The sequence below is a fragment of the Ixodes scapularis genome, unplaced genomic scaffold, assembly GCF_016920785.2.
Source record: "Ixodes scapularis isolate PalLabHiFi unplaced genomic scaffold, ASM1692078v2 ptg002869l_1__unscaffolded, whole genome shotgun sequence".
Lineage (NCBI taxonomy): Eukaryota > Metazoa > Arthropoda > Arachnida > Ixodida > Ixodidae > Ixodes > Ixodes scapularis.
The window spans coordinates 122,279-194,367 of NW_024610276.1; the positions used below are offsets into that span (position 1 = coordinate 122,279).

General features: G+C 44.9%; 1 protein-coding gene across 1 annotated transcript; it reads right to left on the reverse strand.

The window, feature by feature from the left end:
• Nucleotides 1-34,689: 34,689 nt before the first annotated feature.
• On the reverse strand, nt 34,690-50,899 carry LOC120844333. The gene is made up of 3 exons (XM_040215982.3): nt 50,612-50,899; nt 39,252-39,405; nt 34,690-34,862 (listed from the first exon to the last, which is right to left on the reverse strand). The coding sequence occupies exons 1-3, from the start codon at nt 50,897-50,899 to the stop codon at nt 34,690-34,692; spliced, it is 615 nt and encodes a 204-aa protein (XP_040071916.1).
• Between the last annotated feature and the right edge of the window lie 21,190 nt (nt 50,900-72,089).

The following is a 72,089-nucleotide window of genomic DNA, read 5'->3' on the forward strand; positions in this document are numbered from 1 at the left end:
CCACACCAGGTGTAGGCACTGCGCATGCGCAGAAACCGAATTCGAGTGAACTGAAGCGTCTGCGCATGCGCAGTGCCGTCGACAGCGCCACCGCAGCTGCGTGACATCAGGGACGCGTGTTGGTCTATAAACGTACACTGGTACGATGCTCATCCAGAAGGAATCGGGCATTATTTCGCTCCTCGTGCTCCGAGACGCGGTGCCCCTTCCGTACTTTTGTTCACTGAACCACAGCTTGTGCGAATGCGAGTTGGCGAATGTGTTGACTCTACTTCACCCAATAATCTCGTCAAAAAGGATATGTTAACATTTCACAAGCCCCATTCACGTAATTCGCCTTCGCGCAAAAAAAAATGGACATTTATCCAAACGCAACACCTCCGAATACTAAAACTTTTTTTTTTCTTAAATGAAACTGAAGAGTTTGTAGAAGACGCGCTTTCAACACCGGAGTCCCGCCGTCAGAATAAATGGTCACTTCAATCGCAAAAACTGAGTTACTGAGAACAAGTCGTGCCTCGTCTCTGGGTCTACCCATAACCAACCTTCGTTGGTAGTCTAATGTCGAACTCAAAATCTGCAACGACACACTTCATGCACGGCACGTTCCACTTAAAAAGCACATTCAGAGGCAGTATCTAGACGCCTTCATACGATCGTCGTCGCTGTTTCAGATAACATCCAGATGAATAACGAAGAACGAACCGCGCCCGTAACGTCAACCATGGCAACACCCTGCTATTACAAAACAGATGCGAACCAAAAATAAAAAAAGACCCCCAAGAAAACGGAAGAGAGAGAGAGAGAGGAAAGAAAAAAATGTGCTTGCTTGTAGGTCACTTGACCGGCGCGCTGAAAATGGCGACCTTCGACCTTCTCCCGTCCTTGGGTCATTGCTATGTCCATGTGTTGTGTGTAGTGGGAGAAGGAAAAGAGATTTTCATGTGCGCGCCCTTCCCCCTCCCACCGATTCCCTACCCCGCATTCTTTCAGATGGGGCAGATAGGGTCCGTCGGGAAAATTGGAAGGGGTCTTTGTTTGAAAAGAACCTGTTTTTAGTACAGCCTTCGTCAGAACTTAGAAGCTGCTCGCCGTTTTTTCTTCCTGTGTCGTCTCCGATCATTGCGGGATTCGCGGTGCTGCAACACTGCACTTGATCTGTTCTGAAGTCACAAGACAAGGGAACTCGATTAAGGTATGTCGAAATACTTCTGTTTATGGTATATTCATTAACTGCGGCTTTAGAAATAGTGTTTTATTCTGAGCGCGTTCTCTAGCTTCCATAGCGCGCGCCATGCTCTATACTTTTTGGCACCGAGGTTGCTTATTTTTTTTATGCAGCACAGAGACCTGATATTCAATCGTATCGACTATCGAGCAAACCGCCAGTTCTACCAATGGTTTATTTTTTTTGTGTGTGTGTTTTGGAGACCTTGGCAGGGATCGCTTTACCATAAAGGCCTGTCCACACATGCAGCAGACAGCTACAAGCATAGCGCTAACCTAGTGCTAAGCGCGTACTGACGGGAGCTTTCACCAGCTTTGTATCGCACCGTCGAAACTGTTGCTCATGGCAGACGAAAAGTAGCTCCACGTGAGCAGCGCCACTTCAGCGCTTCGCTGCGTGTGAGAACCGGCCTTAAAATGGAGCCATTTATTCGATTTGTACAGACTTTCGCGTTGATGGCGGGAGCTCGTTCCGTCACTTTGAAGCATAGTTTTACACGGCGAAAACGCTGGGTCTGTAATTCGCAGCGAACGGCCTGCTAAAAAATATAATATTGTGCTGGTCTGCTGTCAACAAATCGCATGTTAGATGTGAACCATTGGGGCACTTTTTTTAGCCTATTTGTTATTTTATTATGTGTGTGTTATATCACATACTTTTGTTGAGAAATCGGGTATTTCACACTGCCTCTGTTGCTAATAATCCGAATTCCTTGCAAACAGGCAAGAAGCTGCTGGTGCCCCAATAAACGATGCTTGGACCAGGACCGGTTTGGACAGACGTCCCAGTGTTCAAGCCATCGTCGACGCAAGTGCACTGTTCGGAATTTGGCCTTATCGTGAATTCTACCGCTCAAGAACTTCGACTTCAGTCATCCTTGAACGCGATGTGTATCTACGAGGCAATAAAGCTACGTATAACCTGAACTGGAAAATTTCGTTTCTGAGATTTGTGGCTCGGGACCAAATGTAAACGATAAACCTTTAGTCCCAGGGGTCTAAATCCAACGGCGCAACGTTTAGACCCAGGGGTCCAAGTACAAGGGCCTAACACTTGGTCCTCGGGGTTCATTTGAAACAGCGTAACAGTTAGTCCCAGTGGTCTAAGTGAAAGGGCCTAACAGTTCGTCCTCGAGGTTCAATTGAAACGGTGTACCAGTTAGTCCCAACGGTGCTCGTGCAAGAGACTAATGGAGGAGTGCAACTGTTACTCCCCTTCCCGTTAGTCCCCGAGTGGATTAATGGTTGTGGCAACGTACTTGCTCCACTCGGGGACTAAGTCGCGCTCCCCTTTTTCTTAGAGTGTAAGAAAAAACCAAAGGCTGTGAATATTTTTCTTAAGTATTATTAATAAAAAAGAAATACATAGCAAATTTCTAGGTAGTTGTGTTGCACGTGAAACTCGGGGCGTCTACTTTCTCGGCGCTCTCCATAGGTTAATTTAGTGACTTACTTGACACCTGACAAGTACACTCGATGGCAATGCCCGGAATGGAGATACCACCGCTAACCTCGGTTTGAAATCGAGCGATAGGGTGCCAAGTTTAGATCTGCCGGACACACAGCGGATGGCCCGCAGGGCATTCGATCTGCGTGGCATCCGCTTTTCGATCTGGATGACCATCCTACCGGCGTGCGGTCGTTTGTTACCACTGCGTTGTGCACATTAAAGACACTAGTCTAGCGTTTGTACTGAACTAGCTAGATTGCTTATCCACAGCTGAGAGACAAGTAGCCCGTCGTGGCAGACTAACTTCAGGCTGTGTAAGCATACACAAAAAATACACTGGGCTTTCCTATCAAATAGCACCTCAAGTCACGGTGACGTGTGTGACCTCCTGGAAAGACGCTTAGTGAATAATTTAAATTGCCTGGGTTCAACTAGTGCCTGCCGCAGACACTTTTTACTACGATGGCCTGTACCTCCCACATACACACACACACACACACATACATACTCAAATCCAATCACAATGGAGTCTTGCGGCCATGTTCCTGTCCAAGCTGAAAATTTGGGTTTCACAGAATCCCGAACCCCTGGCCAAGGAACTTTTCAGAGAAGAATGTCCGCTGACATTAGGTTGTTTGTGCCCCAATTCGTTGGATTTGTCGAAGGAGTCTTCTTATTTCTGTTTTTTCTAATCTTTTCTTATTCTTGGAATCGTGTGTTCCACACATGTTTTTTAGCAAATGGAGATCATTTTGGGGCCCAATGTTGCTTCTCCTAAAGTCAGTGGATCTTAGGAAAGTAGTGTCATTGCCTACTGTACCCGCTAGCCGTACACAAACAAATACTAACATACAAACGACCAAATCCTCGCAAGGCGAATATTAATTTGTCTACTTTGCCATGGAAATCGCAATCTCGGTCCATTCAAATCTTCGAAGCTTCCAGGGGGTCGTTCTAAACCAGTCGCACCAAAATCACCATGGAGCATCATCGTACTGGAAGCGTTCCTCGCCGATATAAGCATGTTTGGCATTGTGTATGCAATCAACTTCACCAATCATGCCAAGCTACACGAATCTTTTACAATTAAATTGTTCTTGCGTATTTTAAAACAGTCAGCTTATTTTTCATTTACAAGCACAGACACAGCATATGGTGGTGGTACGAACATGTATGCTTGTTTGGTCGGTGTATGATAGAAAAGTCTCTGTATACAACGAACGTCTCCATAAAGCTAGTCATTACCAGCGAATTCAGGTCGGCTCACCAAGAACGGAGGGGTGAAGAAGAGATTGCTTATTTCGCGGAGCAAAATGGCGACCATACGGAGAGCTTGGCGATACTCTCCCATGAACCATGTGACTCCCAAGCAGCACCAGAAAGTGAACTTCGATTGGCCGACGGTTGGTTAGTGTCTGGACAGCTTGGCCACTTTAAGTGCTTGGCCACCGGAGACATAAAAAAGGCCGGCAAGAGTCCGGCCACAAACTAGCTGTCTTTAGCTTGTCCGCCGGAGACATAAACACTGCCGGCAAGTGTTTGGCCAGCAGTGCTGATTTTCAGCTTGGCCGCCGAGGACATAAACACGGCCGGCAAGTGTTTGGCCAGAAGTGCTGATTTTTAGCTTGGTCGCCGGAGACATAAACACGACCGGCAAGTGTTTGGCCACAAGTGCTGATTTTCAGCTTGGCCGCCGTGGACATAAACATGGCCGGCAAGTGTTCGGCCAGAAGTGCTGATTTTCAACTTGGCCGCCGGGGACCAAACACGGCCAGCAAGTGTTCGGCCAAAAGTGCTGATTTTCAGTTTCGCCGCAGGGACCCCCATAATCTAAACTTTCATCGCGTTGACAAAACTTTGCAATAACAACGGGCAGCGAGAGAAGCATCATGAGCGAGTGGTTGGCAGGATATTAGTGCGTGCATCGCGCGAACACTGTTAGCGCAAGCAAACGGTCACCGTTTTATTCAGTTGTTTTTTTTTCGTTAGACTTGAAAGGCTATTTATTGTCTTAACTAGCACTGTCGTGTGATAAGTTCATTTAACACATTACCAGAAATGGAAAAATATTGTGCCCGTCGTTGTTCTATGAAAATAAAATACGAAAACAGCGCCCACGTCATCTTCCTAACAATACCGCTCTGTCGCTGCGCGTCACTCTTAGCGCGAATACCACATCCGGGATTTTTCGGTTAGTGCTCCCCATATTTACTTCCCAACTGCACTCGAAGAAAAAAAAGTTGTAGTCGGGTGCATCGGGCGCACATGCTCCCCTTTCCTGGAAGACGCACCCTCCGTTACCCAGCCAGTGTACTTGTACACCGACCATAAAAACCTATAGGTGTATCAATGCACTCAGCTTAGTAAACCGCCACGCTAGCCACGCACCCCGATCAGCTTGTGCTTGAATCGGATAAGATTGAATATTTCAGGCTTTGTGTTTTCGAAGAGCCTAAACAAGACGCCTCTCATATATTGATTAAACTTAAGCTAGTCTCAGTAATGTTTTATATAGGTGCAAGGATACTTATTTCCTGAGTCAACAAAAGCTAACAGCTTCGGTTAAAACCGCAACGGTAACGCTCAAAATCGAACCACACGTAAAAGAAAAAGAAAATGAACATCTCGACCTAGATGCATGCAGAACGCTGGTTTTGTTGTTAACAACGTGGTTGTTGGCGGGTGGTGGGCAACGCCGTGACGCTATTGACGCTATCGTTGTGATTGACACCAGTGATGCTCGGCCGTACTACACAAAAAAGTTTTTACACACTTAAGGGTGTAAAGGGGGTGTTGTAGCAACTTACACACTCGGCTACACCCTTTTAACATCCTAAAAACTAGGAATACAATCTCATAATTTTACCGAAAAGGGTGCTGTTTCGTGTTACACCCTACATTTAGTGAAGAATGTGAGAAGGGTGTAGAAGAGGGTGCTAAATAAATAATGTGAAATGGTTTTGGAAAGCTTATATATGGCTCTGTCCACAATGTACAGGTAAGATTTCTGCTTGAAAAGCAACAGTTGTTAACAGTCTAGTTTTTTATAATGTCAGTTGTAATTCATGGAAATAGCTGATAATAAAGTGCCTCTTTTGCATACAATTTTTATGTTTGCAAGCAAAATTTTATATAGGAGTTCATATTTCATTTTCTTATAAATCACTCCATGCTCAGAAATTGGAAAGTAGGGTGAAATGCTCTATACTAGCATTTTTTACAAATATTTATTGATGGATGTGTACAGTAAAAAAATCAGTTAGTCTCGAGTTCGTATCTCGCAACATGAAATCAAAATATAGTGAAAATGTTTGACAAATAATAATGACATGCTGCTAGAACCTGTCACATGACCATGTCAACCTGAGTAAAATATGCGTTTGAGAATATGGTGACATGCACAAAAACTCACACACATAAAGAGGCAAATCCCATAATAAACCAGTCCGAGACATCCCATACAAAAGTGGCCTATGGTCGTTTATGGAAAATTCAATGGCAGGCTATCACCCCCTGTAGCTTTGCATGGTGGGCCTTAGAAATTTATAGACCGTTTTACTGAAAGAGGGCGAGAGAGAAAAGGGGAAAGGGTTACCGGTGCTTTCCCCTTTCTGGTTGTGTAGAAAGAGTGAAAGCCCCGAGGATGAGAGGCTTGGCCGGTGTTGGGTGTCTGCTGTGCCCCAACTTCGTTCGCGCTTTCTTTTCTGTTTTGAACTCGCAAACTTAATTAGAGCAACGGGCTTTGATGGAAACAGTCCCCCGGTCATCGGGACACCAGTGCTCGGTCATAGGGTGCACGAATCACAACAGAAAGCGTCGAATACTGCCCGAGGACCTATGTAACTTGCAAGGAATCTGGCAAGGCGAGAGCGGCTGCGATGTCTTTCTCCATCGCTTTCCACATGACCCCGGTCTTGGCGGCAGTGGATTGCGTCCGAAACCGAAAAGACGTTTCCTAAACGCCATCCTCTCGTCTGTGCTCGGAACATCTTGTGAATGGAACGCGCCAATCGCTGTACCACCGATGAACATGGAGTACGCTCGCAAGGTGCGTGCCAGTTCTCTCGTGATAATTGCTGTTTCAGCCTGTAAAATTTTGTAACTGAATTTATCTTAATATTGATAATTTTCAGTGGTGACTGACTTGATTTCATCATTTACAACACTAAGTTGAAGGCTCATTTCCGCCGCCGGGTGGGGCTAGAAATTGTTGAAAAGGTAGTTCTATCGGTTTTCCTGAATCGCGATCTCCTGCGCGATACCAGGTAGCCGCCAAAAGCGCTCCTTGGAGTGCCGCTTGTGGATTGTTTGGGTTGTTTCCGTTGATTGGGCGCTTTGAACCGCTGGATAGTCGCTGCAGGGTACGTCTCGTGTGTTGCGATCTGCGTCTTCGAGCCCAGTGTGCACGTTTCTTTGTTCGAGTCATGGCATCCGCCAGTGCGGCGACGGGGGGAACAGCGGCAGCGAACGTGTCAGTGATAGAAATTGGAGGTTAGTACTTAAAATATCGCATCAAATAGCAAAATAATTCGTGGCTGCTTTGAGGCTTTCTTTGGTTCGATATGAGCACATCTAGAACGTCTTTGTCGTTCATCCACAAGAAATTATAAGAACACGGACACGCAAGATAAAAGCAACGCAGCAAAACGATCTGTAGCAGCTCCGGGTGTTTACAAAAGTTAATTGAGGTTCCCGTTTCGTGTATGGCTTGTTCATTACTAGAAACGGCTACGTTGAAATAGGCCTATTGCAAGCAAAATTTATGAATGGTTCATCATTTCCAGTCATGCGGAAAGAGGTGGAGCTTCAAAACATTGCAGCCGCACTGGCCTTGCCGGATTCCATGCAAGCTACGAGGTCCTTGGGCAGTACACACTTAACTTTTTGGCACCCTTTAAGGGTGCTACAGCACCCTTTAGGGGTGCTGCAGGGGGTTTGCACCCTTCACTTAGCCGTCTAGCACCCTATTTCTTGCAGGGTTAGCACCCCTCACGACGAGCGCGAGGGTGCTTTTGCGGGAGCACCCTTCCGATTCATTGTGAGGGGTGCTGAGAGCTGGAAGGGTGTTGGAACGGTGCTCGGTTATTGGGTCAAGGGTGTCTTTATTTTTAACAGCATAATTTAGAAAAAAAAGGAAGCGATAGATATCCGTATGTCGTCTTCAGTTTATATAACTAGGCTCAGCGTACATTAAATGAATTGATGAACCACAGTATATTTTTTTATTCATTTTATTTTTATTTATGGCTAATCAACCAAAATCTGTATACTCCGAAAATCCGATCGGCATCTATTTCAAATTACGACCAGCAGAAATAAAGCTCAATCAATCAATCAATCAACTAGTATTTACTGCAGAGTTAAGGAAGAATCACTGGATTTCACGCTGGCATAGTTCAATAATAACAATAAAAATAAAAACATTTATTGTTTTTTGCAGTGCCCAGGGACATTCAATAGACCGATCCCACAGCTAGTTTGAGTACGCCACCGCTGCCGACATGCATCGTGGGAGCTGTAGTCTTTCTGCACACGCGACAACCCTGCTAGAGGTCTGCGCGAGCAGAGCACGAGGCGGCATGAGCTATCTCGTGAATTGGCGTCTGCCTCCTACAAACTACAGCTATAGCGGCGTCACGCATGCGTGGAACGCTTGGTGAGATCGGTCTATTGGCCTTCTTGCTAGCGTAGTTCAATAGAATGCATAAACAGATATGCTTGCGCGCGCACACACACATACACGCGCGCACGCGCGTACGCAAGCATGTACACGCGCAAACGCACGCAGACGCACGCACAAACAACCACGCGGACGTATCCACACGCGCACACGAGCACGGGAGCATGCACGCACACACGCACGCACGCACGGAAATGAATACGACGAACGAAACGTGCTTGAGCTATAGTTTCGGTTTCGTGTATAAAAAGAAAACCTAAAACTTAGATAAAACCTAAGATAGGCTAAATTTTTGTTAACTTTCTACAACATTATAGTGACACTATTAATAGTAATATAATACTTATTTGCTTAGTTTTGTTTTCAAAAAAAAAAAAAAAAGAAGAGCCTTTGAAGACTGCGCAAGGCCCATCGCTATTGCACTCAGCTACCGTTGGCAGCCGTTGGAAGTTAGGCAGGCTTCGAGGATCGCTTCCTTTTTACGTTTTAGCCGATATTTTAGGTATCTTCCTTACGAATAACGTGTTCAAGCGTTGCAAGGGATGACTGAGAGCTGGGAGACGCTGCGTCTTACCAACGCAAGTTGCGGACAGTCCATCAACACTGCTGCAAACGCCGGTGAGCACTTCTGTTTTTGCGAACTGCGTCGCTGTTTTGAAACTTTGTCGTGTACCATGTGCTTGCTAAGCTATGCTTGATTCTAACGATGCTTCTGGCCGGTGTTATTTCGTTAATTAAAAAGAGCGTACGTTGTTCAAAACCTATGGCTTGCTCCGCAGGGTGAGAAAGATTCGTGTGCGACGGAGCCGAGAGGCTGTTCTGGGCGCCGTTCTACGACGTTCGTCCGATGACGCATTTTGCGGAGCGTTCAAGTGCAGTCTGACGGCAGTTCAAGCAATCACAGGTCATGCTAGTTCTGCCGTGTGGTCTCAACAGCCGCTCGCCACCGATTCGTTTCGTAAAGCGGGAGCGAGAAAAAACGTTACAAGAGCGAGCAGCATGATTTCTTGCCTATGCCTGTGCCGCAGAGACGCGCTGTCTCTTCGCGTATGCCGAAGCGGCACGCTTTCAAAGTTTACGATTGTGCGATGTAAATAAAGTGAGTTTGGACGTCGCGTTTTTACGGGGCAGCGAAAGCCGCTACAAAAAGCAAAAGTATGAAAAAATGCGAAAAGGTCCTGAATATTCGATGGTGTTGAAAGACTACCAACGTACCGACTCGCCCAGTTATTCTTTCTGTAAAAAAATGATAGCCAATAGTAATAAATGAAATAAATACCAACTTCTAATTGGTTATAAATCATGTGTAATTCATGCAGTACAGTCTTCCCTGTTCTGTTGCTTTCATGATATCAGGTAATGTGTAAATGTATAGGATAGTTCACAGGAACAATTTATGTCCGACCCATTATATTGTATGTTTTCTCTAAATGCTTGAAGTTATATAAAAAATGCTCATCGTAAATTAAGCCGCACCACTGAATGTACAATAGCTTGTGACTTTTATGTATGTTCCGAGCGAAAGAAAAAGATGCATTCAAAAAGGGCTAATTATTTTGTTTCCTCTCTATTAAAGCTTTTTTTCAGGTACACTCAAAACGTGGGCGTCTACGTCTAAAAGAGTGGAATTGACATTTCCCGCAGGCCTGACTCAGTTTGGCTGGCAGCTTGCAACCTATGGGAACCTGGAGAACTGCACCACAAGGGTGAGAGTGACGCCCACCCTGCACTTCCTCTACGATGGCACCATAAGGAAGAGGGAGCAGCCCCCAAAGTGAATGCAATGGCAGGTGGGTCGTTACAGTGAACCCCCATACAGATGATACCAAACAGAAAATCATTAAAAATGAATTATTATTAGAAACAAAGAATGGGAGTCGCACAGACAAGGAGGAGGAGATGAACACAGTGCTGTGCCATGTCCGTATGCTCTGTTCCCATATTCTTCACAATTTATTTTTAATAATTGTCTACCAACTGGCCCAATCATCAGCACTAGCCAACAAGAGTATGCTGCTATTTTTTACTCTGCATTAACACTGTGCTTACAGTTAAATCCTACAGTAATGAACAAACAAAATTATGGGAGCAAGCCAGGCACGTAACCAAAATCTTGATTCGGCGGCACCCATGACAAAATGCTGTATGAGGGGGATGGGGGAGAAGAGGCCCCAGCAAAATGGAAGACTTTGGGGAGGGGGAGGGGGGGAAGCGGAGAGGGGATGGGCTTTCGTTATCTTTTGAGTAGGACAGGCGCTGGCAATGCCTCTGTGCCACTGGGAAAGCTGGAGTTCATATCCTTCAAATTAATTGGATCCAAAAATCTATAATATGTGTTAGTGGCCGAGAAATTGCCCTGGAGGAATGCAGGCAGAGGATAACAAAATTGAATGCACACACGACAGAACAATAATACAGAAAAACAAGACGGAAAGAATAATCCACTACCGATGGAGTTGGCATGCAGTTGCTTTCATTTTGTGCGTTGTGACGTCGTTGGGCTCCCTGAAGCAATTAGCTAGACATGTCAGTTTGTACTGGGCAAAAGACGATGAAGGAGCATTTTTTTTTTGTCGCTATTTATGACCTTCCATTTCAGCTTCTTCAGATAAAAAGAATCCTTAGAATCCCTATATTGGTGGTTTGGGCAACCTAGGCAATAAGGAGAGAATTGTGTTACTAGTGCATTATGTTTTAATTGAACAAGGCAGAACCAGCTTGTGCTGCAGTGGCGTCACATAATGCCAAATGCACGTGACTTGCGACGCATTGGCGATGCCTCATGAAGCAACTACGATGGGTCAGACCCGCTATGTCTTTTTTAAAGCAAAATGAATATTATAATCAGGGAGCTGCTCCAGTTATTTATTAAGGTACTTTTTATTTAATATTGCAGATAAACAAGGAACATCTGAAAGCAACGAAAACATCAAATCATCAACACACCCGCCATGAAGCGGTGGAACAGGGGGTGCACCACAGTAGCTCTCAGCAGTAAAGGCGCACTTGAGCAGTTGTCACAGCTGTGCAGTGGCTGCGATTACACTTGTGTGATCGCAGGAAACTTTGCTTAGAACCAAGCTCCTTAATTTTGTGCAACAGGTGGTTATGGGACTAATGCAACAAATGCTCGCCAATCTGTGCCTTTGACTCGCCGGGCGCTGTAAGTAGGCATGCTCGGAACATTAGCATGGTCTTGGTCGTCTTCTGCTGCCCCTGATATCGGCTAGAGCCAAGAGTCTTCGCTAGTGCGCTTTAGACGCTTACAAGAAGTATGCTTGTACAGCACTGCATCCAGCTCCACACTCCTTTTAGTGCCCGAAGCTCCAACTTCGATGGACCTTGCAAATCATGTAGGCAAGCGCCGTGGAAGGCGAGCCCTCCACGGCGCCAAGGGCATAAAAACTGTAGAGAATTTCTACTAACCTTATACTGGAACGGTGCTACTATTTTTCAGACATCTTGGCAGTAGCGGCTACGATGATCGTGGTTTACAATGTCAAGGAAACCATGGCACTGTCACATCTGTTTGTTGGAGAGGAGGTAAGCTCTCAACTATCCTTTCTAGCATAGGTTGCAAAATGTAACCTAGCGCTTTTATGAACTCCCTTGCGCACAATCTTTCTAAGCAAATGTTTAGGCAACATTGGGGCACATATGGGTGATTCCACGTCAGTTCATGCAATGATGGTCCGGGTCATAATTTTGATATTTTTGTTAAAAATATATATGAAAGCCATGTTCTTGGGAGGAACATTAAGCTATATATGAATGCCGTAACAAATCTTTTCGCTGAGATATAAAATAGAGAAGCTCGTGGTGTGGAAATCGAGAAGATTTCACTATGCTACTTTGCGCAGTCGTCATTTTCTCATCAAAGCTTTCACGTCACCATAACTTTTTTAATGCATTTTACAAAAGATATACAACACATACACAAAAAAGTAAAAATATCAATAAATTATTTCTATGCAAACAAAACTATCAAACATGGCATAAAAACGCGTTTCAGAGACATATTCACAATTTTCTTTGCAAATAAACCATTTGTCATAATACTTCACAAAACATATCAAAATGCGCGCCTATAAATGGTCTTTACGAATGTATAGAGATAATATGTCTACCCTTAATTGTCTTCTTGTTATTAATGCGGAAATGCAGCTGATTTCTCGAAATGTGGCAAGATTGGGCGTCAATGTTTAAAAAACTCCATCTTTTATTTTTTTTAAACTTTCCTTGGCACTTTGCAGTGACTTGAACTAACTTGTGATGGCAAAACATTGAGTAACATATGACCTCCAAACGGGAAAAGCTACGACACAGCTTCACTTGGAGCGAGCCGACGTCTTCGTCATAGCGGCTTTGCCGCACAGCGCCAAATATTTTCAGCGTTAGTTATGGCATGCATTTTATATTTTTCAAATTCTTTTTTTCAGAAGGGGTTAGTATAACTGACACGAAAATGTACTTTAGGCTGGAATACCATTACTTAGTTTACAATTCACAAAAACAAAATGGCCCCACTCTGGAAATTCGCTAACTATGCATACCTAAGCTTAAAACTCTCAGTTGCGCAAGTGGCCATGTATAGACCGACACGCGGAGCGGCTCTGTTTACCAACACGGCCGGAAGGCCGCGCATGCGCGGTAGCTATGTGGGCAAAAGCAGCCCGGCTGTCCGTGTTTTCGGCATTGCGCTCTATGGCGTGCGCTCGTTGTTGACGTTGTAGGGACGCTTGTATCTTTATTTGTGCGTCGTATTTCCTCATAACGTATGTCGTATGCTATGCCCAACTATTTGAGCTCGTTGCCCGAGCCTGAACGGTAGCGGTATCGAAACAAACTGTGCGTGGACGGCGTTGCCTACGAGGATCCGTACGCCGTAAACAAGGCCTGCTGGACTTCCGACGTAAAGTTGCTGCCACGGAAGTCAACGGCTCAGGTCGTCGTTTATTTAGTTTTTTCGCCAAGCCAATTCACGGCCGACACGGTGCAGGCGTACAAGTCTCTCCAGGTCTACGATTACTTCGAGTCGGTTTCCGCACTGCCGGCGGGATCAGCAGACTGTGGGTCTGCGGAAGTGTGTGTATTCATTAATTGATTAAATACACAGAGAGTCTTCAAGTCAAGGTATGATATTTTTCATGCCCTCATGACCACAAGGCATTACAACCGATAAAGGTTTGTCCGTTCTGCAGTCTTGACGGTAACAGGTCACAAGTAACGGCGTTACCAGGAATGCGTTACTTTTTTCAGTAACGTAGTAACCTACTTGTTACGTTTTCGGCACAGTAACGGGTAACGTACTAATGTTACTATTTCAAGTAACGTAGTTACCTTAGTCGTCACTACTTCCCAAGTCTTAAAGAAATTATACTTCAATTGTTTCCGTGTTTTAGGCGTCAAGCCATGTTTTTCTTTGCGTTTTTTCTCGTAAGTATTTAGGTGAAACCGTGAAAATAGCTAAAGTAATTATGTTCAGTTTCTGCATGAACATAATGTTTCTTGATATATGACCTGTATCGTCAAAACCGTAAAATGTGTTACATCATAATTTAGAAAAGTAGCGCAGAAGTAACTTGCCTTACTTTTTATCGGTAGCGGCAACGCGTCCTTTTATATTTAGATAACGTAGCTCAGTAACGCGCACCTTTTATTTGCAAGTAGCGAGTAACGTATTTCGTTACTTTTTTTTTGGTAACGCCTACAACACTGCCGTTCTGTCGTCGATCCCCTTCTGCTCGGTAGCACGGGCGTAGCGAGCCTCCGACGAGCGCTTGGGGGGTGCCCGGGTGCGTTGTGCGCGAACACCGTGGAAACAAAATCCGGGTGGTCTCGATCAGACAACGGTTTCCCTGCACATATGCAAGCCTCGGGACGGAGATTGAAATGGAAGCCGCACTTGCCTCCAAGAAAGTGTTTGCCGCACAAACGGTCGTTCGCGCGAGGCGGACAATTCTTTTCGATCCACGGATATTATCCACCTTCTATGCGTTTCACAGTCCGCCGGGAACTTGTGGAAACTCATTCCGCTGCTTTTCTTGTACATTTTGGTGCAATTAACGGCAACACAGCTTCGCGGCCTGCTGAAATGCTATGACGCCCATGCGAAACGTGCGCGCTTTTGCCCACACCCCCCGGCTCCGGCGCGATCGCAGCGCCGCCGCAGCTCCGTGACGTCAAGCCCGCGTGTCGGTGTATACATCCGGCCTCTCGGCATATGATGACTTCCACAGATGAGATGCCTGGATTCCTCTCACAGGTTTTACGGTGGCCCACTCTACTTGCTTCACCACACGAAATTCTCGAACCCGTTCCGCAGACAGGTGGAACATTCAGACATTTGTTACTTTTTCACGCAGCACTTCCACAAAGTCTTTAGCTGTGACAATCGTTGAGTTGAGCGAAGATCTCAAGTTGGTGAGCGTTGCGTGGTGTTTAAGAACACCACCTACTCCATCACAAGCGCTTTTTCCATGTCCAGTGGCTGAAAGGATCCATCTTGCCAAAGAGTACGGCTTCCGAGATAATTCGTGCAATTGGAAGCGATTCTTGAAATGCGCCGCCGCTCCGTCTGATACAAAAATTATTTCAGAAAAGAGCGGGTAATGTTCATCAACATACTCTTCTATGGCTTTTGTGGCTAGAAGAGCGTGAGCTGTGTCATGTATCGTGTCATCGCTGACAACGGCAAAGCTTTCCGTGCCTTGCGTGGACGTAACCACACATGTGAGGAGAGACACTTGAGTTTTTTTCCAATGAAAACTCTGCACTTCGGTTGGGAAGATGACTGTCCAATTTTCCGCAAAATCGAAGTGGAACATCACTGCCTTGGGTGGTAAGGCGGTTCATGTGTCACGTATCAGGCTTCGTTGAAGGTCACGGATGTAAGAATGCCTCATATACTTTTCGCTCCATGACTCCAGTTCCTTTAGGAAAGCAGAAGTGTCCATAACCTTTTTGACGAGTTCGCCGGCGTCCCATAACGCGTAACAGATCTCTTCGTCTTCATCGAGATGGAGTGACTGCAGCGAGATGCTCTGCATTTTTGGGCACTTTTCGCAACGGCGCAGGAAGCAATCGTTTTGTGGAGGGCTGCAAAGGTAGATGCGCTTGAAGTCGTCTTCAGTAAATGTCTCCTGTGAGGCATTTGTTATTGCCGTTAAAAGCAACTGAAAATTGACGCAACATATGCAAGCGCACACCTCATGCTCGGGACTCTTCTTTACCCATTTTGGTCGTAGGGAATAGAACTTAGAGATGCCTAGTTCTCGATGGGGATGGTCCTTCCCAAACAGCTGGTAAGTTTCCTTAACAGAGCGGGTCATAAACCGTTTTACGACTTTGGTCTTGTTGTCGTTGATCATGGCTTTGACGACGTCCTTCTTGTTGGGGCTTTGAATAGAGCATGCGAGGTCGTCGCGTGTGTAGTACTCAAGTGCAACTCTCACGTCTTCGGCATTCGCCTTTTTCCCGATGTAGGGATCAGGCGTTGCCCATACACCACCTTTACGCTTCAGTTTTTACGTTTGATCAATCATGTAGGCAGTCGCTTCTGGCACCAGACGCAATATTTCTTTTTTCGAGATGCTTGGTGGCAGAAGCGTGTACAATAGCTTGCGTTCCTGGTGGGAACTGCATGCCTTCAGCGCTTCGCGGAATGCGTCAAACCACTCCGCGCAGTGCTCACAACTGTCTTCGCCGGTTTTCATGCCATAAACGCCTGACAGCTTTCTTCTAATGGAAGAACTCACTTGAGCTTGTTTTTTCTTCAAATACGCTTCGCGCCTTTTTTTTTTTTAATGGTTTTACGTGGTTTCAATGGAGTTACCGACGGACTAGCAGCACACAATTCTTGACTCACTTCAGCCAGAACTTCATCAGAGTCCCGGAAAGAAGAGTCTGATGTACTCACGTTGTGAGGAGAAGCAATCTCATTCTGGAGGTATTTGTAGCAATGTTGGCATAAAAGGTCAGATTCGTTCACTGTCCGTGGAGCCAGTAGCTTTTCCAACCGCACTTTGTTGAGTCTCCCTATTGATACGAGGTGCTTATCGCTATACACTTTCTTCTTGTGTCTCCGTAGATAGTCCACACAGAACAATCGCACGGTGCTGAATCGTTGGGCCATGGCTGTTCGATTTGACACTAGACTCTTACTCGCTTCGTAAATGACAGAACTTCAAACCTCCTCGCAAACGCCTATTTGAGGGGTTCTGAATTCCTCTCTACCGGCTCCCAATATCCGGTCAGAGTTCGGAAAGAAAATGTCCTTGTGGTTATCAACTCCTGTCTTCCATTGTAGATATAATCGGTGCGTCGCGCATGGTTAAGCTGGTGTTGTTTGTTTGTAGTACCACTTATTGAGCACCAAAGACACCGAGTCTCCTGTAAGCATAGCGATAGTCAGCCGTCTTTTTTTCTTTTTTTTTTTCTTTTCTAAAAGTTTTTTATATTGTAATGTTTTTGGGGTTTTCGGTGTTGGAGTGTAGTGTAGTGTGTGTGTGTGTGTGTGTGTGTGTGTGTGTGTGTGTGTGTGTGTGTGTGTGTGTGTGTGTGTGTGCCTGTGTGTGTGTGCCTGTGTGTGTGTGCCTGTGTGTGTGTTTGTGTGTGTGTGTGTGTGTGTGTGTGTGTGTGTGTGTGTGTGTGTGTGTGTGTGTTGGGGAAGGGGGTTGCTGTCCTTAACCTTGGAGTGATTTAGTTTGTCTGGTTAGGTTCGGTCAAGTCTTTGCGGTCGCATGTCTTGATCTTCCCTATTTTATTTCTTTCCGCGTGGACATGCATTTATTGTCGTTCTTGTTGTGAATAAGTTCAGCTGCGTTTGAGAGTTCGTTTCGCACTGTCCGTTATTTTTGTTTTTCCTCGTCTCTGGGTTTAGATAGAAATGTTTCCTGACCAACTGACATGCATATTTTTCCTTACAACTACTCTCGCCTTATTTTGCCGTAACTGACTCTTCACAGCTTTGGGTTTCAAGGCAATGTGATGTGCTTACGATTACTAACTACCGCAAGCAGTGACGTTCGCAGGCGTTTCTTGCTCATGTTAAGGGGCGGGAAGAAGAGGGCAGGGCGGGGGAAGGGGGGGGGGGGTATAGTCACACAACGATAAAGCAATGCTCGGAACAGCACGACTTTCCGCTCTCTACGACAGAGTCCCGCTTTCCAGCTTTTGACGCTTCCATCAAGGGGACGTTATGCGGCAAAGCCGCTATAACGAGACGTCGGCTCGTTCCGAGTGAAGGTTTGTCGCAGCTTTTCCCGTTCGGAGGTCATACGTTACTCAATGTTTTGCCATCACAGGTTAGTTCATGTCACTGCAAACTGCCAAGGGGAGTTTTAAAAAAATAAAAGATGGAGTTTCTTTAAATATCGACGCCCAATCTTGACACATTTTGTGAAATCAGCCGCATTTCCGCGTTAATAACAAGAAGACAATTAAGGATGGGCCCATATTATCTTTATACATTCGTAAGGATAATTCAAAGGCGCGCATTTTGATATGTTTCGTGAAGTATTATAGAGGATAGTTTATTTGCAAAAAAAAATGAATATGTCTCTAAAACGTGTTTTTATGCCATGTTTGACTTTTTTGTTTGCATAGAAATATGTTATTGATATTTTTACTTTGTTGGGTATGTGTTGTATATCTCTTGTGAAATTTATTAAAAAAGTTATGGTAACGTGAAAGCTTCGATGAGAAAATGACGACTGTGCAAAGTAGCATAGTGAAATATGCTCAATTTCCACGCCTCGAGCTTCTCTATTTTATATCTCAGCGAAAAAAAACGTTACGGCGTTCATATATAGCGGAATGTTCCTCCCAAGAACATGGCTTTCATATATATTTTTAACAAAAATATCAAAATTATGACCCGGACCACCATTGCATGAACTGACGTGGAATCACCCATATGCAATTGTGAATGTATCCATCTTATTAAAGTTTTCCATTTTCTTTTTTTTTAATGGCAGCCAAGCATGCAGTACATTACAAACTAGCACCTTTCTTGCACAACAGATAGAGCCATGTTCCATGCTTGTACCTAGTTTAGCCTTCATCTAGATCAGAGTTTAGCAAAGTTATGCAGTTGGAGGGGATGTTTAGAAGTCGCATGGTCTCAGGGGAGCCAATATGATGCTGATGGCACTGCTTCACATGTTTGACTACAACTTCGACAAACAAGCTTTCTAATCACTGCACGGCACACTCTTCTAGAAAGGTACAAAAGATCCAGTGGTTGTCTTTCCTGACACACTGATGGTTGGAAATATCATGGCCAAAAGTAGTTTCCACAAGATTTCTAACCATCTAAAGCAAAATATTTTGGCCAAAATGTACATGGGAGGTGAAGTAATTGCAGATCACGAGATCATACAAGGAGAATGTGGGCTCCTGTTGACTGATTCTGGCTTTTTTGCAATGAGCAAGCCAAAGCAACGTTTACGTCTCTATGTGGAACCAGACTTCTGGCTAGCATTGCCGAAATTTTACTAATCGCAGAGATAATGCAGGTGTCCCTGTTGCACTGACGATCTTGCATATTTTTCAGTGCTGGTAAAGCATGATTTACTGCCACTTGTCTAAGTTGCGTTCTGCACAAGTGTAATCAGGCCTGCAGGGGGTGGGGGTATTACATATTTAACATAGATCAAGTGACTATAGCAAATAACAGTGGACTAGCTCGCTGGTAGATAGTAATATATTAACTGTGATGATTTAGAGAAGACTATCACGCATGGTGCCTGCCTTACATTGCATTGATTTTGTTTGCTAAAACAGGAGCAAGACATCCCGGCAATGCCGTGCGTCGTGTACTCTGGCAATGACGCCGAGGGGCTGACTTTTTGTACCTCGCTGTCGATAAGCAGCGGTTTTTGTCCGTGAAGAATGCAGAGGACGACATCACTGCCATCATGGTGGCTTACTGGCTTTTTAATATAAGTACTTGAAAAAGGCAGCAAACACAGTTGCTCTTCTAGAACGGTTGTTTGTCGGGTTCAGTAGCACTACTCCGAGGCCAGTTGTGATGAAATTCCTGAACAAGGTTGCAAGAGCGTAAAATCAATGAGGCCGACAAACAACCGTTCTAATACCAAAGGGATGCTGAACCGAGATTTGGATGGCACGAAACCAGGCAGGAGCACTAGGTGGGATGCTGCAAACCTTAGAACATAACTCATATGACGGTATCTCTAATGGATGGCAGTACTTTTTGGAAAATATGAGCATGATTGAACAAAGCTTGCGACATCTGTATTCTCCTCTTCTTTTTTCGAAAATATGCCCATCCAGTTGAGATACTGCTGCATGAGTGGTGTTTTGGGGTCTGTAGCATCCCACTGTGTGCTTCTGGTGCCTTGTTTTGTGAAGTCAAATTTCAGTACCAGCACCCATTTAGCTTTTAACTTTCTAACTCTAAACTAAAATAAATGTACCATACTTTCCAGACTATAGTGCACAAACTATGCATGTCTAAAAGTTGATATTTTACATCGTACAGTCTATCTACAGGTGTGGACTCTACAATTTTTGTTTCAAGATTGTTCATTATTACAAAACTGGTTAGGCCAGATTGCCGTGTTTTAGATATTTTACGCTGGGATAAAGTAATCAAGACAACCTCCTACTGTCAGTCTGTTTCCCAGGCTTTCGATACCTCGCATCTGACATGTTTGCTTGGGAGCCTGCAAGCAACCAACTCAGGTCAAGCTTAATCTTGAGGAGCTCTGCGATTGGCTGACGAGCGGATCACAGAAAGCCCCCTGACATTCATCCGCAGATATCCCTTTTGTGGAGTTCTCCAGCCTGAAGTTTTCCCCGAGGATTATACACCGAGTGCAAACTATCTAAGAAAATACTTTTTCTTTTTAGCCGAAATTTACCCTTGCGCATTATACAATGGATTGTGTACTATGTCTGGAAAATATGGTAGCTTGTTTTAATGTTTTAAATCCTAAACTAAAAGAAGTGTAGCTTGATTTTTATGCAACTTTAGGGTCCTGAATGAAAGTCGCATGTGCAATGGAACAAAAAGTATACACTCGAAACGGAAGGCATCTAGATTGTTCTTCTGTTATAGTCATTTTTATCAAGAACCATTGTGATGTACTGATGTAATCTGTATTGATTTTTGTTTTTTTTTTCTTATTTTTACTAGCATCTTAAGCCTGTGCTGTGATATTTAAAGAAAATATATTTGCTTATTTGTATGGAGGACATAGCTGGTTATTTTGTTGTGCTCACATAATAGTTCAATAAATGAGTATTCATTTAATTTGGCTTTTATTGACTCAAACCCCCCAATTGTTTCTCGATTTTTACTAGCATCTAGGCCTATATATGCTGTGATATTTGATGGAATGCCTCAAGTATTGTATTTTGATATGTGTGTGGAGGACATACCTCATTATTTTTTTGTGGTCGCATAATAGCTCAATAAATAGTTATTAATATAGTTTTCCTTTCAGTTTTTTGTTTCTCATTTTATAACAACTTTTATTTACTTGCAGCTTAATCACATGCTGTTTGTATGCAGCTGATGCCACTCGCCATGCCTTGGGCGAATGTGTAAAGGTACTACGGCATACCAAGTATGACAACTCGTAACCACCTCATATGCAAGGCAAATGACCGACGAGCCTGAGCAGGATGCAAGGACCAAGTATTGGGATTGAACAAGCTAAGGTCCTTGTTGTTTATGTTTGTACCATACACTTTCTCACATTGCATAGTTTGCATGAGCAAGTGCTGATCATGCATGTGATGCATATCACACTTCTGTGTTGGCAGTTTGACAATTGGACACTTTTAATGACACATTGAGATTGGTGGCACACTCCTTCTTTAATATGATGTTTGAGAATATCTCCCACTGATCTTTTCTAGTATACGAGTATTAAGACCATCGAGCAATTAATAAATTCAGAAGCTTTAGCTATGGAACAAATTCTGGGATATTTTTTTATTTTCCTTCCAAATTTTGTGGGAACTAAAACTTAAATCGCGCAAGATTTTCCTGTAACTTCCGTTTGCACATAAGTTAAGCTTCACATTGAAATATTACCTTTTCTGCCATGCACATCTTGCCTTCATTATCGGACAGTGCATCTAGGCACAGCTGCTTCAAGTAGCATGTGTGCCGATGCATTGCACACATATCAAATAATGAATCCAGTTTCTGTAACGAGGTCCTATGCTGGCACTGTACTTTTGCATCTCCTTATTTCATCACTTATCTGGTCTGCATACTTCGTGGTTTTCTGGTTGCCATACCTGGTATACTGAACCCAGTTTGACAGGTGCTGAGATACAGGGTGACTCATTCTCATTGGAACAGATTCTTGTAAAATAAAACTTCAGTTTTATGCAAATTATCTTTTTACAGTTGAGTTATAGTGGTCCTGGCAGACACTTTATAGAGGCAAGATGACAGCTAAAAGTGGACTTATTGCATAAAATCCATGGATTAGCTTTTTAGTGACTGGTTTGATGACATCAGCACATATTGTGAAAATGGGGCAGTCACCTTAGACCAGCTTATTTTTCGTGAGATGAGCACTAACCTTAGAAAAACGATTGAGAAAGATTCTTGCACACAAAACGGGTTGTGAGATACAGTACTTTCTGGACCGCTACATTACCGCTGCCTTTGGTGAAATTATATTTTCTCTTTTTTTTTTGGCCTGTGTGCTCATTTCAGGATTTATAAAAAATTGACTGGTTTAAGGAGGTGATTGTCTTTAAGTTCGAAACAGCTGTCGAACCAGTAATTGAAAAAGTTAATCAACTAATTTTAGATAACAGTCCACTTTTAGTGCCAGCCTGCCTGTACAAAGTGTCGGCTTGGCTAAGTGCTCATCTGTAACGAGATCATCTGTGTAAATAAGATAAGTTTTGTTTTACAAAAGTCTATTTCGGTTAGAATGAATCATCCTCGAGCACCCATTAAAATCAGCATCAGCACCCTTGGATTGGGGTGCATTGCACTTAGCACCCTATACACTTCACACCCCTATAGGGTGCTTTGGCACAGGGGTGCTCGTTTGCACCCTCAAAGGGTGCTCGTCCTGGGACAAGTGCTTTACACCCCTAAGGGGTGTAAAAAAGTTTAGTGTGTATTCGACGCTTTCTGTCGTTATTCGTGCACCCTATGACCGAGCACTGGTGTCCCGATGACCGGGGGACTGTTGCCATCGAAGCCCGTGGCTCTAATTAAGTTTGTGAGTTTAAAACAGAAAATAAAGCGCGAACGAAGTTGGGGCACAGCAGAGAACCAACACCGGCCAAGCCTCTCATCCGAGATTTTCACTCTTTCTACACAACCAGAAAGGGGGAAAGCGCCGGTAGCCCTTTCCCTTTTTTTCTCTCGCTCTCAAAATGGCGCTACCCACAATGAAACGGTCTATAGATACAACTACAGCCAGCTATAGGAAGTATTCACCCGCGGCCATAGATGTGTGCACGACTGCTAAGCGCGTGCTGATGACGAGCTTCCACAGTTATATTGTCACGTGCATTCCGCACCCTCAAGATTGCCGGTCTTAGCAGCCTATTAATGTGGGCTGGTTCTGAGCATGCGCTCTAAACAGCACCCGCAAATATGGCGCCCAGTGAATGCTCCTTATAGAAAATTTTGGGGCCCTGTGTCTAAAAACTCAGGGCTATGTTTCAATAACAACCATAATAATAATAATATTATTATTCAATAAATTAGTGTTTTAACAGCGTCCAGGGTCATCCAATTGTTCTTCTTGCGGGCGCAGTGCAATAGAACGCACAAACAGACGCTTGCGCGCTCTCAGTCGCACTCATACACGCGCGCACGCACGTACACACGCATTCACACGAGCAAACCCACGCCCGCGCGCAGACGCACACGCACGCACAACCCGAGACGCACACACGCATGCATGCGGACGCATCCACACGCGCGCGCACAAACACGCACGCGCATGCACGCACACACACGCAAACAATTACGACGAACGAAACGTTAAGTTAGTTTCGGTTTCTGTTTTCACAAAAAAGAAACAACCTAAAGTTTAAATAAAACCTAAGATTTACTAACTTTTTGTAATGTTTTACACTATTATTTTAAGGGCATTCTTATTGTTACTAATATAATAATAATTTGCTTGGTATCGTTCTAAAAAAATTAACAATAAAGAAAAAAGAAAAGAGACTCTTGAAGACTGCGCAAGACCATTGCTATTGCAATCAGCTTCCGTTGGGCTCGGTTGAATGGTCGTTGAAGTTTCAGAGGCTTCGGAATTCTCCTTTTTTTACGTTTTAGCCGTTTAGTGGATATTTTAGATATTTTCCTTACGAATACCGTGTTCAAGAATAGCAATCGATGACTGAGAGCTGAGAGACGCTGCTTCTTGCCAACGCCCGTAAGTTCAGAACTGCCCATGCACGACTCGTGCAAACGTCGGTAAGCAACTTTCTTTTGTTTCTGCGAAGTGGGCTGCTGTTTCAAACTTTGTCGTGTACCGTGTGCTTGCTAAGCTGTGCTTGATTCTAACTATGATTCTGCCCTGTGTTATTTCGTTATTTAAAAAGAGCGTATCTTCTTCAAAACCTGTGGCTCGCTCCGCAGTGTGAGAAAGATTCCCGTGCGGCGGAACCGTGGGCATGTTCTGGGCGTCGTCGTGCGGCGCTCGTCCGACGACGCTTGTGCGGAGCGTTCAAGTGCCGTCTGACGGCAGTTCAAGCATTCCGTCGCCGTCCCGAAGTGTTAATCACAGGTCATGCTAGTTCTGACGTCTTGTCCTAACAGCCGCTCGACACCGATTTGTTTCATAAAGCGGGAGCGAGAAAAACGTTACAAGAGCGAGCATGCAGCATGATTTTTTGCATAAGCTAATGCCTGTGCCGTAGAGACGCGCGGTCTTTTCTTCATATTTCCGAGGGTAAAAGCGCTAAAAACAACGGACAAACAACGCCCTGTGTTTGTTTCTTTTACTTGTCCGTTGTTTTTAGAGCTTTTACCCTCGGAAATTAGGTTTCTTCTCGTTTACCGAACCGGCACCCTTTTTAAGTTTACGATTGTGTGATGCAAAAAATAAAAGGAGTTTAGATGTCACGTTTTTTAGTAGTGGCGAAAGCCCTTACAAAAATCAGAGCAGCTAGAAAAAAGCAAAAACATGAAAAAAGGCGGAAAAAATTAACAAATGTCAAACCTGAATATTTGATAGAGTTCAAGGACTACCACCGTACCAACTCGCCCGGTTATTCTTTCTGTTAAAAAATAATAGCCAATAATAATACACAAATAAATGCCAACTATTCATTGGTTACAAAGTCGTATAATTGGTGCAGTGCAGCCCTACGCTACTCCACTCTTTTCATGATATCAGGTAATGTTTAAATGTATGGGGCAGTTCATAGCAACTATTTATGCCCGGCCCATTATATTGAGTTTTTTTTATATATAAAAGTTATATGAAAAAAGTGCTCTTCCTAAATTAAGCCGCACCACTGCATGTACAATAGCGTGTAACGTTTATGCATGTTCTCAGCAAAAGAAAAGGATGCATTAAAAAAAGGCCAATCATTTTGTTTCCTCTCTGTTAGTTTCTTTCACGTACACGCAAAATGTGGGTGTCTACGCCTAAAAGAGTGGAATCGACATTTCCTGGAGGGCTGGAAGGCCTGACTCAGTTTGGCTAGCAGCTTGAAACCTATGGGAACCTGGGGAACTGAACCACAAGAGTGAGAGTGACGCCCGCCTTGCATTTCCTGAACGATGGCACCATGAGGAAGGTGGAGCTGCCCTAAAGTGAATGCAATAGCAGGTGGGTGGTCCCGGTGAACCCATATACAGATGATACCAAGCATAAAATTATTAATAAATGTGTTATTAAAAACATGGAATCTGAATGGCACGGACAAGGAGGAGGAGATCAACACAGCGCTGTGTTGTGTTCATATCCTCTGTTCCCATATTCTTCGTGATTTCTTTTCAATAATTGGCTACTAACTAGTCCAATCATCAGCACTAGTCAATAAAAGTATGCTGCTATTTATTAGTATGCATTAACACCGTGCTTGCAGTTGAATCCTACAGTAATTTATTAATAAACAAAAACGAGGGTGCAAGCTAGCTAAAAAGGCTAAACACATAATTTATTAAAGACAGGTTCTCTGAAGGATGACACAAACGCAGAGAAGTATCAAACACAGCTGAGTATTAATAGGCAAAAAATGAATAGGCGACCCAAAAAAGAAAACGTATGGGAAGACATGAAGTCAGTCTTTACAATTTCTCTTCTGCTTGCCACCACTTTACAAAGGGAATTCCTTCTTGGGCCTTACAGCGTTTTGGTGTTCACAACCCCTGACATACCCAAGGACAGTAAACATAAAAAAGCAACCTACTAACATTTGGGTAAATGTGATTGAACAAGCAACAGGGAATGCCTTGAGCTTTCAACCTAGGAAGTAAAAAATATGCACAACATCAAGATTAAAAAAAAACAGACGGACGCATCACACCTGCTTCTAATGAAAAATATAGGCCAAGAAACCTCTTCCACACGATGGTAAAACACGGAAGGCACTAATAGATTTCTAGGTTTCATCATTGTTAGTGATTCTTTCAGTATACACTTGTGGTCACTCTCTTTAGTCAAAATTATTTCATCATCATCATTCATTAAATCATCACAGTTGTGTTCTTTAAAGGGGTACGGAAACAAAAATTGAAATATTCAAATTTCGTTCGGAAGTGAGTCAAGCATGGTGGATAATAACCGTAAATGATAATCGCACGTTTGGATTTTGAACGACTGGCTATATTTTTCGTTCCAAACGGTGCACTCGAGCAAGCGCTCGAAGAGAAGCGAACGGAGAGCGCGATGCGTCATGGGATATCCGGCGTAAACAAAAACAGAACGAAAATATTCCCCGCGTTCGTGGAGTAGCAAGGCAGGCGTGGTTATGAGCTTTGCCCTTGGTGGCGTTGTCAGCGTTGTGGTTATGTCAATAGCGTCAGCGCGTTACAACCGAGCGAGCCGTTCGAAGTACCCGTGGCGTGACGACCGTGTGGCTGGCCCACGTGGGCTGGCCCAAGGAGCACATAGCTTCCACAACACTGTCAGCTTAGGGCTGAACGGGACGGGGAAAGCCACTTTTGTTCGAGTTTTAAGCGACGGGCTAATCTCCCTGGGGGAGGATGGCTGTTTCCGGTTGCACGAACGAGGGTCCGAGAATGAGGGGAGTACTTCCTTTCCGTCTTCTTGGACCATTTGGTACAATGCGCAATTTGTGAGTTGAGCCAGGAGGAAAGCTAAGAAAGAAAATGTTGAAATTCCAAAGGGCGGCGCTGCTCCGAAGGAATCTGCTACGTCACGGCTATGTAGCAAGTTCCTCAGTGTTGCTAGATTACCTCCCAAATAGGCTCCGCATGCATCTACCAGGTGCACACTGAGAGATTGTTTATTTAGCTTTAAAATTACTTTCTTGTGCCTTTCAACGGAAGACTGGTCCTTTTGAGGTTAGGGTGCAACATGCAACACATTCAAGCTAGAAAATGAGCGCTGAAATTTCGTTTCCCTACCCCTTTAAGGCCACACAATTATTACATTAGATCACGTGTTTTGACACAGCTGAATACAGATCCTTATTTTTCGGCAACATTTATACTAAGTTCAATCGGTCAGGGTTTTGTCGCATGAAGTGTTCTATGAGTCGAGCGAGAATTTCTAGCAGTCCTTGGGACATGTCGTGCTGTAGACTTATGTATTACTGGCTTTTCTTTGTTACTTTGTGGGATATTGCAAGCGGTATTGAATTTATTGCAGGTCCCAGCTGCACCAAGCGAGTAGACTCACCGTCAAAGACCGCAAGCAGCTATCTTCAAGCCGCGCAGAGTGTTCTATGAGGTGAGCGATCATGTTTGGCAGTCTTTGGTACATGCAGTGCTGGGGGTTTATGTAAGACTGGCCTTGTCCGTTTGATCCAGTTTTACTTCAGAAAAAAGTGGACCTCTATAGTGGGATGGTGCACGGCTGCATGCACATGCACCCGGTATTTATTATATTTATATATATGTACATAAATACAAAGCTTTCTAATTTGATTCAAACAAAGCTAAAAAGAACGGCGTGAGTGTTACTTGGATGTTGACTTCAGTGTGTGTTTGTGGGGCTCAGAGGACATTACATGAGGGGAAAACCCTTAGCAGTATGTTATTCAAAACTAATTAACCAAAATGTTTAATTTAATGGTTTTATGGGGTATGTTTCAATTCTAGTTTCAAAGGCAGTGAATATTAAAGATTGACACAATTTGCGAATGGCAACAAGTTTCGAAATATTCAGTGCTAAAAATCTGCCCTTTCGTCGCCCAATTTCAAAATCTTGCGCTCAGAAGGCCTCAGGATGTCGTGCGGACGTGGTTGCTTCGGACGCACCTTCACTATCCTGGAAGTATGACGCCGATGCTTCCGCCGAGGACACACTGTCGAGACAGTGACGACGTACCCTGGATGACGAGGTCACTCTTCTGCCCATTATTAACGGCACGAAACCTTGAGCTCAAGCTGAGCACGGTTTTTGCATCCGACATTAAAAACATAAAAGTTGGACAATGATACATCCAAGCCGCTTGGCTTTTTGTGAATGGTTTAAATAGGGATAGCCTTTAATATTGACTGGCTTTTAACACTGCAGTTGCAACATGGTCCGTAAAGCCATGAATTACAAAGCTAACAGATTTTGGTCAATTAGTCAATGTACAGTGACAGTTATCCCCTTTACTAATGTCCGCCGTGTCCCACGAACACGCAGTGAAGAAGACATCGACAGAACTCTCACGGCCTTTTTTTTTTCAAATTTTGTTAGCTTTCAAATAGAATGCTGTGCAGAGTGTATACACGTAAAACGACTTGTAGAATGTAATCATGCACATAATTGTTACAAAGCTTTGCTTTTCACCCAATTAAGTATTGCATTTGTCACTGCAACCTTCCAAACATAAGCAACGCATCCAGTTTGGTACTCAAAGTGTATTCTACTCGGCAATAAATCAACGGACTACTACTTGGTTCCCCTTTGGCTTCATTGTGAAAATATTAGGCATGTGCGAATCGTGGATTTTGGCTTAAAATGGATAATAATTTGAGCTTATTAGCTTTTCAGTTGAATGCCACATAGTTTCTGCACGTCTCTCCAAGCCGGTGAATTCTGGGTCCGTTTACATGAAGTCACCCAGCAGCCGCAGGTTACCTTTTGGGCCACCGAGATTGCTCTTCTCTTGACGCAGACAGCTCATTGTATATTTTGTCAGAACACCTTTGTTTGTCACAGATTCGAGGGGTGCCTTGAGGTGCAAACGCAACAGTGTATCATAGATAGCTGTAGAAATATATTATCACGAGCACATCTTAATATGTAATCGCCCCCTCCACCGTTGAAAACCGCAGCCGTCAACATCGACACGCTGCATGCTGGATGTTTGCTGCACCGGTTGGTGTTTGGACGGGGGAGTTCATATGGCCGGCGACTGTACTTAAGATGTAGCCCTTGAAAATTAATTTCTACAGGTACATGCGAAACATTTTTATGTTGGCTGTTTTCTGTAACCTTCATCTTTGGGTTTTTTAGTGTAGAGGAGGAGGCAAAAAAATTAACATTGGCCAAGGGACATGTACCGTTATGGTCAGTCGGCAGCCTTATACGGTTCATAAATGCAGGGTGGCGAGGTGAGAAGGGTGCGTCTGTGGCAAACATAGATTGTAGCACCTAAGCTCCCCGCCTTCTGTCGGTGTTTGTCCCTTTTTTTGCATCTTGACTTCCCTTGGCTATGTTCGGTGATACCGAAAAGAACCCATTATCGCACCCAATGAACGCTGGCGACCGATGACACCGCCTGACAAAGCGTGTCTGCCCAAACGTCCCTGCTTTTTGTCTTCTCACCCTTTTGGACATTTTGTTTCTGATCTGTGCATTTGTTGGTGGCCTCTTACCCATACAATAACCCCAAATGTACACAAGAAGGCTGCTGTCAGCAGAAAGAAAACCGGCCGCTGTAGAAGTTAAAAGTGAGAGCAAAGCAAAAAATCACTCATTGCGAAAATAAACCAGTGATGCGTCGGATTTTTCCGTGGCTTTTTTCTTTATCTCCAAACCTGTCAGCTCATTTCTAACAATAAATGTAACAAGATACATAAGTCTAGCAACGTATCTTAATACATCGAAAAAGTATTTTACTACTGAAACACAAATAGATTTCGGAAATGCATTTCGGTACAGAAATAGAGATACTCACAAGTGCCCCTAAGATTATATCGCAATACTTGCATGTTGTGATGTTGCCCCGATTGTAATTCCTCACTCGTTTTACATTGCTGCAAACGCCTGTTACTTGTTCCAACATAAGCACTGTATGCCTGTGTGGAGGCTGATGCTCATGGCCTTCACTGCAGCGAATAAAAGCAGTTGACAAGAGCAAACATGTTTTGGCCTTCTACATTAAAATATGTTTTGCTTTACCCTTTTACCTAACGAAGGACGAGAACACCCCACCGGCACCATGTGTCCTCTACAACAAGCAAGAGCTGGACGATGCAGACTTTCTTCACCTTGTTGAGGATCGTGAGCGCTTGTTCCTCCGTTTTTAATGCAGAAGAGGGGCTGTGCATGTTGTTGGCAGAATATTGGCTTTTCAGCATCCAGTACGAATGCAAGGCCTCCAACACACTGGTTGCTTTGGAGAGGATTTTCCTTGGCTTGAGCGACACCAATCCAAGGACAGTCGTAATTAAATTTTTGAACAAAGTTTGCAGAAAGGTATGTGGTTGAGGAGATGTTTTTGGAGCCATTTTAAAAGTGTATAATCCACTTTCCTCGCCAGTATTATCAGGTTAATTTTTATTTTGCTTCCAAAACGAATGATAGAAGGTTTTATGGAGGCATGTTTTCTTTTTCTTTCTTTAAATGTTGGGCACTTTCTGTGGTATCTAATGCTGACCTCATGCAGACGAGGTGTTTAGAATTTAGCTGTACGAGTTCCTTAGCCATAGTCGTCTTCCAGAACTTTATAATTTTCTTTGTACGTGAGCAAGAGGATAGCGTCTTCTACTGAAACGTTAGACTTTTTGCCGTAGAGTGCAAGTTCATTCTGTAATATTTTTCATTACATGTTTGCAGATAGCATTCTCTATTTCATGAAATGGCATACATTGTATTTTCCATTTCTCAAGGTTCAATAAATGTTCAATTTAACACATTCTAAATGATGTCATAATGAGCTTCACCTAATGAAATACTGCTGTGGTTCAGTCAAGAGCTAAACCACCCCCCTCTACCCTGCTTCCAATTAGTAAACAGATGCGCGTAGGAGACAAGTGATAAGCGAAGCGTGTTGCCTGCAATCCTCTGAGACAAACAAAACATGTCACTTGATCTCCAAACAGGAAAGCTTTACATGCTTCGTTTGTGGCAGACCATGATGTTCACAATGGTTCAGCCGTGCAGTGCGATGCTTGGGGCCACTGCTTGCTCACTTAGAGTTCGAGAAAGGGGGGTGCCGCAGCACTTCCCAATTGCCCACGCGGTTATGATGTGGCTTGCAAGGAGCTCTTTTGTATTACTTTTTCAGGAAGTGAGTTGTGTTTAGTGTGACTCATTATTTCTTTATCACACGCCTCGTATGTGGGGATGTGGCAATCCCTTTAAGTAAAAAAAGTGTAAATGTATTCAGTAAACACGATAAGCTGTAAATCATATAATAATAATAATATAAGAATATGCAATACCATATATGATTTTCGTACAATTTACAAGTTCTTATATGTGTATTGGACACATTCCAATGAAATGTTCACTGGGGTCTATACTTCATTTCACCTTCGTCCGAGCGCGGCGGACGCTACCAGCCAATCTAGCGTCGAGAGAGCGTCATGTGACCTTGAACTCCACATGACCAAAACGTCGCATGCTACTCTCCCGGCGCCAGATTGGCTGGGGTGGCCCAGCATCCACTGGGCCACCCCAGCAGGTGCCTATTTCATGCAAAGCACCCTTTACCAAGGGTGTTAGGAAGCACCCTTTGTGAAGGGTGCTTCCCTGACGCCATAAGGGTGTTAGCCCAGGGACAAACTGATTTACACCCTTAAGTGTGTAAAAACCTTTACTGTGTACTCAAGGCTTCTCTTTCCCTTTAGTGCTAGTAGGCTTGTGTAAAGTGAAAAATATTGTAACTGAAAAGTAGAGAGTTTTAGTAGATCGCTTCCATGATTCAGATAACGATACTCCGCCACCGCCTCCCTTGCGCATGCATGGTATCGTTATCGGGGCTATCGGAGGTATTGGAACGATCTACTAAAACTCTCTATGGTTGCACTGTTCCTTCACCTAAAGTTACTTCTTTTTATTTTTTTTACTGCTGCACTACCGGGTGATCTTAAGGGTGGTACAACATACCATCCCTGAACCCACGACGACTGGAATGGTGGTCGCAACCAGCCTCGTAAGACTTAATACTCAAAAAGTCCAATAAATATTGAGCAGCCTTGCAGCAGCTTCGCGTGTCATTACTGTGTAAGAGTTTCTGGGGTTCAGTTCTCAAATTTGACCTCCCGAAACTCTTGACAGTCTTCTGAGGAACACCCAAATTTTCTAGCAGTCTGTGATAAATTATGTATTAAGTGTATAACTACAGCCACTTTCGGCCAGTGACTGGCCGGAAGTCAATGGCCAGTAGCTGGCCGAAAGTGACTGGCCAAAGATGAAGGCAAGTCACTGGCCTAAAGTGAATGGCTAGTCACTGGCCAAATGTGAATGGCCAGTCACTGGCCAAAGGTGAGTGGCCAGTCTCTGACCTAAAGTGAATGGCCAGGCACTGGACAAAGGTGAATGGCCAGTCACTGGCCTAAAGTGAATGGCCAGGCACTGGACAAAGGTGAATGGCCAGTCACTGGCCTAAAGTGAATGGCCAGTCACTGGCCTAAAGTGAATGGCCAGCGACTGGCATAAAGTGAATGGCAAGTCACCAGACGAGGACGAAAACACTTCTATTGCCGAGCACTTTGGCCAAGCTTGGGCCATCGAAAATCTGGTTGGCCATAGTACACTTGCCAGCGATGGCCCATTCACAACGTGCTGCTTGGGCTCTTGCTCCTCCGTCTGCGCGTAAAAGCCTGTTGAGCTTGGAACCCCCGCAGCTACCCCCCTCTCCCAAACCCACACACGTCACACACACACACACACACGCAACCAGTGGAATATGGTTCGAGGTCTACACCGGCGTGCCTTGAGCCGAGACCCTCCTCGACGGCACGGCACTTCTACTAGTTTACGAAATGCCCGGCCCGTCGACATGTTAACTTAGGGGTTCTGCTGCAGGAGGTTTGTGTGCCTGGACGCCTTCGCCTTAACCCTCGGGTTTGGGGGAAGGCTTGCGGGCAATGAGTCGCCGTGAAAATGATACAGCTACACCCATGGTTAAAGAAAAGTACTCTCTATATTTAGTATGCAAATGGACGTATATAAATTATTTGAACATAGCGCAGTCTCGGCGACGCCCAAAAATACGACCACATCTACTATGTTGTTCCACGTGCCTACTGCTTAAGCAAACATGTTCCAGGTCTCCGTTACAGTTCCATGTAAGAGGTTACGTTCGCGTTCGTTTCTACACCCAAAACAAAAGCGATAGAGGAAAAGCGTTCCGTACTGCGTCGCTATTGTGACCTGGGAGGTTTGGAGCATAACGTGGGACCTGCTAAAGATACACGACTGTCCTAAAGAAATCTTATTTTTTGAATGCCTTGGTCGGACACGTATGTCACAAAATAAATTTTCCGGAAAGGAAGCAACAATTGCCGCAATATTTACGCCAACGCAATTAATGCGGTAAAGACCACGCACATGCGTTGTCTCTACCACGCACAGTGGTAGAGATGCATCTCTGCACGCACAGGGCATCAGTTATAAACGCCGAGTCAGCTCTCATCGGCTTCCGAGATGATTGACGTGCAGAACGTCGGTTGTAAAATTGTTGGTCGTAAAATAGCAATGGTTTTTTTTAGGCATACTTTTATGCTTAATTTCGGCTTCGAGTTCAAAAGATAGCAGGCACGACTGCCGCCACTCGGGGCAAGTAGCTGGAAACACCGCATAGCTCGTTGGGCTGGTGGAATTATCATAAGTGCGAGCAGTTTTGCGTTTGCCGAGATGTTTATAGAGAGATCTCCAAGGCCGACGTGGTTTGCACCCAAAAAACGTGTCGCAAGTACAACACCGAACGTCGCGCAGAGTCCTAAGCACTGTAGCCTCGCATGGGTGCATGTTTTCGTAGCGTGGCTGGCATAGACCTATGCGCTCCGTTTCACTTAATTTGCGAATGCAACGAACGCTGCCTACATCCAATGGAGCCAATCACGCAGCTCCAAAAGTGCCTCGTCATGACACTCATCTATTTTTGGGTGCGTGATATGACCGGCTAAAACAATCGCGCACGAATGAAAACTCGGGATGGCAGCACATTCAGTGCGTGGGATTCGTTCATTCCGCGAGAGTAAATGCACAAACACTAGGAGCTCTATGGCGAAACAATTCAGGCACAGCTTGAGCGCCTGACATTGGATCGTAGAATCGATTTCGGTCGGTACGGGTGAGAAACAGGGTATAGCTTCCCAACTCAAATTGTTTGTTTGATCTTGCTTGATTTTATGGTTGGCGTATGTTGATACTGAATGAAGATGTCGGTTCTCGTAAAAGCGGAGCGATTGCAACCATGGTTTTTATAGTGTCAAAATACTTACAGGTAAGATTTGCGAGCCACTTGGAGGGTACCGAGGAGGACCGCACGTTCACCTGCTTCTTTTGAAGGGGTTCTGGTGACGCCAGAAAGACGCCGAGCTCCGATTGTTTCTGAATGAAAGAGCGTGGGTAGACCTCAAAGCAACTTGGTTTAAGGTCTGACCACCATCCTTCAATCAGAGCCAATCAAAACTCGTCACCTTTCTGGCGTCACCGCAACTCCTACTCAAGAAGCCAACGACTTGTTCTCAGCGTTGGATGTTCGCCTAGTGTCGGGTTTGCTCAGGTGTGCTTCTATCACTAAACGCCACTGGGACTTAAAAAAAAAAAAGAAAAAAAGCCACCCAGTCCCAGTTTCGTTTTTTGTTAAATTCTCAGCAGTGTAGTCCAATCAAAGATCGTGCATCAAACATAACTCTTTATTTCACTTAACACGCGTTACTACTTTTTTCCTCTGCTTTGTTAAGCTGCATCTCATTATTTAGGCAGGGGTGTGCAGATCAATATTCGATGTCTGCACTGTGCGTCGCGGCAACCCACGACAGTAGGGCACGCCAATCTTAGTGTCGAGGTTTGTGGGCGCGCACCAGAAACTGGGAGTTGCGGAAAGGTGAGCCACCGGCCTTTTCCTCGGCCAACAACTTGGCTCCTTCTTCGGCGACGTCCTTGAGAAGGAGAGGCTTCTCTTCTTCTGTTACAAGGCTGGCGAGTCTAATAATTCCCATATGCACTCCTGAAAATGAGAGTAAAAAAAAAAAAACGTTTTTGCAGTTACTATATAGCCCGGAAATAAGTATCAGAAAGTCCGTTGCGGCACTCGTTTGAAGAAGACTCCCCTACTTTAGCCCATGAAAGCAGGGCGCGTCTTTTGATTTATGCTCACGATTCTTCGTTTGTGTTTCGTTGTTTCTTGTTCTCATCGACTGATACCGCAGTCGTATTGAATAAGGAGCAATAATACCATTCTCTGGACTCGATACGCTGCGAGGTTCACGCTATCGGTGAATATATTATGATTATCGCTAATGCAAAGACCAGGGGATCCAGATGTAACTTGTCCAAGTAAAGGGTCTGTAGGCATAAAAAAGTGACAGGAGGCACAAGGAAAAATCAGTAGTGTCACAAGCGTTGAGAAGAGGGCCTGGCGGGAAGGATTCAAAATGAAGAGATTCAATAAAGAGCCAACGACTTTGGCTCTTGCACCTCTTGACTACATTAAATCTCTTGACTCATTTCCAACGAGTCAGTTGGTCCAAAGACCCAAGTGATCCTACATAAACCTGCCAAATCCTCTACCCCGCATGAGAAACTGCCTATATATACTTTCCAAAAATAGTTCCGGATATATATGCGCTATCTTAGAAACTGAACGAACTGTTCAAAAACACGTAAAACACCACTCCGACTGGAAATTTTCCAAATAAGTGAGAAACTGCGGTGTCGCAAAGGACAGACGCATAATAAACAAGTTGACTTTGATACAAATTTACGGCTACCTCTTGATTTGCATTGCGAAAACCGCGACTGATTATTCGAAACACCTTTCGTTTGGAAATTATCATTTTTTCAAAAGTATAAATTAAGCTTGAGTAAAAAATTAATTAATCTGAATTATCACTCCTGTCTAACAGTGGAATTGTCATTGGCAAACGAAATTTGCTGTGGGTTAACTTTTAACCTACCATATATCTTTTAACTTATCGGATCTCTTGATCCGTCGGATGTCTTGATTGGTTGAATCACTTAAATCGATCGACCTTTCGATTTATTGGGCCTATTCATATATATTAGATCTCTTCACTTGATGGATCTCTTGATATGTCTTCCACACGACACTTGACTCGCTGGATCTCTTGACAAAATGAATCTCTTGACCAGAAGCGGCGGCGAGAGGTTGTAGGGACGATGGCGGCTTTTGCTAGAGGAAGAAAACAATTCAAGAGATCCAAAAAAATCGGGACATCCGACTGTCAAGTGCCAGGCAAGTCAAAATGTATAGTGATGTCTCGTTAATATGGACGCCTCCGTTCTCCCCAAAAATCGTCCACAATGTGCATGGGTTGTCCAAATTAATGGAAAAAAAAGGCGTGTATTTTCCCTGTTAATCCTCGAAAACGGTGTTCATATAGCGGGATATCTATATTAAAGGGGTCCATATTAACAAAACATGACTGTACCAAGTCAGAGAGATGCAATATCCTCAGCAGTTTACCATGATGATATTAACTCGAGACTGGAGCACAACCAGCTTGCCTGCGCGCACTGACCGTAATTTTGTTAATGGTCAAGAGATCCGCCGTGTCAAGCAATTGAATGAATCAAGAACTCGGTGCTTGTGAGGTTAAAAAAAAACACCCTACCGAGGATTCGGCCTGTCGGGCACGATTAAGTTGACTAGCCGATCTGCACTTGATCAGAGAATTCCTTTAATGTCCAGCCTTTCTTTTTTTGCTGAGATTGCCCGTGATGTAAAACACGGTTACTGTACGACAGTGTTCTCTGATAGCCGCGTCCCACTAGAGCGACAGACAGCGACAAACGACAGCGACACACGACAACGAGCGACAGACGACACCGACAGACAGCCTGTTTGTCGAAGTCCGCCGTCCCACTTGGCGGACACGACGCAGAACACAGAGACAAGGAAACTTGTTTCCTAGTGGGACTGGAGTCGTCAACAGAACACTTCGAAATACACAGACAAACTGAGTCTGGCGACGCGGTTTTCGTCTTTTGCTCTTTGGGCATAAAACGCGCCGACAAACACGGTGTAAAAGGAGACGATTACTTTATTTCTTGATTAAAGCATTCACTTGTCTTCATTTGCCGTTGGCGACCTTCCGCAAACAGTCGTGACAATCGACACCAAGCTTTTTCCGAGTTAGAATAACCGAATCGTTCCTTTTTTGAGTCGTTCGAGGAATTCTAGGTGAGCGCCACGGAACTTCACGCCGATTTCGAGGATGTTTATAACCTCGTATCCGAATGATCAAGGTCAGGCGTTTTTTTGGAGGTCAATAAGGCATCCCGATTATCTCAGAACGTGATGACAAGTCTCTCGTCTGCCGGAATGGCTTGCCGCGGAACGTGGTGTCCTACTTCGTGTTGAGAGGTCTTACTTTGGTTAGTCCTCGAACATGAGTGGGTATCCATCCTGATGCAGGGCCGTAGACCTCGGCGTCTTGAAGCACCACCTCACGCACCAAGTTTTCGCGAGCAAAACCAACCACAGCAAATTCCCCTTCGCAACCCGACCGCCCGGCGCAAGCAAGCAAGCCGCGCCCACGACGAGCAATCGAGGGACCGGAACTGCGAGAACGAGGAGTGGCCGCCAAGGGCATTTCTGAAGGTCTAGCGGCGAAGCGAGCCACGGGAGGAACGGGAGGAAAGGTAGAAGGGTGGGAAGGGAGGCAACAGAAGGCACAACCGGGCGAGGAGGATACGTTTGTCTCCGAGACATGTTCCTCAGTGGGACTGCTTGCTGCGTTTCAAGTCCAACGACAGACAAGGACTCGTCCGTCGTCGATCGTTTGTCGGCGCGTGTCGGCGATTGTCGCGGGCGTTGGTCGTTGTAGTGGGACAGCATCGGCGACACGGAACTTTGTGGTGTCGTCGGACAAAAATCGGTGTTTGTCGCTCTAGTGGGACGAGGCTATGACAAAGCAATGGTGCAACGACATTCAATTGGAATGTTTTTCATTTTACACGAGCTTACTGGCTCTAGTGGGGCTGAAGGATGCTTGCACGCAACACCAATGGCCAAGAAACGCATTTGTGGCTGTGTAATTTCAAGGACAAAAGAGAGCGTTTTCGTTTAATTTCTCCGCAAAACTTGACGGCGTAGCTGGGTGGGCGCAGTGCCGCCGAGTGACGATATTTGAATGGCGCTCATGAATTGAACCCGAGCATTGCGTGAGTACTCGATTTGTGGTCGTGATAATCGATAGCTCGAGAAGCATTCGGGTAGAGGGCCGTGTCCAATCGCTGCAATAATGACAAAAGCCGAATCATAACAATGGCTGGAGCCCAGAGCGTGTCCTCTGCCTTGCCAAATCCAGCGTGTGGCTATGAACATCATTGGCAGCATGTAACTGTCTCCAGATCACGTGGCCGCTTGTTCTTGCTGCGAGTCGAGCGGGTGAACGCTGCTTGTTTCTCTTCAATTTTATCTGCGTCTACGATTGCGTGTGGTGAAAAACGAATATGTGTTTCACAGACCATTAAAGTCAGGGATCCGTACTACGCGGTAGTTGCGCAAAGTACAAAAATTGTTCCATGGCTAATTTAATAACCTTTTTTTTCATTCCGACATTGGTAATTATTCTTTTTTGTTATGGAAGATTTTGTTTTCAAGACACAACAATCTGTCATCTCTGTTACGAATCTTTTTTTTTTTATTCCTACATACGTAGCCATAATTTTGCTATGAAAGGTAGTTGTTATTTGCAAAAGACAACACTCTATCATCTGTTGTGCGAGTTTCTAGACACTTTGGAGTTTTATGTATTGCATTCGTTTCGCTGAGTTTCAGGGATTGAGCCCATATGCCCCGAAATATCATTGGGGAACCCCTAAATCCAGTTGGGAGAAAAAAAAGTAGAGAGGCCAATCTGAAATTTCCAGAGTCGTCAACATTTTGGAACATGAGTCAAGGAATGATATATGGGTTAAAAGGACAAACAAGTTAAGAGGTTTATGGTGAGTCAAGAGGTTCCTCCAGCCATGAGATCCAGCGAGTCAAGAGGTGAAATCGATCTTTTTGATCGTTGGCTCTCTTGACTTGTTTGTCCTCTGATCTGACATCAGCCATACCCCTCTTTGCCAAACACCACCTTGACAGAGAGCCGTAGTGCTGAATTTTTTAGCTCACCCAGGAAAGACTAGCGCAGGACGCATATTAGACACGAGTGCTCTTTCAGCGTTTGTCTGGAAGTCATACTTTAACTCATTGCAAACAAGCTTCAGCCGAACACTAACGCAACAGTCGCGTTAAATTTATCAATGCGTTGTGCTTCGGTACGTGAGGTATAAACTTCAGCACTGCGACACTTTAGCGACATTCGATTGCCCTACACCCCTATTAAGAGCATACTGAAAAGCCTGCAGTTGTTCCCAGGCTTACTTGTATATTCCTCAACGCTGGACCACCTGCGGTCTTCTTCGAGCACCTCGCACGTGGTTGGAATCAAATTGGCATTCTTCACAAGACCAGATATGTAAGACAGACGGGCATCTCGGTCCGGCAAATCCAGGGCTGGAAGATGCGCCGGGAGCACCTGCGTGACGGTATGAATAATGAATCATAAATGAAAAGGTACAATTTTCTGTTCATCATTAAAAACACAGAATTTCAAGAACGTAAAGTTCAAGGTCTCGCAGTAGTGCCCAAGGGCTATTGAACAACTAAAAAATATGCATTGATATTGTGGCTGGCCTCTCTCTGCCGACTAAGCCTCGGTAGTCCCAACTCCACGGCGTGACATCATCGCAGAAGCGGATTCGTCGTAATCGTAGTGTGATGTTCTTTTCGAGCCTAGTTCGAACTCCATTCGTAAATGACAGTTACAACGTTTGTTACCTGATGACAACAAAAAAATGTGGTAACGACGGCATCAAACTATTTTGATCAAGGGGTATTCACTTCCCCGATAGCCGGCTGTCTTCCTCAGGACGTCCTCGGTGAACTCTCCAGGCTCCTACGCGACGCTCCGAAGTCCGCTAGCAAAGTGCGCCAAACCTGAAAAGCGTTTCCTTCGGTTTCCCCTGGTTTCGGTGGGACACCGGTCCTCAGTGGTCATTCAGGAGCGAAGTTTTGGTGTATTATTGTTCAGAGGCCTATGATGTCCCCCTTGAATTGAGAGAGAGGGCTGTTCTGTCAGAGTATGAAACTGTTTCGACTAAGCGAGGCAAACATCTGCGTCCAAACGAGCCGATCGGACATAGGAATACGCCAAAAAGATGGCCGCTCCGACTCGCTGCCCACCAAAGCTCGAGTTGCTTGATGCAGTTGCTCCACTTGCGGAGCGGAGCGGCGCGCAATTGTATCCCCTGTCACTTTCTCGACTCCAGCGAAATCCGTGCTACGTAGCGGCAACACAGAAAAACTGAAAGAAGGTATTTTCGCAAATTTCGTCTGCCTTCTGTGCTGGGTTCTTGGAGGCAAGAGCTTCCCATGTTCTTTTAATATTAATTTTTAATAAATTAATCTAGAAGATGTTATATGGCTTGCACCAAACCGTTTACTGTTTAGGCACTTCTGTTAGAAAGCTAACGGCACACGAAGGCTGCGTCAGCGGTCGGCCGAACCTTGTTTCTTCAGTGATTGGACACGTGCTCCAGACGAACGCTCCCGCAAAATGGGTGCTGCGCAGGGAGCGCGCTTGGCTGCGGTATTTGCCTTACTCCAGCACTACGGCTTTGTTAACGCCCTTTCGCACATCACAATTTGCGTAAGTCACGTTAGCTGGGCCTCAAATCATTGCTCGAGGAGATACGAGTCATTACCACTTCCAGTTTATATTATCAAGCATAGCGGCAAAAACAAGCGATCTCTGCGTGCTTTCAGCATCTCTGCCAAGCGTGCGCGTTTTTGTTTTTGTGCGGGTGTGTGTGTGTGTGTGTGTGTGTGCGCGCGTTTTTGTGGACTAAGCCGTTTACGCGGAAGCCAAATAACGGCGCGATTCTTCCATCTTGTCCGTTCCGGTACGACTCGTTCCCGGAGTTTACGCTACTGCGAAAGTGGTGGGGCTACAATGGGATATAGCTCGGCGCTGCGTCACTATCTGTAAGACCACTGCATTTGCCATAAGGACAAGGGCTATTTCTTTTGAAATGGTACCATGTGAGTTTGAGAATTTCCATTGACCGATGTTCATTAAAGGGAAGCGGAAGAGCAGTGGCGTCACTAGGTTCAGCGGCACCGGCGACGGTGGCCCACAGCGAAATCCGAGACACCCTCCCCCTCCTCTCGTGACCAGCCGCGACACCACACTGAGCGCTGCACCCGGGGCAGTCTCCCCCCCCCCCCCCCCCCCCCCACACACACACACACCGCAGTTGTAACGCCACAGCTAAAGATGTCCTGGAAAAAAAATGCAGTAAATGTTGTAATGTAGACACCTTCATGATCATGTGTCTTAAGTTTTATTTCGATTTTATAAGTAGGAGTGTCGTAATAGCTAACTAGAATTTCAACGTAGACCGTCCCGTTGCAGCGCACCGTTCCAGCGCACCTACACTGGGAAAGCAGGAGAGCGGAGAAAGAAACCAGCAAACGTGACGTCTTCAGTAGGGTCAGATGACCCTTGCTCGCCACTAAGCTGGCTCAGGGATGCCGCCAATGACGTCACGACGCTCCGTACAGATAACAGGTGGCAGAGAGGATCGCCGCATGGTCAGCGGCAATCGCTGTACGTATGTTTCAAAATAAATGCTATTTGCGTTTACTTCTGCCCAAGGATAGTGCGGTAACTGAATTAACGGGACAAAAAGCTATATAAGTCCGCTCCAAACTCAGATTTCTTGGCATGTGCTCCAGCTTCCCTTACTTTTACAAGGAGCGCGTGTTTGTAACTTTTCTCCTGTATTTCGTTTATTGCAACGCGTTGGGCGAAAATACTATTCTCTTCAGTCAATACTGAGTGTGTTTTTACGAAGAATCTCTGAACCAGAGATACACAATGGAAACTTGAGAAATCCGTGCGACCTGCAAACCACGCTTTGAAACCTTTGTGATTTACCTAACGTTTATGACAATATGGCGAGAAACTGAGCGGAACCAAGAAATGTTAACAGCCGCAGGGACGTCAGAGCACCGAGTTATGATTGGAAGGATCAGTGGGTAGACGCAAAAGCTAGCATGCCGTTGGCTCAACTCTTAGGCTCTTTCCATTTACCTGCACCTCCTGCACCGGTGCAGAAAAGTGTAGGACGGTGTACTTCCGATCGTTTCTATATCCATATATCGGAACTACACTGCCCTAGATTTTCCTGCACCGGAGCAAGAGGTGAGAGTAACTCCAACGAGCCTAGTATGTCCCGCACTTAGATCGAACAATAGGGTCGTCTGGTTCTCCTGCAGTGCCTCGCGTTCGAAAGCCTGAAACCAGTGTTCGGCGCTTTAACGGTTTCGAACGGTGAGTAGAGAGACAAAGTCAACTACCCTGTCCGTTCGCCCCTTCTCCTTCCGATCAGAGCCCGGGGAGATGACGTTCAAGGGAACTCTCATCTTCCTCTCTCCCTCAGTCTCTCTCCGTATAGGGAGGTTCAGTAGATCGTACCGATGACTTCGACAACAATACCCAGTACTCCGCCGACGCCTTCGCGCATACATCTTGTCGTTATCGGCTATCGTCAACGCAAGTATCAGGGAAATCTCTAATTCTGCATTGAAATATGTGCTACTAATTTCATTGTCATTTCGGCTTGTAAGAGATACGTTTTGCATAACCTACACCCTGCAAATTGTATCATGTTGATTGCCACTTAAAATCATTGGAAATACACCAGAAAATGCTTGGAGGAACTGCTTCGCTTGCCAGATCACTGTCGTTTAGTATTGCAACTGAAAACATTAAGGGTTATGTCCACTCTTGTACTACTGTATTGTCAGTTGTATGTTTTTAATGTGAAAGCATAAACTGTCCCATGGAGCGAAGCCAGCGTTATTTGATGTTTGTAGCAGCGAAAAACGGCGCCTAGATACCCATTGGTTGAGCGAAACAGCACGTAAATTCCCATTGCCTGAGCCGAACGGCACATCAATTCCCATTAACTGCTAAACGAACACGCCTAAAAAAAATTAAAAAAAAAGCCCAGCAAAGAAAAGCGTGAGGTTTGACTGTGTTTTAGAGGAAAAGAAACTGTCACATCAGTTTTGGATGTTTTCGCACGGTGAGCCAAAAGGCTTAGATTCACCTACGAACCTCGGGAGGGTCGCTTTTTAAAATTTCTAGACCTCATGTTAGAATTCACAGGCTGTCGTTCCTCTTGGTCATATCATAAAACAATAGAAGAACTCCCCTTCGACTCCTCGCATTCTGAACTCGTAAAAAAGTATTGCTTCATCTTGCCTACATGCGGCCTTGGAGAAATCATGCCACCATGTTATGCATGCTAGTTTCACCCGGCGGGTGAAGCGACTGGTTGCGGCTGGATTTCCCACATCGTTGTTCGTTCCAGTTGCAGAGTTTCTGCTTAAGACATTGAGGGTAGGGCAACATTGTTAAAAAGTAGGCCAACCAATAACATGATAGACATTTCCTATTTTCATCAAATTCCCAGAATCTAAAAAAAAAAAAAAAAAAAAAAAACTGGCCCAGGGATACGACGTGCCTATGCTGTTTTCAGCACCTATCAAACTCGCGCAATTCTTCCTTAGAGTTGCCAACAAAAGTGGGTCCTAGCGCATTTGCTCAGTGAAACATAGGAACAAATATGTAGAGTGTACGATGGGCGTCATGTATGGGATTCCGCTAACGTGTGGCAAGGTATACGTTGGCCAAACGGACCGACGTATAAATGAAAGACTGCGTGAACATGCTTGGTTTCTGGGGTCGAAAGCTTTGAGGCACCTGCCACTTCATAGTTCAGATTATGAATGCCAGCCCGACTTCTATCACGTCACGATTGCTGGAAGGAGGGGGAAGGCGTGAGATAAGATGACTAGGGAAATGTCAGGGGTTTAAACTATCAAAAAAATAAGCAACTGGGAAATCTGGAAGCGAAACATCTGTCCCTCCTAATTCTTTATGGGTAAGAGATTTGCTATCTGGAAGAGTGCGGAATTAAACATGATGGTGTGGGATGCGGTTGTTTACTTTGGTGTTAATCTTCAGTAAAAAACCAGTTGAAAATAAGCGCTTGACCTGTGTACACCCTCTACTTCGTCTTTTTCTTTTTTACTGTGTCGAATCTACTAAGCATGAACCAACTAGCCTGGATTGCCACCCTAACTGAATACACGAACTCAACTCTCCTACGTCACGCCGCGGTGGTGGCGCGCCGGACGCACTTCCGGTCTGGGGCGGTGGGCAGAAGTCGGCGTGCAAGACATGCATTCTTGTGTTCCTTTGGAAGAAACGAGACAAAAAACCTGCCTCTCGTCAAAATGCTGCGATGGGGGCTGTACCAAGAGAGTCTGGAAAGGCTTGAAGATCAGTTCTCATGTGTTTCTGCCCCCTCCGTTCGTCCGAGAACGAGGATAGTAGCCGTGAAAAGGGCGAACCAGACGCTGTCGAACTACGATTGCGTGTGAGGGCAACACTCTGTGGTCGCCAGATCTATTTGCTTTGTTCCAACGTGAACGAGAGAAAATCGCTAAGTTGTCCGGACCACCCACGGATTCAGAGCGTCTTCAAATTCACACGGCCGCCTGATCGTTCGAACTTTCTTCTGCTCTTTCAAACTTGTCTGCTTTTTCTCGTCTGCTCGTTCAAACAAAAGCGGCCCGTAGACCAAACTTTGACCTAGTGATTGCAATAAAAAGTAGTTGCAGGCATAAAAAGTGAAAGCCGTTTACAACTCCCTGTAACAACGAATTAGAGCGCAGCTCTTGAGGAGGAGGAGGGAAGGGTACTGGGGGGTGAAGTGACCTGGGGGGAGTCACGTGACCTTGGGGAGTCACGTGACCATGCCGATGGTGTCATCAGTAACGTCACTGATGACGTCATCAGTGACGATGACGATGCGGATTCCGATGACGTCATCAGCGATGATGACGATGACGATGCGGATGTCGGTGACGTCATCAGTGACGTCACTGATGACGTCATCTGTGATGATGACGATGACGATGCGGATGCCCCCCGAAGTCACGTGACACCCCCAGGTCACGTGACCCCCGCCGAGGTCACGTGACCTCCCCGATGACGTCATCGTCACTGATGACGTCACCGGCATCCGCATCGTCATCGTCATCATCACTGATGACGTCATGTGACGTCACTGATGACCTCATCGGCATCCGCATCGTCATCATCATCATCACTGATGACGTCATCTGTGATGATGACGATGACGATGCGGATGCCCCCCGAAGTCACGTGACACCCCCAGGTCACGTGACCCCCACCGAGGTCACGTGACCTCCCCGATGACGTCATCGTCACTGATGACGTCACCGGCATCCGCATCGTCATCGTCATCATCACTGATGACGTCATCAGTGACGTCACTGATGACCTCACCGGCATCCGCATCGTCATCGTCATCATCGCTGATGACGTCATCAGTGACGTCACCGGCATCCGCATCGTCATCGTCATCATCACTGATGACGTCATCAGTGATGATGACAATGACGATGCGGATGCCGGTGACGTCATCCATGTCACCGGGGAGGTCACGTGACCTCGGCGGGGGTCACGTGACCCTGGGGGTGGTCACGTGACCTGGGGGTGTCACGTGACTTCGGGGGGGTCACGTGACCTCGGGGGGTCACGTGACTTCAGGGGGTCACGTGACTTTGGGTGTCGCGTGACCTCCTTGGGGGCCACGTGACCTTGGGATGACCTTGGTTACGCCGACGCCGACGCCGCTCAAGTCGGGAACGGGCCCCTAAGAGCTGCGCTCTAAAAGACTTAAGATGGCTCAGTGTAAACAGTATATACAAGATGTTGATCATTGGTACCGGTGGCCATCCCCGACTTGTTACGCTTGGTCTGTTCCCACTTCCGATTTTCAGTATCGACGTCGACCATCGCCGCTACCTTCTACACTTTTGCAGCACGAGCGACGCCGCCACCGAAAATAGCAAGAAGAATCTCATCATGGTTTTGGCGTCCATTCTGCGGCGTTCATACGAATGAATCGCCGCACGTCAAATTATTTACGGAAAGTTTAGCGGCGTAACAAGCCTTGATAATTTCGCTCAGGCGATTAAAGTGGTAAGACATTGCGGTGAGGACGTAGAATCGACAATCCCAACGCGAAAAAGAGTATCCAGACTCACACAGACGCCGACAACGTGACATTCGAATGGTTTGTTGACGCGGGACGCGGTGCTTCTTGCCCGTACTCCATTGCGCATGCGTTCGAACTGTCGTCTCCTCTTTCAAACTTGGCTGCTTTTTGTCGTCAGCTCGTTCAAACTACAGCGGCCCGCAAACCAAACGTTGGCCCGGTAATTGGGATAAGAACAAAGTGCAGGCCTCAAAATACTTTTCATGGTTGGTTGGGGTAAGTAGGCTAAGTGTAAACAGATACAAGAACATGTTGATCATTGTTACCAGTGGCCATCACCGACTTGTAATGCCCGATTCTACTTGCGGTTTTCAGTATCGACGTCCGCCATCTCAGCTACGGTCCACGCTTTTGCAGTCCGAGCGACGTCGCGACAGAAAATTCCGAGCAGAATCTCATCGTGGGAGTCAGGCTTTAGCGCCCATTCTGCGGCGTCCACGTGAAATGAATCGCCGCACGTCACATTATTCACGCAAAGGTTTGCCTCGTTAGTTTTGCTGAAGCCGCTCAAGTAGTCAGACATTGTTAGGAGGACGTAGAATCAACAATTCCAACGTGAAAAAAAAAAAGCACGTGGACTCCCACCGACGCCGACAACAACGCAATTCAATGGTTTGTTTATGGGCGACGGCGGTCTTCTTGCCCACCATCCACCGCGCATGCGCGGCGCCGGTGGCGTCCACTAGGGGCGCTCCGGTTTGTTTGTAATCATGAGTTGGTGTATAACTTAGGCGCACAAGGAGAGCGCAAACAGCTGTTTGTGGTGACCTGCACTCATAAACGGAGCGCAAAAGCTTCTCACAAAGTGTATAGCTTGGTCGGGATGGAAGCTGGTCTTACTTTCCTTACATAACACTCTGCCTTGAAGTCTGACCCCTTTTTCAGTTGCTTGTACGACGCGACACCGGAGTGATGATTGTGTGACACTGTGTAGACTATGGAACCGATGCGGCCTAGGCGGTCTATCCATCTTTGAAGCTAAATAGACGAACTAGGTCGTTCGTATCGTAGACAGTGCCTTTCGCTGAATCTCCACGGACATCGTCAGCCTTTTCGAACCAAATATGGATGCGAAGCGACGCCAGAATACACGTTCGGAAGGGCGAAAGGCTGAACAAAAGATCAAACGTAAACACACGGACCAGGAGACAGGCCAGGCGCTGGCGCAGACTAAACGGTCACGGAGCCCTCACAAGCGTTTCAAGCGATTTTAGCAAGGGCGCGCCACGATCCTGGCCAAATTCTGAAAAACGTTCATTGAGCGTGTAAAATGGTAAACAGATATTCAATAGTCTCAGGAGAACGAAAAAAAAACATCACTTTTAGAAAACATGTTTTGCGTGCTTTATGACTGTTTTTTCTTAGGCGGATTGTTTTCAGGCCTACACGGCTGCCTGGAATTTTATACCTTGACCACATTTCCGAAAGGAGAATAGCACGTGATATTGTTTTTTTTTAAATTTCAAGCTGTAGATATTAAGAACCAACCAATCTCAAAGGCAGTGGAAGTACGATGTGTAGATGGCTCAAACCTCAACCACTAAACGATTTAGAACAAAAAGTCAACTGGTGCCAAGGATCTAACGCCGGTCACCGGAGCGGAAGCCGAGTACGCTGTTGACCGAGCTACAGACCCAGCACACAGGAACGGGAGACGACGGAGCAGGTGGTGTGAGGAAGAGCTTGGAGAGGAGATGGGTGCAAAGGGCAAAAAATAGAGGACAGAAACGAGTAGTGTCGAAAGAGCAGGCTGAACGAGAAGGAATGGAAAGGGCAGGAAAGCGTGCTTACCCTATCTTTGTGTTTGGGTGGTGCTGAAGAGAAGCGCGAGCAGCATGCCATACACACATAGGTGTTACATAATCTGATACAAAAAAACGCTATTCTAGGCATTACATAATCTAAGAGCAGCACCCACAACACGCACTAAAAACTAAGGCTTACTCTGCCCTACGCAACACCCGAACTAAGATCATTACCCACCTCATAAAGCTACCGCATTTAAAAGAACACTCACACCCCCTAAAATTGTTTTTTGAATTATTTTTTATGCGGTCCGTTATGGGTGTCAAAAGACTCCCAATCAATATTTTGGTACAGTGTCCCATATATTTTAATGAATAAAAAAAAACCGCTCAAAACCAGTTGTACTGGTGAGGAAGATTAAATATAAATGAGGAGAAAGTTACCAAAAATCACATGGCTGTGCAACCTTTTTTTTTTTTTCAATCATCGTTTTTTTTAAATTTTTTAGAATCCACGAAAAATGGGTGTAATATTTTTGTTCATTTCTAGTACTAAGCGTGTGGCTTCGATGACCCACGACTTTGAATATCTTTGGTGGTCGTGTCTAAACCATAGAAAACGGCTCTTGGCTACGGAGAAGAGAGTAAGCGCGACCAAACAGGCAGGTTCTCGGTCGGCGGTCTTCGGGCGGAAAGAAACCAAATTTCGAGCCGCAAATTCTGTTCTGGGTAGTTGGGCTCTCATATGTCATGTACAAGTAAAACTTTGGGTAAGCATAAATACCCTGTCAGTTTCCCTTTAAATGCTTTCGGCAGAATGACGAGACGAGCGGGCAAAGTTTACATAAATGTCTTCATGGTTCTATTGGCTGCGCTGAACTACTTCGTGTGTTTTTATTACGGTACCAAAGAGAAGGTTTCGTTCCCATTGTGTATTCGGTTGCTCTGAGCCAAAAAGCATGTGACCCCTTGAACTCATTCAATATGATTTTAATGGGTCGAATGTGGCAAGCTCGTATATTGTAGGTATTTTCAACCGTGAAATTTTATAATGCGATTACTGCTCAAGCTACTTTGTGTTATTTGCCTTTGTTTTTGCGAATTGGAAATTTGTTAGTACTGCCTTTTGGAGAACGATAACTTCGATGCGTGTGTTTTAATTGGGATATAGACATGCCTGTGTTCTTGCATATTTTTACACAACTCTCTATTTTGTGTGTATTTCATGGGCCCTAAACTCGTCAAACACAAAGTTAGAGCCGAAAGTTTGCGGAGCGCGCCAATTGGACGTCGGCGAAAAAAGCGCGAAGTCATCGTCGTGATAGGCCAATCAGTGCGCTCCGTCAACTTCGGCCCCAACTTTGTGCTTTACGAGTTTAGCGACCCAAGTGTGTGTGATTAACCCAGTAGGTTTTCGAGCTGTTGGTTCACACAAGGAAAAATTAAACATTGATTTTTTTCCGGTTTGATTGCTGTTCTAGTCATGTTATTAACCTATTTTTTTCTTACAATTTTACAGATAATTTTTTGGTCCATATTTTCATCCGATATAAATTGATTTTCCTCGCGCACCATACCTCTCTCGCCCCCAGAATATTTGTGTGCCACCAATCGCACATGCATTTTTTGTTCCGTTAGAATGGATGATTCTGACAAAATGCACACCTTTCTGTATCACTACGGGTTGTCTAAGGGCACCGCCCCCCCAAAACAAAATTAAATAGGAATACATGTTGAACAATAAACAGATTGGACGAATGTGCAAATAAAAATAAACACTTATGCACACTTGTGCTTGAAACTAATATAGCAAAGTAGCCGAGCATGCTGCGACGACGACTGACGTGCAACTAGCCCAATGGTACCAGCCCCATATTTTTTATTTGTGTTATGCTGTCGAGAATTTTCTAACCAAGGATACGCGATCGGTTCGTACCTTTTTTCCAAACGCTTCAGAAAAGCAACGAAAGCACAAATAAAAAGCTGTGCGCAGCGCAAGTTTGTCTCCTCTTGCACAGGGGTTTCGATGACGTCTGAACGCCGAGCTGATATCGGTTGAGTGGAAAAAAAAGTGGGTAGGCCTCAAGATATTTTGCATTGAAGTCCTACCCACTACCTTTCCAGTCAAAGCCAATCAGGGCATGACGTCATTCTGACGTCACTGCAAGGTTGCACAAGTAGCAGACGACTTGCCCCTCGCACACTTTGCTTCACATTAGGTCCTACCGCAGCCAACGCTGCGATCGGATAGAGGTTATAAACCAGCCGCAAAAGTGCACTGTCGTGGTGCTCGTCGTTTTTTTTTTTTTTTTTTTTTTTTTTTACCACCGGCTAAATTAATCACGCACAGTGGATGTGACGTCATTCCGCCCCTTTTTTTGTGTGAGATTGCGTTTTTCCGGTGACAGTAAAAGCAACAAAAACGACAAGCACCATGACAATGCACTTTTGGTGCTGCTTGGTTGACCACATTGAATGGTAGCGTTGAGCGTGGTCGGACATAGAGTGAAACGAAATATGGGCCTCCGGAATTCAAACTCAATGCTTCTGCTTGAACGAATCAACTTTTCTTTTGTCCGATTTCACTTAAACAAAATGTTCTCGTTCAGAGCGGGTTGATTGGTGTGTCTTCAGTATGTTTTCAAGAGCATGGCGTAGGTGGAGCGTTTCATTTAGTGGGCAATGAACCAACTGTGCTTTCATTTACTACTTAGTGTTTCCGGAAAAAAACAATCACCCAAAATATAGCGGGTGATAAAGTCAAATATCATCTTACCGTCCGGTATTTTTGCCAGTGATCCAAGGTTAAGAGTTTCCTTCCCAAGCGCATAGAGCTTACGGACGCAATGAAGTAAAGCAGGCATTCACCACCCGGTTTCATCAAGTCGGCGATATTCTTGAACGCCTTTTCTTGATCTCCGGTCCAGTGTAGGCACAAGAAGGAATAGATACGATCGAACTGACCGTATCGCGCGACAAAGTCGGCCACCCCATTTCCCCCAATGTCCAGGACATCGTAGCAGATCTTCGGGTGGGCAAACTTCCTCTTGGCGTGTTCCACCATGTCCTGGGACACGTCGACCGCTACAATCCTCCCGACTTCTGGCCAGAGAGGGAGGAGATGGTCGCGGGTGAAGTCTCCAGTGCCGCAACCCAGGTCGAGGAACTGTTGTTCTTTGGTCTCAACTGTAAACGAGCCTCGCATTAATTCGAGAACCTGGAGATTACTCTTCCGCTGAAAGCCATTGTTCTTAACGTAAACATCAGGATCCCAGGTGATGGGTGGCTTCTTGCTTTGAGCTGGCTTGTTCGTAGCGCTGGGCGCGAGCATTGCCATTTTCGTGAATGACGGGTGAGCACGACGATGAGTAGTTGTGCAAAGAGCCGCGTTTAAAGTTAACAAGGAGATTGATTCGGCCTCGCTAGAGTTCACATCTGCTATAGCTCCTATATGTTGAAACAGATGTTGTTGGGCATGCGCAGTTTAGTGGAGCGCATCCGGCGTTCCATCTGTAGAGTAGGAATGCCTTAATTTACGAAAGCCACACCGGATTTGTCAAGCGGTCGTCGATTCTACGGTTGAGCACCAGCCTATACTCGGACCGCAGCCGAAGCTACCATTCGGTAGAGCCAATCGAATAGCGCCAAAAATACATCGTCATAGCGCGCGTCGTTTTTTCATTTTTATTTTTACATCATGGGCAATGAATACCCTTAATCCTCCGCTTTTTTTTCTGCGTGATTGATTTAGTCGCTGACAGCAAAGGCACATGATCATGAATGCCGTCATGGACTCCCGCATGATAGGCTTTATCGAATTGTGTCATTGACTAGGTTGAATGTATTGATAAACGGAGCATAGGCGAAACAATTAGGAGTGTAAATAAAAAAGGTTCACCTACCACCTATACGATTGTACTGTTGCGGACACTATTAGCTATGTAACATGGCAGCCATGGCCGTCCCGTTCCCCTGGGGCCACATAGCAGGGCCACTGGGAAATACCGCACGTACACCACCTACTCTGTACGGCAGAATCACTCTTCCAGGTTGCATTTACACTTTCTCCTTGTCGTCTGCTAGGTGCAAAACAGACCGACACAGCACTTGCTGATGGTTGCTCCACAGGCTTTTCTGTTTGCCTCTTTCGGTACGAAAATTCTGCGACTGAAAGAAACGAGTCAGCAAAACATCCAACAAAGGGACATAAAGGGGAAAACATAATCGTTGCCGAAGGTTCTATGGATGTCTCGGTTGATTATTCGTATTATTTAGACTGGCGCCTGTTCATGCTCTTGTTTTTGTAATCTATCAGACTTTCTGTGCTAAATATTCTTAGCTCTGTATCTCCCCTTTGTTCGTTGTTGGCTGACTTGTTTCCATCAGTCAGAGAGTCTCCGCACCGAAAGAGGCGCTCCCAAAAGCCTGTAAAGCAAACATCAGGAATTGTTGTGGCGGCGTCTTCTTTGCGCCTAGCAGACGACAAAGAGAGAGTGTTATTGGAATCTGGAAGAGCGATTCCGCCGCACAGGGTTGGCGCGGTGTTTCAAAGAGTCCCTGCTATTTGGCGCTGGCACGGAACGGTGGAACGGCTAGAGTTCCGTGCGCTACTCTGCTCGAAGAGCGAGCAGAGTTGCGCGTTCGTTTTTTTACGGGACGCCATGCCGCTATTCACAGAGGTTGATCACGCGAGGAGCAAAGCATCCAGGCCAGTGCAGGAAAGCCGGCGCTACGGCCCCCCACCGCGTATGAACGCGCAACTCTGCTACCGTATAGGTAGGTATATACAGGAACTTTAGAAAGCGGCCATGGCTGTCGTAATAAAGCTATAGTGTCCGCAAGAGTACGCTCACAGATTTATGTCGGGTGCATTCTCACTCTCGTCAACCAAAACGACAGAAACGGCAGGAGCACAGGCACAACCGTTTCTCACGATGGCTTTACGATGCTAGGTGTTGCATTTCTTGACACACTAAGGTGAGCAATTTTAATTCTGAATTTGTCGTCCTAGTTGTTTCGGCTATTCTGAACGCAACCAACACAACTCTTGGAAACCGGCTGCAGGGGCAGCTTACTAGCGTCACATGCTTTCAAGCAACATCTCTACTACAGTAGATACTGCAGTCGAAATGTTCTTCTGTATCAGTTTGAAACCTAAAAATATTGAGAATAATAACGCTGGGACGATTTGTCTATTTCGATCCCACAGAGAAATATCGTTACAGGCAACCTACAATGCTGCAGTGCTTGGTTTGGAGCTATCTAGCGACTGAAGCAAGAAACACTGGACATACCTGGGAGTGGCGGCTGCATTGTTCAAACGTCAGCTATTACTCTGGTGGCGCCGCTTCGCCCAGAGTTTGAAGCAAGAAATACTGGGTAAGCAAGAAGCCGCGATCGCATAACGTGCCAGTACGGCTGAAGCTGCTGCCGTGACGAGCCGATCGGAACGTGATTACGTATCTCCGGAGTGCGCTTTTACTGTGAAAAAGTATCATGCTTTTCACTGCGTCATGGTGGAATTTGTGTGGGTTGCGCTCGTATACGTATCACACATCGAAGCCTTCAGCTCTGAATGTGGAGCGTATTGTTCACCCTTTGCCAAGTTACTACGAGACAAAGGATAACGGTGGGATCTCAGTCTGCTGGCTCCGGCTCTTTGTAACCGGCTGGCTATGCACCGGTTCATACTAAGTCCGAGTGCAGTCGACGGAGACGATTTGATCGAACCGGTCCAGCAGAATCAAAAGTGCATCGTCTGGCTCTGATTGACTCTGATTGAAGGAGAGTGGCTAGACCTCGAGGTAGCTTCCTTTGAGGTTTACCCACCGTCCTCCAATCGGAGCCGATCAGAGCTCGGTGCTCTGACGTCACCGCAAGAGAAGCAGACGAACTTGCGCCCCGCATAGAGATGTTTTTTATGTTTTCAGTTGGCAACACTGAATGAGAGTACGTTATCTCCTTCACTGGTATCTGATGTTTCTCACGTCCTTTCGTGACAGCTTTTTGATTGATACAAAACATTTCATTGAGATAAAGAAATAGAAGCTGAGTGATATAAACATGATGTTTTGATTTCCACCCTTGTTTTCTGAACTTATCAATATAAGTGAAATAACAAAATTAATTGTTTCTGTTACCTGATAAAGATTCTGAAAGATAGGAAGTCCGTTCTCAAGGCAGTAGGTGTGCCTATTTCCAAAACAGTGCGGGACATTTATTAAATTTTTAGCAGTTCAAGCCGGTTGGATTCTGTTCGAATCGGTTTGAACTATTATTTACGCTCTCCGGAGCTGCACCGGAACTGAACAAAACGCCGCGAACCCGAAGCCAGACCGAATGAGCAAGGCTTCGGTTCGACACTGCTGAAACCCATTCATATACCGTACAAGACAAGCAAGAAGGCCGATATAGACGTCGTGAGCGTACTTGCATAGCCTACGCATTACTGTTGAGCTGGCGTGAGATAGCTGTGTTAGCCTATAGCCCACAACATTTGTACCACCAAAAGGAATAAAGGGCACCTGCTAAAGAAACAAAAAAGTATCCGTACCACACGATGCATTTGCAATTTATATGACGCTTATTTGAGCTTAATCTCGAACAGTACACCTCAATGAACGTGCGACCAGAGACAAGTCCGCCACCGCAAGACCAGATAGTACCGAACACATTCACCGCACCACCACTGCCGCTCATCCTTCCGAAAAGGAAAAGCGAACGGCGAGGGGGGGGACTGGCTTTTTTAAGGTGTGTCCACAATGGCGTCCAAATCGCAACCCCGAAGGGGATCCGACCATTTTCATCATTGAGATTAAAATGTATTTTATCTTTAAGCAACCGCGTCCAATCACCGGTTTGCGAATGCCGTTCAACACCACTATGGATGCGGCGTTATACAAAAACAAAGGTAATCTATTTGTATGGGAAGGGTCCTCTTCGAATAAAGATGTCGGGGCATACTCTCATATTCAACCAGGCGCAGCTAGCTGGGCTTTGCTTCTGGCCGAAATAAAGGCAATCGTCGGCGTAATGTACGAGTGCGTGCGAACCGCCCCAAGAAAAATCTGTACCGAAAGAGGTATATTTCGGCGTTGTATTGTATATTAACCTGCATTTCGAATTGCGAACCAAGGTTACTAAACACAAGTCCTAAAAGATCATGCGTGATCGCCGAGAGACCGCCAACCGTGTCTCTGGGTGTCAACGGGTCGATCGTGACCCTCGTCTCCAATCACTTCGCAAACGTAGCTCAACCGCCAGTAAAGGCGGTTGAGCTGAAGAATTTGAAGAATTGTAGAATAAGGTGCCAAAATCCTTTGGGTCCTTTCCCGTACTACTTGGGAGGACTTAAAGCGGGCGCTCTCTATACTGACACACCATATCCTTGGTGTATTAATAGTAATTCCATTATTTTTCCAACAAAAAGTTGAAAGGTGACTAGGGAAAAAAGCTGTAAAAACAGCTTGACTGGCCCCTAGCCACCCCAAACAAACAGTCGCAAAGTAAGCACCAAAAGAATTATACAATACAATTTTACCAATTCATAACATAAATGAAAAATTATCACATAAACGAAACAGCGTTTTACAAAGCAATAACACGTTGAATCAACACACAACCCTTTAGACATACAGTGCATTCTAACTAAGCTCAACACAATCAGCGCTCATTGTTGATACTAAGGTTTGAATTAAAATATTCCGTTAAAATGCTCACCGATGTACTGTTGATATCTATCTCTTGCCTAGTCAGCTGATTAAGGATATTTGGTAAAGTATATGCCCTAGCTTGATTGCCGTAATTAGTTCTTGAAGAGCGTACTTCCCAGGGTTCCTTAGTTCGTGTTGAATATGTATATACTTTTTGTTTTAGGTTCGCTAGGTTTTCTAGGTCACGCTGAGGTACATTTTTTTTTCTATATTATATTTTTCACATAAACGATATTTGTATAAATCAAAATTTTTATTATACCAAGTTCACCAAAAAGATTATTAACTGGATATTGAATGTCAACATTACATATACTTTTTGGTATCTTTTTTTTGCAACATAAATATTTTGTGGTGGTTGGTGTTGTGGTGCCCCAAATGAGATGACCATAATTTAAATGGAAATAGATTAATGGAATATATAAAATTAACTTTGTTCTGAGTGGTAAGATGTGTTTATGACGATATGCAATGCCGACTAAGAAGATAATTTAGATATAATATAATTAATATGGTCATCCCCCATTATAGGTTTTCTTGAAAAACGACGCCTAATGGTTTTAAACTTGGGAACAATTTTAATTTGAGTATAAATTTTAAAAAAATGTCCTGAGTAATACTGATGTACCTATTTTTTCGGCCGAAAGAGAACTGCCTTCATTTTATTCGTGTTTATTTTTAAAGCATTATGTTTAGTCCAAATATGAAGATGTTTCAGTGTTTCATTCGCATCATCTATAAGACCCGAGGCGTTATCACCGTTAAAAAATAGGCTTGCCACATCAGCATAAATAACAAAGTATATAGATTGACTTATATTTAATATGTCATTTATATAAATGTTGAAGAAAAAAAGCCGGAAAATAGTTCCCTGATTAAAGCCTGATTTAATCGGTTTGATTTCAGATAAATTATCATGTATATTAACATACTGTATACGGGAGGATAAATCTGATTGTAAAAATTGGTACTTGCCCACGAAATCCACACATGTCTAACTTTTTTAATAATAAATTATGGTCGAGATAATCGAATGCTTTAGTAAGGTCAATGAATACACCAATCGTGAGTTTCCTACTTTCAATTTTTTTAAGAATCTGTTCTTTTTGCACAAGAAGTGCGAGTTTTCGAGGTCGTTGTTTGCGAAACCCAAATTGGGATGGACCTAAAATGTTATGGTTATCAGCAAATTCTGTTAATCGTAGAAAGGCACTGTTTGTTTGGCCGTGAAAGTCACTCAACTACATCGTCTTTTTTAAGGCTGTCAAACTCTCCACAAAAATAATTGATCTAATTCCCCTCTCTAGGAATAACAGGATGTTAGCATCCGCCGGCAGCAGCTGCAGTCCCGGGTTCAAAGTCGAAATACAAACGGCTGGAACTACCTGTATGAATCTACGCACTATTTTCGAAGCTCCGTAGTTTAACTATTTCCTTTTGCTATCATTAGAGAGCTGGTTGTACCTTCATAGTGTAGTGTCACGTTGCAGAAAAATAGGTTTGTGCTTCTGCGGTAATTTGTCGCAATAAAAAAATATAGATGTATATCAAAATTGCAAAAAAAGTTTTGGGACAATATAAAATCACATGACTTAACTATGCCTTATATACGACTAATATAATGTTGTCTAAGTTCCCTAGTAAAAAAAAATCATTTGTATGAGAAATCGCTTGTGTCCAATAAACACATATGAATCATACAAGATACATAAGAGAATATAAGAACATATAAGAACCATATAAGAATTACATAAGAACTATATAAGAATTGTATAAGATACATAAGAACCCCATAAGAAACTTATAAGAAACTTCCCTCTAGTTTTGTATATGGTGCTTGTATGTTCTCATATATCTTATATAGTTCTTATATAGATCTTATATGGTTCTTATACGGTTCTTATGTGTTCTTATATATCTTGTATGATTCATATGTGTTTATTGGACACAGAAAGTTCTCATACAAATGAGAATTTTCAATAGGGTACCATATATGTATTAGTGACATTTATAATAGATTGATAATTGTTTTGATAGGGCAACGCACGTCGAACTCCAATGGCACTGCTTGTTTCAATGAAGACTATAGTTGCATGGAATTGGCCAGGATTGAATAATCCATTTATTATTGTCGCGTACGCTGCATGCGCCAGTCAAACAACCTTGTCATGCAGGTCACCTATTTTCCGCCGCCGGCGCCGGCCGGTCACGTTTGTACCATTTTGGTCAGGCTCGAGGGCGGACCAGCCCGGTGGGGTCCACCCTTCGGGTGGTGACGTGTCCTAAATGTCGGTGTGAGGTAGGGGCGGCGCAAGAGGGGAGTGCCCACGTGACCATCTGACGTCAGTGCGAGCAGCCCGAAATTCTGGGTGACGGTGCATCGGTAGGAATGAAAACTGGGACGTTGAAATCAGAAAACCAGCAGCTTCGCATCACGGAAATGGCATGCTGGTCCCGTAACGAGTATACGATAGAGCTGAGTGCTGTGGGTTGCTAAGCCTTGCTATGGGAGACGCGTCTCGCGTCTCCATCTGTGGATGAAATGTTGAAGAATGGAGGCGAGCGTTGCGCCATCCGTTTGTAAAAAGTTCAAGTTCGCAGCCAGGGTGGTTTGTTGAGTTAGCTAAGGGTGGCCTCGCTGAAGGCCCAGCAAAGTTTGGGATTGGCAACATCTACTGTTAAAACTTTCAAGTGATCCTCGCAAAATTTTTTGACATCTGGTGGTAAATGCTTCGACCCGCTAAATTTGGGCGAAATGTGACGATACCTTAACACCAGCTGGGTCTCGCTAAATTGGGTCGGGGGTACGGTAAAACATTGGAGCTCGCGGACAGTGCTAAATCTTGGCCCAGCATAAAGCTTTGAGATGACCCTGCTTAATTTTTTTGCTTAGCGTAAAGTTTTGAAGCTCACAGACCGTGCTGGACCAGCGAATTTCGCAATAGGCGCCATCTACTATTAACGTCTTGAAGTGGTCTTCTCTACATTTGGTGACATCTGGTGGTAAAAGCTTCGACCCGCTATATTAGGTCGTCATCTGACGGTCCCTTAGCACCAGCTGGGTCCTGCTGAATTGGGGTGAGAGTCACGTTAAAACTTCGAAGCTCGCGGACAGTGCTTAATTTTGGCACAACGCAAAGTTTTGATGAGGCCCCGCTAAAGTTTGGTCCCCAGCACGTAAAGCTTTGAAGCGGCACTTCTAAATTTTAGGTCCAGCGCATAAAAATTCGAAGACGCCCAGTAAATTTTGGGATAGGCGCCATCTAGTGTTCAAACTTTGAATTGGTCCTCAATACATTTAGTGACGTCTGGTGGTAAAAGGTTCCAGCCGCTAAATTTGGGCATCATCTGACGGCCCCTCAGCTTTAGCAGGGTCCCGCTACGTTGGACGTTGCGGGGGTTGACGGTAAAACTCTGAAGCTTGCGAACCGTGCTAAATTTTGACCCAATGTAAAACTTGAAGTGCCCCTGTTACTTTTGGGGCCCAGGGTAAAGTTTTGAAGCAGATGTGCTGGACCCAGCGAATTTTGAGATAAGCACCACCTAGTTTAGAACTTAGAAATGCTCCTTGCTTAATTTGATGACATCTGGTAACAAAAGCTTGACCTGTTGAATTTGGGCGTTACGTGACGGTTCCTTAGCACACGTGGCCAGCTGGGTCGAGCTAAATTTCAACGTGGGGTGTCGTTACATCACCTAAGTTCACTGACCGCGTGTTATTTGTATCCCAGCGTAAAGTTTTGAATGGCACTGTCATGTTTAGGGGGCTTGCCCCAGTGCGTAAAACTCTGAAGTGTTCCTGCTAAATTTTTTGGCCAACGCGTATATCTTTGAAAAGGCCCAGCAAATTTTGAGATAAGCGCCATTTAGTGTTAAAACCTTGATGTGGTCCTCAGTAAATGTGGTGGCATCTGCTCGTAAAAGCCTTGACCTGCTAAATTTAGGTGTCACCTGACGGATCTTAGCACGGGTGTGCTCCTGTTCTTATGGGTATCTCCATATGTTGGCAAAAAGTTGAAGTATCCGCCCAGAGTTGTTTTATCTTGGTTCACTGAAAAGTATAGGCATAGATATGTGTGTCAAAGATCGAGCCTGCAACCATCCGTTGATAAAAAAAAATAACCACGCATCCGCACAGGATTGTTTTCCTTGGTTGGGGGACTAAAAAGGATTATCCTAACGCAGTGTGTCAGATATCCAGCATGGCACCATCCGTTGATAAAAGCTTAAATTTCCTCCCAAGGTTTTTTTTTTTTTTTTTTTTTTAATTGACTAGGCGTAAAACGGACATTGTGAGAAAGAGAAACACCTACTAGACAGCTTTCAAAGCCTGCGCGTCACGTGACATGACGGCACATCTCGGAGGCCTGCAAGGGAGTTGATTGGATGTGAGTGCCGCGCGTCAGCGTTCGCGTGGGACTCGTTTCCTATCATAGTCTCACGCGAAGGAAGATGCGGCACTCGAATCGAATCAGCGCCCGTGTGCAGGTCTCTGGGACGTGACGTCATGTCACGTGACTGGCAGGCTTGAAATCTGCCTAGGAGGTGTGGAAAGAGTTGCAGGTACGGAGCGGTGACGCATTCATACGCAATATACTCACATAAACACACATTAAAAATATGTATATATTTTTATTTCCGGATAGTTCAATGCTCTCTTTATGCGTATAGGCCCAAAATATACAAGCAAATATTAAAAAAAATGCTTCCATACGTAGATTGCACAGACAATTTGAAACACTTTGCATTGTGATAAATATTTTGGTGTAACAATAGAAACAAAAGAGTCGCAGAACAGGGTCAAGAGAAAAGTTGGGTTCACTCTTGATAACATAAAACTGCATATTAACAAAGCAACTATTTACAAACGTGAGGAGAGAAGGCATTTAACAACACTAACTTCAATATAAAATTGCATATTTACAAACGTTTACAGGCGAGCGTTCATTCATAATAAGAGCCACCGCAAGTGGCACATTTTGGCCTAATGATAGGGAATGAAGCAGTCCAAGTATTACAGCCAACTTTCTACCGTGGTGGTCGGGCAGCTTCCCATGAAATTACCTGCTCGTTCCGCGGCATAAGCGATGAGACTGTCTGAGTACTCAGAAAAGTGATGTTTCGTTAGGACGATCATGGAACCATATTCCAGCTGATACAATAAATCATCCAGTACATTTCTGGGTTCTTCTGTGAACTGATCATTTCAATTAGATTTCATAATTTTTATGGATTCTTGCACTTTCTTCAGGCTCCGGATTCTCTTAAAGTGCGGTAGCACCATTATAAAACTCACCGCAGAGTACTCGAGCTCGTCCAAAGGGTCGCGACGGGAGAGTGCTTGATCCACTCAATGCATTGATTATCGGTAATGGGAAGATAACCCTGCAAGTGTTTTAAAATAGATTAAACAATATTTTAGTGTTCTTGAGGAGGGATCGTTACACCGTTTTAATAAAAGAAAGCAATCATACAAACATGTTAGTGAGCTTTAATCAGGATTTTGCTTTCCAATAAGTCTAATTTGAGGTTGGGGGTCATTTTGATTGTCTACACCTAATTTGATCAGCTCCAGAATCTATTATCTCTTCTAAGTTGTACTCTTTTTCACCTCAACTTGAGCACCGGACGCTCCACCTTTACAGGCCGCGCATTGGTCAGTCACCGTCGCACCACCACGAAGCGTTCCTCCGCAATTTTTCAATCAAATATAAACAATAAATGTCTACTAAGAAAAAGTTCTCTACGAGCGTCGTAAAATTGATAACCTAGTCAACTTCAATAGGGTTTATAATGTACCACGTTTTGAGCTATAATTTTTCGTATGTCCAAATTTATTGGTGTGATTCTTTTCAAAATACGAATCGCAGGCAGTCGCAGCGGAAGTGACTGAGGCCGCAGTGACTGCGTTTGCTTGTTCACAGAAGAGCCAGTCGCTCACAAACGGAATTGCTTTGTTAATAAACGGAGCACCCCCGACTTCGCTAACACCTTTCTCAAATAAAACAATTGTACCGCTAAACTGTCCACTTAAACGGCGCAAGACTTGCAGCCAGAGTGTCTATTTCTCTACTCCTTTTGCGCCACGTCATAGGAGTGTTGAATTTACGAACGCGTCCGGTTAACTCGGTGTCGTCATGTTGTTGTTGTATTCGGGAAATAGAATGCTCGACGTGTTTGACTTGATTGCGCTCTTCTGTATGTTCGGTTTTCTTTTACTACATTATCATTCTGTTTTATTATGCGTATTGTCTTTCTGAATATCGTTGAGAAACGTCCGCTCCTCTGCGAGCGACCGTTACGAATACGCACGCCACAAACCTGCTTGCAACCCGCTGGCTGAATCAACTGTCAACATGCACTATGACTCTTCCCAGTGAGATTGCCGGGTAAGCACACCCGGCACTCTGGTTGGTTGGCGCACTGATACAATTCTCTTTGAGGAGAATTCGCCGGTGCACTAGTTGAGGTGAAAAAGAGCTTAACTCCTTGACGATGTCACTCACATATATTTTTACAATAAATGTCACCATAAAATAAAAATACGAATTCTTTAAATCTCGTAGAGGAAACAATGAAACACATATTAACTATTTATTATGAAGAACGAGGCGACTACGCAGGTTTCCAACCGTCCTTTCATAAGAATACAACTTCGTTTTCAGGTTCAACCCCGAACAACCCTCAAATGTCGAGTAAATTCTGTTAGAAACGGGTTGAGTTACAAGTTTTATAACCCAGACAAGACTCTGTAACTATCTCGACACCGAAGAGATGAATACAGAGTGTACCTGCTATAAAAACTGCAGCCAAAACATGACCCATCATTGGTCTGCCTCTCTCTTAAAACTCCACCACAACTGAAGAGTTTAAATGGTAGTGCTCTTTAATATTGTGTTTTTTTTGTGGTATTTTCGTCCTCAAGTGCCGGCACTCTGGGCCTGCCAACCCTAGTTCTCGCCCGTCGTCCAGAGCTCGCAGGCGGAGTCCGTGTCCAGGCCTGCGGATCGTCTTTCCCGCGCCAGCGCTGCGTAGGCTAGCCGTCCCGGGCTATCATATCCCGAGTCTCGCTGCGAAACTACGCCGGATCGTCATGGCCCAGGCCGGTGTGGCCTGGGCTCGCCATTTCCTCCGGTTCTGGTCAGAACCTCGCTGGGGGACCGCTCCGGGGATCGCCATGGGCCAGACCAGCCAGACCGGCTCCGCCGTTCTGGCCCGGCCCCAGCCCTGCGCATCACGCATTGTCTGGCGCCAGCTCGTGTCTTCTCGGCCGACCGCCTGTGGCGTACCCTCCGCCTCGTTGACTTCCAGCTCGTCTTTCAGAATCTTAAGCACCTTTTCAACAAGGAAGACGGTAGGGCCTTTAAAAATGAAGAGAATAGTTTTCGTCCTACTGATTCGGAAGCGAGCCATGGTATCGATAATTCGAAGCTTAGGCTAAGACAATTTTAGACTTTTAATGGAGCAAGTGCCTAAGCTGATACAATTAACCATTGTTCTTTAAAACTGATACACAGTTTAAGGAAAATTCAACAATTATCTTAGATGCCAACAGTTACAAACATGGATTATATTATTAGTTTGGAACAAATGCAGGTGCTTAGTGAGAATTAAGTGGCCCTTTTTCATGCTTGGGAGAATATAAGTGCCGGCCCAAAATTTACCCACCGTTAACTGTTTAAACGTCCATTGTAACAAAAAAAAAATAGTTGACTTTGACAATTTTCGAGGAGCTCAAGCAGGAAGGCGAATTTTAACTTGCGAGGACCTTTTCAATACTTCTTTTACAGTTAGGTTGTTTTTGATAACCTGGACTAGGCACCTTAGGTATATTATGGAATATTTTAGAGTCACATTAAACAAATATTTGAGCAGACGCGTATGAACAGTTTAATGTCATACCGGTTCTTGCGCTTCATGACTTCCGGCGTGCCAAGATCGGCGATAGCCGACTTGGTTTGATAATGAACGTCTGGGTGACATAAAATCCCGCTCGCCCCGGAGCTGGACGAAATCTCCCAAATGCATCTCACGCAGTAGAAGCCGCTGACTTTCTCTTCGGAGTGTCTTGGACACCTTTTCGGCAAAGAAGACGGTAAAGTCCGCGCTCATTTTTGTTGTTGCATTTGGGAAAGGTTCACACAAAATTGATCGCTCATTCTAAATACTTTGCTAGAACTTGGCCAACCACAGAATGGCAGGAACAACCGCGAAGTCCGATCTTTTCTATCTGGTCGGACGAGGGGAAAGCGAGACAAAAAATGACCGCATCTCCACGTGGTGAATGATGTTGATTGGGGCGAAGCTCTGGTGGTGTTGATGATAGTGATTTTGTTGATAGGTAGTGCTGATGGTGCTGATGATGCAACGTTTAACGCGATTATATACGCATTTGGCCGCAGCGCCCTCTTCTGTATAGACGCTGAGCAGCTACATGCAACGTTTCATCCATGACATCCCCAGCTCTTGAATTACTACCACATCTCAGAGCCCCCTACTTGTCCCGCAGTCCTGGACGAGTGGTTAAGGCGATGGACTAGAAATCCATTGTGGTCTCCCCGCACAGGTTCGAATCGACTTGTCGACTGCGCAAACATTTTTTTTATATTTTTTTAGAAGACTGATGGGACGGCAATCGATGTGAGCACGGACGCCGGACGGACAAGGCTAGACCCTAATGAGCTTCGCCCCTAATAAATAGAGTTTTGAATTTATTTCCACGAGTCCATACTATCCACAGCGATCAGCCTGTATCGAAGAACAATCACGGCCAGCCGATGCACGTCAGTTGCTTCGATGTGATACTTGAACCGCACTGACCACTTTATGGCATACACCGTGTCCGAGAGGAACTCCATCACGTCCGTCTTTTCCGCATCGGTCACTGTGGACAAGACCCTGCTCACCCATCCCGACAAGAAGCTGAAAGGACCCTCGTGCGTTGGCCACTACTTGTCATTTCCCTCGTAGTGCTCGGACACGCGGGACACTACCCGGAACACAACTGCGTCCACTTCGTAGTGAAGGAACTTGCCGAACACAATTAGATTGATGATCAGTTCGAGTGCAGTTACAAAAGAAGTTATTCTTCGTCTTAATTTCTCCAGTGCACACTTCTATTTCGCTCCAGCGAAATAGAAGCCTGCCGTGCAACTAGTCAGACGTCCGTTTGCAAACATCTCGACAGCTCGACCACAAGAATGAGGGAGAGAGTTTCCTGCCGGGGGCTTACGACACCTTGCGGACATGTCAACACTTGAAGGTCACCTACGTCATTAGCCCCGCTACTAGTGACATCTTACGGGAATATCACCAACAATTCCAAAGCGGATGTAGCGACATCCGGCTGCGTGTGTTCACACTTACGTAAAGTCCCTCTATACTGACAGGTAGCGACATCTTTTGAAGAATGCCGCCAGCTCCTAGCTGTCATTGAACGAATGTAGTTCACCCTAGAGTGCCTTCATGTGCGCTTCGCGTAGAGTGAGGCCAACTGCCTGTTTCCCTTTCCCACACCCTCTTCCACTGCCATTTTGTGTCTCATTGTTTATTTGGTTTCCCCGTGCGCCGGAAAGTGGCCTTTGTGTCCATCGGTAATCCCATCTGAGGGGGAAAATGCTAATCCTCCCTCCGTGGGTTCCACAACGCTGCTCCGAACTTCTGAGATAAGGTGCTTGCTTCCGGGAGGGCTATAAGCCCCACGGATTATCGCCGAGGAACAAAATGGCTGCTGGTTTGTCGGCGAGTGGTATTACAAAGGGTGACATCACCCTAGCAAAGCGCACATGAAGGCTCCCTAGTTCACCCTACCCTTCGCAGCTCGCTGCGCGCGGATTTTGTTTTGGTTGTGTTTGCTTTTCGAAGCCTCCCGACGCCATTTTCGCTCCGGCCGCCCGCCGCGCCAGGCTTAGCGGATAGTTCGGGTTTGCACTCGTTCTGCTCAGATTATTTACACAGAATATTCTGATTTTGTTATGCCGCGTATAGGGGGAAGGCCCCCAGCCGCGCCTTTACAGCAATAGGGATCAAATGTTAATAGATCGTTTTTGAGCAACTACTACGTCACGAAGAGCACGCCAAGGACGGATATCGGTAAAAGGGGAAACTTTTTTTATTATCTAGACAGAAAAAATATCCTCTTAAGATGAACTAACCGTAAACGCTACAAGGGGAGGCTCCTTGCGTTAAATCGCGATACGGCTGCGGAACGCTCGTGCAGCGGGAGCTCGATTCAAAGCTGCCCGCTCACGCCTGTAGCCTCTTTGGTTGGTCCGTGTTAACGTGATATGAAGTACAGTCCCTCTGAGGAAAGTGCTTCAGTTGTGAAAGAAAAAAACAGCAATCGCTTCGTGCTGCAGTTGTGACAGAAAAAAAAACAGCAATCGCTTCGTGCTTTCGTGTCGCGTCTTGCCTCGATCGCTTACGAAGCGACGAAAAACCCGAGCGTGTGATCTCCATTGATTGCGTCTGGGGCACTCGTGGGGTCATACAAAAACACTGCCTTCAATTGCACCAAAGTCACTGTGCAACATACAAGAATTTGCTTCTGCACGTAGTCGTCGGCATTGCTCGCGCTGGAGCGAAACAGAGCCTCGCTCCGGTAGCACAGTAGCCTAGACCGTGCTTGCATCGCTAGCGCATTTTTGCCCTAGTTCGCGTTTTCCAATCTGGCAAGTTGTTCTGCTGATATCTCGAAAGTTTCTGTAGTCAATTACACGTTAAACTGTAGAACTCGCGACAGAAATTCAGTCGCGAAATTCAAAAACGAAGGAAAACAACCTTCCGCCCCATTTCATTCAAGCGGGAGCGTCTGCGAGCTTGAAGCGATCCAGGCGGCGCAACCGTCGACGCGCGAGGGCGAGAGAAAAAAAAAAAAGGGGGAGAATGGAGTGGAAGTCGCTACCTTTCAGTATAGAGGGACCTTACACTTACCCATCAGGCAGAGCCGTATATTGGGAGAGTGTGCCCAGTGGGTGTGGCGGCGAAGGCGCTGGAGAGGAGAAAAGTGGAGGAGAGAGAGGAGAGCACTGAAGGAGCTAGAGGTAAAAAAATTAACAAAGAGGAAAAACCGCCATTTTGACGCAACACCCTGTCCGTACAGAGCACTGTTGACGCTTCGCGTCGTCTGCTACGGGCCGACTTCTTTTTCGCGCGAATAAAAGCGTGCGTTTTAACCCACCGAGGAATAACAGTATATCATTTTCTTGCCAGGGTCTGCGATACAAAAGAAATAATCGAAATTTAAATGCCAATACCATGCATTCCAACTAGTGAATGAATAAAAATGGCAACCCACCCCGTCCAGCTGGGAGCAGCGGGGAGTTCACGCGCATGCGCTCACGCCTCTCACTCTGCGCCGCAGGCTAATTGGCTTACTCGGGAGGGGGGCGCTGCGACGTTTAGATGATAAATTCGCCAAACTCTCACACTATACGGCTCTGCCATCAGGACATTTCAAGCGCCACCTTGTGAGATTATCACTAACTATTTTAAACTGGACAAAGAGGCATCCAGCGACCGATAGACGACCATCGGTCAATCGGTACTACCCATTGATGGTCTCCCCAGGGTAAATAATTACTGGCCTATGTTGTTGACAAGTGCTTGCTGTAAAATTATTTATTTATTTATTTATTTATTCAAAATACCCCTAAAGGCCCTCTGTATGAGGGTATTACATAGGGGGGGGGGGGGGGGGGGGGAGAGCAAGTACACAGATAAAACAAAAATTATACAAAAGACAATATGAGAACAAGGAATAAAAAAGAACCTTAAGTATAAGTATAACCACGCACGAGCTCTTGAAAGTTAGACATATCTACAGGGTGTCACAAAAGAAAATTTACACGTTCTTTTTTACCGCAAAAATAAACTAGGCATCGCCGATAGCCGATTCTCCGCCCAAAGGTAGAGCTGTAGGTCACAACCAGATGCCAAAGTTTCAGCCCGATCCGATAACTTAATCAAAAGTTATAAGTGATTTTCTGAAAAGTTCAATGGGAAAATGGAGCCCATTTTTGCCCGTTTTCGGTTTCTGGTGCCATAGAGCCCCAAGTGATTGAAAACTCCATCGGCCGCCATTTTCCCATTGAAATTTTCAGAAAATCACTTATAACTTTTGATTAAGTTATCGGATCGGGCTGAAACTTTGGCATCTCGTTGTGACCTCTAGCGCTACCTTTGGGCGGAGAATGCATGTTCGGCGATGCCTAGTTTATTTTTGTGGTAAAAAAGACTGTGTAAATTTTCTTTTGTGACACCCTGTAGTTCAGTTGCAATGTGAGCCGGTATGAATGATCGTGCGCAACTAGATGAGTGGCATGTGATGCGCGCTACTTTGAATGAATGATCACGACGTGGAAAAATAATGGGTGGTGTTTTAAAAAAATCGTCGTGAAGCGATGCATGGTGATAGAGCTTGTGAAATAATGACAGACGGGCATGTTTACGGCGGCGTGATAGGTCATGCAACTCAGCTTGATTTTTTAATGCGGTGACACTGGAAAATGGAGAGTAGTCAGGGAAAATGAAACGCGCAGCACGGTTTTGCAGCGACTCGATGTCACTTACAATGTAGGTTTGATCAGGATCCCATATGGCAGAAGCATATTCAATTTTGGGGCGGATTAGAGTGATATAAGCAAGTTTACGTAAGTGAGCGGGTGCTTGTTTAAGATTGTGCTTTATGAATCCAAGGGAACGGTTAGCAGAAGCAAGCGTGACATCAATGTGGTAGTGCCAGGATAAATCAGACTGAAAGTGGACACCTAGGTGCTTATAGGTAGAAGTGAGTTCAACAGTATTGTTATTCAGAAGGTAATAAGTTGGAGTCTGAGAGGAGCATTCGTTAAACGACATATGTTTTGTTTTGTTGTGGTTGAGGGTCATTAGCCACGAAGAACACCACGTGGTTAACTGGAGCATAATAATGCTTTAATGGAGCATATTATTTCAAATTGCATTTTTACTTTTTTAGAAGATCGAGGAATGTTTTACCTCCACCAGCACGGTCATCGATCCGGCCTTTCAACCGTAACCCAGATTGTAAAGACGTTTCATGACTTGTTTTTTTTTTCGCCGTAAACAATGAGCTACGGGTAGATGTTATCTGCGACGATTTTTCGAAGGCACCTGTTCGAATAACTCGCGGGAAACTAATAGGAACGTTGAAAGCACTGAGTTTATGTTCTTGCATTGTCAATTAGATTGAAGCATATACCTGTCAAACAGAACCCAAAGAGTTGAAATTAATGGAAACCTATTCGGCGCCTTTGCGTGTAGCGTCATGGGTCTCTCAAGGCTCTGTATTGAACCCATTGTGGTTTTTGATATACATACCTGATATTGCTTGCCACATTAAAACGTCAACTAACTAAAGCTTTTTTTTTAGCTGATTCACTTCTTTATGCTCATATAAACAATACTACAGACCAATCGAATCTAAACAGAAATTCGGAAGTCCTAAGGCAGCGTTGTGATTATCGGAAAATTTAGATAAATTTTCGGAAGTCAGGATACATTAGCATAACAAACAAAATAATGTTTAGGAATTTTCTGATAACGTAGGGGATGTTAACTTGAGTGATGTGGACAGTTTCAAGTACATTGGTGTCACCATCTCACACAACTTAGAATGGCGGACCCATATTTATAATGTTCGCTCTTCGGCGCTTGTAGTGCTCAAGCGCTTTTACAAAAAAACACACTGAAATAAATAAAGCGCACGGGGACTCAAGCATTACACATTTGCTAGGCAAATGCAATGTACTCTACACGATAGTAAAAACACATGACAACTCAGCTGTCTATGCTTCAAACGACGGAAACTAATTAACGCCAAATACAGACGCAATGTTAACTGCTTTCAGAACAATGATACTTTCTATTTTGGAGTATGCGAATGTGGTATGGAGTCCTAATAAGAAGACAGACATAAATTAGAAAAGATGCAAAGGTTGGCAGTACGTTTTATTTTTTCTAAGTATAAACGAACAGACTCTGTGACTAGAATGCTGAATCAGTGTGGTCTCCAGCCATTAGAAACTAGACGGAGGATGGCGAGGCTGAAACAGTTTTCCCTCTATAATAGGCAATTAAAAATTCACCCTGAGTTGTATCTGAAAGGAGCACATAAGCGATCACAAAGTTGAAATCATGACAAGGCGGTTCAGTCATACTACGGTAGAATCGATGTTTTTATATATTTTATTTTACGCACAAACAAATGGAGAATGGAACGGACTTCTGCACTGTGTTGTAAACTCAGCAGATATGTCTACTTTCGAGTTGTCTTTAGTACAGTTGTTTTTCCAATAGGAAATCGCCTGGATGGATGTGTATGCTAATATTATTCACAACGTTAAAATGTTGTGTGTCGTGTGTTAAAACTAGTATAGGAATGTGTACGCCAATCTATTCACTGTTCACCTCCCCTGTAATGGCCTTCAAATGAAGGCTGCCAGTATTGTTAAATAAAATTTAAAAAAAAATACTCTTGGTTCTTGTCCCTTGACTGGCGTTAAAGCAGTGACCTATCGTTGCCACGCGGGCAGTCTTGGTTTGATTTCCGACAGTGCAGCAAATAATTGTGTCCCACGCCGGGAACGAAGGAGTGACAGGCAATATATAACTGAGAGGTGATTGATGCGTAACTGACAGGTGACTGACAGCTGAATGACAGGTGAGCCAAATTGTGACGGGCTTGGAACCCACTTCCCGTCCTGTGATGACAGGTGATTAAAGGGTTACTGATAGGTGACTGACAGGTGACTGACAGGTGATTGACAGCTGAGACAAATTTAGGGTCCCACTTTTTTGCAGTGACGTCAGGACGGACCATAAGTCCCGAGACCGTACTACTCTGGCTCCCCTGTCATTTGAAAAGCCCAAAGAAAAACCTGTACCGAAAACGCTATATGTCGGCGTTGTATTGTACCTGTATTTTAAATTGTAAACCAAGGTTGCTAAACGCAAGACCCGAAAGATAACGCGTGATCGCCGAGAAACCGCCAACAGTATCTCTGTGTGTGAACGGGCCGATCACGAACCGCGTCCACAACCGCTTCGCAAACGCAACTCAACCGCCAGAGTTAACGCGCCAATGAAAATTTTAGAATGAGGTGCCCAAACGCTTTTGGTCCTTTCACGTACTGCTTGCGGGGACCTAAAGCGTGGGACTTTTCAATCGAAAATACCATAGACTTGATGGTTTAAGGCACTTGCTGTTTGGGCGTAAAGGTCACTCAACTATACATCGTCATTTTTAAGGTTGTCAAACTCTCCACAATAATAATTGCTCTTATTCCGCTCTCTAGGAGTAACAGGATGTCAGCATCCGCTTGCCGCAACCGCTGTCCCGAGGACAAACCCGAAATACGCACGTGTTTATTGCTCGGGGTGAAATCAGCCGTATGCAACTAGGCGTTCTTTCTGAAGCTACGTGTTTAACTATTTGACAATAAAATGCACAGTAACAAAGAGAAAAGTTTTAGTTTTAGGAGCGCTTCATGAAAACGAAATAACAACAAAAAACGCAGGAGTGGTTACTTTTTTTCAGTGACATATTTTGATGGTCATCAAAACATTGTATCGCAATGACAATGCATGATGTGCGCCTGTTCCAAGGCTACATTACTTTTGTTTACGCAGAATACGTTAGAGAGCTGGTTTTGACCCTAAAGGCCCGTTCACACTCTTGCGACCGAGTACGACTGAGTGAGACGAGATCTCTTACAACTTCTTAAATGTTTCTAGAATGAGGGAACACACTGACATTGTGGCGCCATCTACGCGGTGACCCTAGAACTGCATTTCACAAAAGCGAAGGTTTTGCGGGATTTCCGAGGTCAAATGTGCGTAATACCCATAGAAAGGCTCGTTTATAACATTGACAAAAGTTTTTCGAGCCAAAAAAGAAAAGATATTGCGCGAGAAATAAAAAAAAAAATATGCCGGACAGCCGAGTTTACACTGCTTCCCAATAGATGGCGCCAGTGTGTTCTCTGGTTTAAGAAGTTTTAAGGAACCCAGGTTTAAGAGGTCGCAAGCAGTCGCAAGAGTGTGAACGGGCCTTCATAGTGAAGTGCCACGTCGGAGAAAAAAGAGCTTGTGCTTTTTCGGTAATTCGTGCCAGTAAATACGAAAACATGTAGATGAAAATGGTCAATAAACACATGAAAACATATAAAATCATATAATAACTTATGTATGCCTCATATAAGAACACTATAGTTTTCTATAACTTCTCATGATTTTATTAGAGACATTTATAATTTATTGATGTTTGTTTCGATAGTGCAACAAACGTCGAGATGCGATGGCACTGATTGTCTTCAACAAAGACTAGAGTTCGCTAATTAAGTTCCGGCGAACCTTATTTAGCACTTGTAGAAAGAACCAATTCCAGTACATTTGATTTAATAAAAATGGTTTTACTCAGCACGTCGCAGCTTTTGCTCAGTTCTTTCCTGTCCTGTCCTCTCTTTTCTCTTGCGAGACATTGTGAAGACTGCGGCACATACAGTGAATGCCCCGTCCCGCGAC

What these genes read in the sequence shown, in the direction of transcription:
- LOC120844333 (XM_040215982.3), bottom strand. Translation starts at nt 50,899, where the DNA reads ATGGTGGAACACGCCAAGAGGAAGTTTGCCCACCCGAAGATCTGCTAC. An exon ending in ACTGGCAAAAATACCGGACG is followed by an intron (nt 39,406 to 50,611) that starts GTAAGATGATAT and finishes ACCGTCACGCAG; the next exon opens with GTGCTCCCGGCGCATCTTCC. An exon ending in CAGCGTTGAGGAATATACAA is followed by an intron (nt 34,863 to 39,251) that starts GTAAGCCTGGGA and finishes TCTCATTTTCAG; the next exon opens with GAGTGCATATGGGAATTATT.